At 39.7% G+C, this 72089-nt stretch overlaps 1 protein-coding gene across 2 annotated transcripts; it reads right to left on the minus strand.

The window, feature by feature from the left end:
* Window positions 1-995: 995 nt before the first annotated feature.
* FST (follistatin) lies at window positions 996-7656 on the minus strand. Of its 2 annotated transcripts, none has more exons than XM_082075223.1 (6): window positions 7448-7654; window positions 5335-5526; window positions 4686-4904; window positions 4096-4320; window positions 2824-3054; window positions 996-2098 (listed from the first exon to the last, which is right to left on the minus strand). In XM_082075223.1, exons 1-6 carry the CDS (start codon window positions 7527-7529, stop codon window positions 2016-2018), a joined length of 1032 nt encoding a protein of 343 aa, XP_081931349.1. In that variant the 5' UTR covers window positions 7530-7654; the 3' UTR covers window positions 996-2015. The 2 variants fall into 2 exon arrangements, with proteins under 2 accessions (XP_081931349.1, XP_081931350.1); XM_082075224.1 differs by lacking the exon at window positions 996-2098 and adding an exon at window positions 2110-2343 and having other exon boundaries at window positions 7448-7656.
* Window positions 7657-72089: the final 64433 nt, after the last annotated feature.

A 72089-nucleotide genomic window follows, 5' to 3' on the forward strand; every position in this document is an offset into this window, starting at 1 on the left:
AACATGTTGTGTCTATGTCAGTGTCATGTGTTTATTAGTTCCTTGAGAGATTTTCTGATAGGTTCTTTTTCCATGCCTCTGTTCTCCCAGCCCTTGTTCTCTTTTATTCTGGGTTCTGTTCCCTCAGGAGACCAAAATCCTGCTCTTTGCTTCTCTCATCGTGTACTTCCTTCCCAAGAGACTACTTGTGTAAATGAAGCAACAGGACGATGAAGGGCAGAATTTTTTTGCTGTTATTTTGAATACAATATTATAGATGCACACTTGTAGTTTTTGTGCATTCATGGAAGAATAAATTATATCTGCTTTGGATAACACTAAGCAATCCATAACAAATTAAGAGTTTTCTCTATAGTAAAAAATAAACAGGAGATTATGCCAGGAATAGCCTTCAAATATAATTTATATTTAAGCAAAATAGGTAAGTCAGCTTCTGCTCTCAGACCTCAGTTTAGTAAAGTACTTAAAACACCATTGAAAAAGGTGCTTAAGTATGTTTTTAAGTTTTATGCAGTATGAAAGAGAAATTTTTGTAAGTGCAGCCTCATTTGGGAGAATAGCATAACCCATGTAGCATAAAACAGGATTTTGGTCCCTGATGTGCTTGTGGTTGTTACCTTTCCTCAGTTCACTGCATTAGTATCTGCTTTTAAAAGTGTGTCCAGTCTGAATATAGGTTCACCAAAAAGAACTTCTGAATCAACCTTCCTTTTGGGACAAAATAATTTCCAAGTGATAATGTGCTTTTTGATGGTTTGCAAACTCTATCACTGTGCTTGAATTTAAAATTCATTTATAACAATGAACCAAAGACATCGCTCCTGTCTGAAAAGGAGGGTTTATTCAATCCATGTCAGTTGAAAGCTTTGTCCTTAACCAGTGTGTTTTGCTGCTGCACCAAGCATGAACCTTCTTTCCCATAACCACCAGTACGTCTTCTCTGCACCAGAGGGCCAGAACCCCTTAGAACCAAAAACTGAGGACTGCTTCTAGGGAAAATTCCATTTTTTTATTTTTTCACTCATCATTTATGTACAAATATGCATTATAACTTTTATATACATTGCACATTTACATGGTAGAAAAGTACAAAACTATATATTTAAATGAATTTATATTTAACTCGCCATGTTTGAAAATATAAAATTGCATCAGAAAAAAAGTATTATGAAAAGCAAGAAACTTGAACTGATAAAGTTTTGATATAACTTTCAGTGACACACTAGGAAAAAACCTTTGAAAGTGGTACTGCAAGACCATCTTGAAGGAAACACCTGATAGGACACTTACGCATGTCACAAAAAATAAACCAACAAAAATAAAATAAACCCTTTATTCTTGTTACAGTTAGCTCTGTGGCTACCAACAACCTTCATAATCCGACTTCTTTGGGTCTGGAATTCATAAAGTACAGTATATATGCTCTGCACATTGAGATCACTTCAGTACATGATGTGATCACAAGGAGAGAAAAGTGAAGTGGAAGAAGTTTCCTTAAAGATTGCCTCACTGCACCCTGGAAGTATACTTAAGTCAGTTACAATGCCTTTTGGTCTGTCAAGATCCATTATAAACAAAATCCCCAGGAATCTTTTATGACCAGAGGCAAGAAGAAAATCCAATAAATAAACATAACAGAAATCAACATGCAAGTTTGTTAAAGTAGAAAAGAGTTAACATCAATGAAACAAAGAGGTGAGATCATGTGGGTAAGCTCTAAGGAATGGACTTTCATAGTTTACAAGAAAAAAGAAAAACTTTACTTTACAAGCAAGAGACCTCACAATAAATAACACTGCTCTTCCCGTAACGAATATATTTCTTCAAAAAACAAGGTGTACAGTCAACCAGACATTTTATATATAAATTATAAAACATGACACAGTATAAATAAATGTCTACGAGACTCAACTCTATGTATACTTTTTTTCTCCCCAAAATAAATAAGCATACACTTATTTACAGTATGGACATTGATTTCGTGCCCAATGGCTGTTCCAATAGTGATGGAGGTTTTACCACTCTAGAATGGAAGATATAGGAAAGCTGTAGTCCTGGTCTTCATCTTCCTCTTCATCCTCTGGGTCTTCATTAATGGCTAGATGGGGGAATACAGGGGAGCTGTTGTTTAAATAAGGACAACAACAGCGCAGAAGCAGCTTAGTGCATGTTTTCAAAGCCCTCTGAACAGCCATAATACAGCGTTGCATTTTATGCGACTTGTAGTGAGATGCTCTTTGGCATCTGCTGTTACACAATAAGGGGGGTTTTATACATAATCTATGAAGACATAACTGCAGAAAGTTCTGAAGAATCAATGGCTCAGGTTTTATTGGCAGATTCCTGAAATCAAATAAAAAGCGCTCTTGTGTTCTAGGTTTAACTGCTTTGTGTCCTTCATTCAGAGTTAGTAGAGGCAACTGTGCTAACCCACATGCCCATGTGCTACCATTAAGCTTGTTGTTTTGGACCAAGTTAGAGTTTATCCAAGTGTTAATAAAGCAATCAGCGAAGCACATGAGAGCAGACAAAGTAGGAAGAAATCACTAGAATTACTCTCCTAGGGCAACCCCTTTCTGACAGAATGACTTGTCCTCAGAATAGCCCCAAAACCCCAACCTGAAGGCCAACTGGTGATTGGAGATGTATTGCATTTTATCAGTAACCAGAGTGTGTGCATGATAGATACATACTTATATGGCACCTGTACCATATCTCAGATCTCTAAATCAAGGTTTCTTATGTTTAAAGGTATAAGTCTTAATTATCTAGGGGTTGCCTTCAGAAGATTTAAGTGTCTGCAGAGTTAAAAATTTCACTTACAGTTGCAAGATCCAGAGTGCTTTACTTCTAGCAGCACACCCATGGAGCAGGCTGCCTCTTTCATGGCACACTCGCTTGGGTAAGTTGTGTTATCGCTGGCACAGACTGCCTCGTCTGACTTGCTTTCAGGGCAAACCTCATCACAGAGGGCACACCGACCTCTGCCAACCTTAAAATCCCACAAGCATTTCTTCCCAGCACTGCACTGAATGTCTTCACAGGATTTGGCTTCTAAAAATATACACAGGATACTAGAGGTAAGTGAAAAGACAAAGAAAAAAAAGAAAAGCAACAACAATCAACCCCAAACTCCCTTTCCCCTTCGAACTGTGAACAGACAAAGGTCAAATGCAGTAGATGATACTTGCTAATTTTGCTCAAGAAAGTAGTCCCCTGGACACCATTGCCTGTCTACATGTGGGGAAGGAAATACAGCTGTGCCAGCAGAGCTTGATCCTGGGAATACAGAATTACATTTGCCTATTGTACATGACCTTCCTGCTCTGTTTGATGTAAATGGAAATTCAGATCCCCAACTCAACAGTAAGTGCAAAGTTTGCCAACACATTCAGCATTTCTAAATCAATTACTTTTAAACTAACCCCCACACAGTAGTTATCTACAAGATTGGAAAGGGAATTCACCTCAACCTATACCAACTAAAAGCAGCCTGAGACTCCCCTGAATTTCCCCAATAGTTTTGGGGAGCAGAGGCTGTGCTTTCGAAGGTGTTTTCTTGTAACATGCTTCATTCTCAGTCCTTTCTGAAAATCACAACACAAAACGTCAAGATGCATAGAGATTATTTTCCTATCTTCACCCACCAACCATCTCCAAACTCTGCAATATTTCTGAAGAGGAAAAAGTGATCAGATGTTTCCAATTAAGTTAATGTAAGCATTGCCAAGACCACTTGTAGACAATTGTTTCCAGGAATCCACATCCACTGAATATGGAGATCTTGCTACGCTTTAACTATGTCATCATCTATTTAATGGTGGGTACTTCTCCCTTGGATACTAATGTCAGCACCTACAGAGATAGCAAGAGAATCAGGATCTGGCCCTCTACTCCCTCACCCCTTTGGCAATCTCTTCTGGGGCAACGCTTGCCTTGGCTCTCCTTTTCCTGGAGGGGAGCATCAAGCCAGGCTTCTGGAAGTCTCTCCTCCCCGCCAGCACCCACTATATCCATCCAGTTTCACAGATGATACTCTGAAACAGCTGACCAAGGAAGCTCTCCCCATCCTTACCCTCTGACTGAGATACCTACTGATGCATTTTCCTTCGTAGGCTAATCCAATAGATCTGCCCAGGAGGCAGGTAGCTTTCCTCAGGTGGCAGGCACTGGCATAAGTTATACCGTCATTCCCACAGAGATATTGTTCAGGGGAGGTAGGCTCTGGGCAAATTCGATTACATGTCACGCAGTAGGCATTGTTAGTTTGGTCAACCACACATGTGGAGCTTCCTGGGCATAAAACATCCCTACAGGTCTCTGAAATAAAGACAGAAACAAACAGTGATTAATAGGAGCTCCCAGAGTCCCAGCAAGGAATGAATGGGTAACACAATGAAACAAATGATCAGACAAGAGCCTTCAGCATGTCTTCTCATCTAAAGGCCACTTGAGGAAGCCTTCCCATCTTGGGGGAACTAGTGGGACAGAAGTGCTGCTAGACTGTGGAGAACTCTAAACCCAGCTACATCCATATCTGTTAAGTGTGGTTAGTTACTGTCACCCAGCATTTGAAACATCATTCTGATTCCTGTGGGGAGGTAGGTCCAACAGCTCCTCCCGCCTACACTCAGACACACACCCTTTGGCATTTGAGGGAGGTCAGGTTAGATTTGCAAACCTACTTTTGCATTTGCCCTGATACTGGACTTCAAGTTCAGGTTGTTCTTTACATCTGGCTTTGAGAAGGGCACACTCGTTCCTGTAGGTTTTCCCATCTAAGCCACACACGGGGCCTTTCCAAGTGATATTAGAGCAATCCGGAGCACAAACACACCGAGGTTTGTTCTTCTTGTTCATTTTACATTTCTTTCCAGGTCCACAGTCCACGTTTTCGCATGTTTCTGATGGAAGGAAAGAGGCACCACTTTAGTACCAAGCGTGCAGAACAGACCTGGTGTCAAAACTGCTTAAAGAAAAAAAAGACACCATGACCCCAGAGCATGGAGAAAGCAACTTACTTCATCCTTCCCCCCTTCCCCCTCGCCCCCTCCGGGAAGCAGGACTAGAGGATAATTCCCCTGGCCAGTGAGGGCAGAAGGGAGACGAGGTCGCTCCCTCCTCCCCGCGATGTGCACCGCGGCTGAGCAGAAATGGGGGTCCCCTCATTTATCTCGGGGCTGGTACGAGACGCCCCTCAAACCCCCACTGAGGAAGGAAGCCGGAGGACACGCTGCGCCCCCCCCCCCCCAACTCCTTCCCCGCTTCTCCCCCAGCCCAGCCCCTGCCTGAACCGCTCGTCAGCAAGGAGCAGCTCGCCAACACCCCCCTCACCTTTGCATGGGATGCAGTTTGGGGCTCCCCCATTAAAAATCATCCACTTAAAAAGCGTGTTGTCGTTGACGTCCTCCTCCGTCCACGAAGTTGTCAGGCGGCCGGTCTTGCAGCACTCCTCCTTGCTGAGGTCGGTTTTGTACAGGACCTGGCAGCGGCCGTTCCGCGCCTGCCGGAGCCAGCAGTTCCCAGCTGCGGGTGGGGGACACACACACACCCAGCCGGATCAGTGGCAGTCACCACTGACCCAGACACAACACGTGCGCCTTGCAATGACTTTTACTAGACTGTTTACTTTTATTTGTCCTATTTCATAACCCGCAGCTACGCTGGCCCATTTGGGAGGGCAGTTGAAAACAACACAACAGCAGCAACAACAAAACCCCAAACAAAAAAACAAAAAAGCACAAACAGAAAAAAACCAACATCACACACACACACAAAAACAGAAAGAAAGAAAAGACCTGATCAAAACAGGACGAGGCAGTTTTCGGAGGTATTTATTCCATATGTAGAGCAGAAGGCGCACTGCCGGCACGTGACAGAGGCTTGAAAAAGATGTGCATTTAAAAGGGAATAAAAAGAAAACCGCGCTTGCAAATTCCTTCCTCCTCCCCCTGCCCTCTCTTCCTCACCGCGGCTGCACAGCAGCATTGTTTTAGTGCCGCACAGAGTTTCAATCCCAGCCCATTTTGCAATCTGCACGAACTGGGAACATTTGCTGTTAGCGAAGTCTTTCGAAATCTCCACATTTCGCTGCTTCTATTAACAAATGCCTTTCCTTCACTAAAATAAGTCAGTAGAGCGCAAAAAAAAAAAAAAGTGAGCAAAGTATATAAAATACAAGGGCACATGAGTAGGACGCCCCTACAGAGTTTTAAAAATCGATCAAGCTGGAAAAGTTATGGGTGCAACCTCTCCCACACGCATTTCAGAGGAGAGTACACCGTACTTAAAATTGATAGAGTTGGTTTTGTTGGGGGTTATTTTTGCCTTTTTTTTTTTTTTAACTAGTATCCCTGTTATTTGTGGAGTCAAGCCAAGAACATTAGTAAAAGCTACTCCCCCTTTTTTAGCTAGAGAGTTTTGTTTGGGATGAGCCTCTCGTGAATAACCAATGTGACTTCTCCAGCAATTCAATACCAATTGATTCTGGTGCTAATCCAGTCAGGGCTCGATCCTGACTCCTTACTCCGATGGGAATGTACCGCAACGAGGGGTCAGGATCGGCCAGCCGAGATGTCGCTGGGCGCAGGGGAAGATCCGCCCCCCTCACCCCGCCCCCGCTAAAAATCATTGAGCAAACAACGCCCTTAAAAAAAAAAAGTTTCGCGTCCACAGTTGCCTACATTAGATCAACTTATGCTGTAACTTGGTAGTGAGGGAGAAAAGGAAAAAAAATAAGGAAAAAATTATAAAACAGGCAATGGTAAGACATACAGGTTGTGGTTGGTACACGGGCAAGACAAGGGGAAAAATCCCCCAAACTAAAAATCAATATTTCCTTGTGTCGAAAGAGGGCTCTTAAGAGTTGTCAATACCAGGTTCGGGTTTGTTTGGTTCGCATGGAAAAAAAAAAAAAAAGAAACAAAACCAACAATAAACCCAACTTATTTACGCATAGTCTTCGGTGCGGGAGAATTTCCAACACTAATATTTAAAAAAAAAAAAAAAAAGAAAATCTTGATTTCTAAAAATGTCATCTGTATTCGTGGGGCTCCCCATCATCACCTCTCCTTCCGTCTGGCAGGGGAGATAAAAATCTGAACTAAATTACCAACAAACTTTGAGCACTCATTCGGGAACCGAGACTGGGAAAGTTCCCTTTGCGATGCTGCTCTTCATTCATGCTGCATAATAACAATAAATACTAAGAAACATCCTCATCTGTCCTCCGTGCCTAAGAAGAGCAGTGCGGGGATCCGATCAAAAAGAAATAAATGACACCTCTGCACCTCGGTACAAAGCAATCCCATGCCCACAGTTAACTTCTGTCCTGTTGGACCTTGGAGAGAGGTGTTTAACACCGCAGCAAACTAACCCGTGCCCGAAAGACAGAAAACAATAGTAATAATAAAGAAACATAACTGCGAATAAAACAATCTGGTCTTACCCTGCACTGTGTGATCTTCCATGAAGTGGCACAGAAACATCAGGAGTAAGAGCATGCCCGCGTGGATTCTCTGATTTAACATCCTCAGTATAGCAGGGAGTGAGAGAGACACAGAAACAGCGTGAGGGGGAGTAGAGAGAGTGAGCGAGCTTCAGCCAGCCTGCTTATGATCGCTCTATTGAATGAACGTCAGGCTCTGAATGCAGTCTCTCTTTAAATCTATACGGGGGTCTTAGCTGTCTGCGGTGGGCGGTCTCCTAATGTGTGTGTGTGTCTGCTCGGGGGTGGGGAGATTTAAAAAGTTCAGTGTGAATCAGGTGACATTTTCCACCTTCTGGAAACCCTCTCCAATTATCTGCTCTAGGTGCACGCACACACAGGCGCGCACCCGCGCAGCCCCACGCCAGCCCCGCGCCGCGGAGCCGCCGGAGCCCTTGGCGCAGCAAGGGGAGGCAGCGCCAGCACCGGCCACCGCGCCCGCGGAGCCGGCCGCGCCCGCGCAAGCGGGAAGGCGCGCGGCGGACCGCGCTCGCGCTGCGGGGGCTGGAGACCCGCGGCGGTCGCGGGCGGACGAGGGGCGCCCCTTGTCCCACCCGATGGCGCGGGCGGGTGCGCGGAGGTGCGGAGGCTGCTGGGGCGCGGAGCGGCGCCTGCCCACTCCAGGGGGGGCTGCGCGGCCGCGGGGCGCTGCCTTCCGTGCGCGAAGTGGCTGCTCAGGATAAATCCCACTGCCCGCACCTCCGACGGGCGGGAGTCGGCTGGCGCTCACACAGCTCGGTCGGCGGGACTCGGCCCCCAAAAAAACCCAAACCCCAACCGACAAACCCCAAACCTTAAAAAAAAAAAAAAAAGGAAAAAACCAAATAAAAGTTTAATACCTAGAGCTGTGCCCAAGTGACAGCCTTTTCACTGGGAGCTCGGGAGGACGAGACGGGAATGGGGGCGACGTAGGCGGTCTCCTTTCAGAATCAGGAAAGATTGCAACATCGATAATGAACTTCTAGGGCACTAGTTTATTAAGCACAGTCTGGCATTATTCTCCCCTTAGAAAAGTTGGCGGTCTCTCATTTATAACATTTTTTGGCACCGCTGAATGAAACTGAGTAGGCGATATTTCCTTTTATACAAAACGATTACTTAACGGAAAATGGTATTGTTTATTCAAAAGCTGCCTTTTTAATTTCGATTCTTTCGCTTTTCTGAGCCACCAAAGCACAACAGACTGCGAAGTATGCAGACAGGAATGCCCGGACAGTGCCGGGTCAGGGGCCGGTGCGCCGCGGCCGCCCGCGCCCTCCGCAGGCCCTCCCCACACCCCTCCTCCCCGCTCCCGCCCTCCGGCTCCCCAAACCGCCCGCCCCCTCCCCACAACTGCAAATAACTCAGTGATAACAGATTTTTTTCCACCAACTGCAGGAGATAGTGCTAATCTTTTAATAAAAGATCCCATTACAATGGGATCTGTCTGGACAGACTATAATAGATCCAGAAATACAGCCGTGCTAATATTAGAAGACAGTTGTTTGGGTGCCTCAGACCGGGCCCTGGTCCCGCTTTGAAAGTGGGCATGAATCACAATGTCCCTCGGTACCACCTGCGGTCACACGCATTAAGAAGCAGACTGGTAAATGACTGACCTCTCTGCATATTTTTTTTTTTGTTATTATTATGATCATCGTCCTGAGCAGCTCCCGGGCATTTTGAGCACTTTAGAAGCTCCGGGACTCCACATCCTTTTTAATCTTTTTCCCAAATTGGTGCCACTCTCTCTCTCCCCCCGCTCGCCTCTCCGCCCTCGCTCGCGAAGCAGAGTTAATGCAGGGTTGCTTAGTGCCCTCTAATGGCAGACGACACTAACAGTCAATAGCAAAACACCCCTTACCCCCGAGCCGCAAATGAAGGGCCGGTTTCAAAACCCGCCTCTCCTCCCGGAGGAGACGTACCCTGGGCGTAAGGTCCCAAGGGGGGCCGTTTCCCCCACGTTTCCCCCCCGGGCACGGCTAAGAGGGGGAGGCGCGGGGTAGCCCCTGCCGCTGCGGGGGCAGAGAGCCGGGCCTTGGCCCGTCTAGGGGCGCGGAGGGAAGGGCGCGGAGCCCGCCGAGCGGGGGGGGGTCGAGAGCCTCGCTGCCTCCTTCGCGCCCTCCCGGAAGCCCCTCTCCCGGATCCCCCGTCTAACTTGCCCCGCGGGGCCCCGGCCACGGCCGGGCGCGGCGTCGATCCGCGGCCGCACATCTCGGGGAGTAGTTTGCCCCCACCCGTTGGGCAGCGCCGGGGCCGAGCCGCCTCTCCCTCAAGCGCGGGTGGCCCGAGGGGCGTCTCGGCGGCAGCGCGGGGAGCGCAGGCGGCTCTTGCCGAGCGAGGCAGCACCGCCCGCCCGCCCGCCGTACCGGGGCGTGCTGAGGGGCAGGCTCACCTTTCCTTACTCGGCTTGTGTGTGTTTTTTAAGTAATTGGCCAATACGGTGTTTATCCTGATAATGTTTTCAATCACAGGGAGGCAATTTCAGGCCGTTTTCCTGGAAATGAGATGCCGGATGGGTCGATAGCGTTTGCACATGTGCTTCATGCGTGCATCATCAGGAGATCAATATGATTTCGCTGGTATGGAGATTTGTATCACACCTGTTCTCTGACATCACACAGAAACAGCTGCTGTTTCTTTTATTGTTTTTCTTCTTCTTTTTTAAATGTTAAATATTGGGTTTGTGTTTAACAACATGTCAGGGCTATAATGTATAATCAGAAGTGCTTTTTCTTTGTCACTGCGTGCCTCCCTATACGACTCACCCACCCCTTTCTGCTTTGCCAACGATCACATTTAAATTACCAAAAAAACAATGAGGTCGATTTGTAACTGAATTGTCAGGCAGCACACAAAAAGAGTGTTGTTCTCAGTCTGACAGGTTTTAAAACTTCTTTCTACCAAGAAGTGTATGCATTTTAATATATGTTTTTGGATGTGAATCCAGTCTTTGCAGCTGGCTATGATCTTGGAATAATAAAGCCTTTAAAAAATCATATGTACTAACATCTCAAACTTTCAGAAAGTTCAAACTTAGCTCTCAATTAACATAAAAAGTATGTCTTTGTCCTATCTGTAATATAGCTGTAGCTACAGTCTCCATAATCTAAAACACTGAGTGGCTGGTCTCTGAGGAAAATTGCAGCAAAATACTGAGTAGAAGGAAAAATAATCCCCAAGTGTAATCTTGTGTGACATGTGCTATTAACATACATACATATATATATATATGCACACACACATGCATATACGTATGGGGGATATTTATTTTGTGATAAGTCAGTATTCATTGTACTAATATAATGTATTTCCTTCTACTCTTTTCCCCTCAACATGCTGCCTCTCAAAAGAGGGGTGGTTGTTTGTATCAAGAATGGACCCCCTCTGGACCCTTTCTTTGATACGGAAGATTTCTTTTATGTAGTTTCAGAAGATGTGGATAGGACTACAAACAGAAGCTGATTATTTGGTAGGGATCTGGATTTTAGACGAGAGAAAATGTCGAGGCCTATCCTTGCATTTCCCAGCCTAACATTCAAGGGAGAGGGAAAAAACTCATCCTCCTGTGGTTCTGTATGTATGCATCATCCAATGTGGTTTCTCACACAACTGGCTTTTCCCACAGATTAACTACTCAAATAAAGGTAGAACGTCCTCTTCTGGTCGGAGAGAAGACTTGTTAGCCTCCTTTATTCCCATTTGATTGTCCTGATTATCACAAAAAGAGGGGCTAATTTTTTTGAAAACTGCACTTCTACAGAAGTTCCCATCTTCCAAATCTCAGATTTAAGGACTTTTCTGAAGATTTAAGGACTTTTCTGAGCACCATTGCATTGTTCCATTTTATAAGGTTCTCCCCCCACCTACCATGTATAGGGCAATACAATCTTTCCACAGCCTTTTCTGTAGAAATTTGATGTCTCTTTCTCAGCATAAAGCAGCATAAAATTTTGGATGATAAAGGTTGATTTCTTGGTTTGGCCAAGACTTTTCCGTAAAAAATAAGCAAATTAATTCCTGATAAAACTAAGCTCCAAAATAAATGGTCTGAATTCTAATAGGTCGTGGATATGTGTGCTGTTACACTGAAATTATTCCTACACATAAGTGAGACTGTTAAACATAGAACTTGTATGCTGTTGTTGAGTGTTGTGCTTATTAGATGAATACAGGCACACCAAACAGCTATTTTTTCTTGAAGTTGTCCTAAAAGTTGATGTCTGTTTTCAGGTAGTGAGCAATGGGTCGAATTAAGAGGTAGTAGAAATCTTACCTAATAAATACTACTAGTAAAAATTGCCAAGGGAGTATAGGTTTGACCATCAGCAGATATTTGGCAAGTCACATCTGAAAAGCTGTCAACCCTTTTGACCAAGACAGCTGGAAACAGGTAACGTAATCTGAAACTTCTCCCCATGGTTCAGTGAAAGGAAGGGATTGAGCATTGTCAAGAAGTCTTTTGTGGGTGAGTAATTTGCAGTTTTAATAATTCACCCTATGACAGATGTTTGGACTGTCTGGAGGGCACCCTAAAGGTTTAGCCTGAGTCATTGTGGTTCACAGGAAGAATGGGAGGACAGTGGGACTGTGAGTACTTTCATCTTAAATATGAAAAGTTTCTGGTAGCACATGGAGGTGTCACAATTCTGTGTGTTTGTGCCTTCGTTCATACTGTAGAAAGGATATATAGAGAGATGGCATTCACATTTTAGGCCAAATAAAATTGACATACATGTTGTACAAGCCAAACTGACCCCTTTCCTACCTTTTATTGGTGATTCAGGGAATAGTAACAGAATTGTGTATCCCTGTGCAGTCTGCAGAGAGATACACAGCTTTTCACTTTCCCTTTGTTGTAGGCCAGAACATGACAAGCTGTCTTAGATACTCCAAAGGCATTTTCTTCTTTTGTGTTGGCAGTATCATGGACCAGCACTGAAGCAGTGCAGCAAGCCTTGTTATTCAGTACCCATTGCAAACAGGATGTGATGTTGTAAGTTGAGGTTTAATGCATGAGTGGAATGAAAACAGGTTGCTAAACAAGTTACAAAAGCTTTTCAGGTTATTGAAAACTTGGACAAAAGTACAAAATTCCAGTAGAAAATAGGAGTGGAAAAAATTGTGGGGAAAGTATTAAAATTATTAACTGTCTGAGGAAGTTAAATACCAAATTATAAATGAGTATACTGATCTCTTGCTTTACTGACTTGATCAGATCTTTTCTGTGTAGCTTCTGTTCTCTATCATTTCTATTGCTTTACTGATCTGATCAGATATTTTCTGTATAATTTCAGAGGGCAGAAAACTACTAGAAACATGCACAGACCATGGAATTTCTAGGGCAGAAAAAGCCTCTCCCTTTTTTGGAACTGCAGTGTTTGGCAATAGCAGCAGGAATTCTGACATTGATTCTAAATTAAATTCTGAAAACTTTTAAAAAAAAAAAAAAAAGGCAGTTATTGCTCAAAATCTGCTCCAAACAGCCCTTTAGGATGCTACTGTTTTAAATGAATGCCTAAATGCCAGGAAGGCAGCACCACCAGCTCTAGACAACCCATTTCCACATAAAGGCTAGGAAGTGGCCTAGTGGGATGAGCATGGAAAGAGCAAAGCTGTCAGATAGAACAGCCCCTGGAAGGCCATTTCAGCTTAGGCAGCATTAAGCTAACCTTTGTCTGTCTTAAGTCATGTGCTAAGTGCAGTATGGCTCTTGCCCAGCTTCCTGACTGGCAAATTGCCTTTTCTACTTCCACAGCTCTGACAAGCGGAGCTATGTCATACTTGGTGATAAAACTTCAAATTTGAAAATTAAAATTATAGACAAGGATCATAATGCTTTAGGAATGGAGGGGTTATGTGTGGTTATTGTACTTTTAAGGTCTGGAACATTTTGTATGGCAGACTTCAAAAGACATGTCAGTTGGCAATCAGTTGCAGCTGGAATGAGATTGGAGACTAAACCAAAGATTAAAGTGAGGACGGATGTAGTTTGTAAATAACTACTGTGAAAATGCAATTAATTTTTGCCATTGTTTTTCTTCTTGTTAGTTTAATTCTATTAAAGTTAATGTGGAGGGCATATCTGATTTGTTGGATATGTGGAGTCACATCACTTTTCTAATCCAAAAAAGGCTTTGTTTGACTGTGTATCCTGGCTTGGAGTTTAAATAGAATAAAAATCACCATTAAGAGTGATACCCAACTGTGACAAGCTGAATATAGCATAGCAAAAAGGGTAACAAATGGACAATTTCCAGCTCAGTGCACATGTCTGGTGACGTACAGAATCTTGTTTCTAGACTGAGAGAGTAGGTGGTTGAGTACGTCAAAGTTACAGCCTTGTTAGGGACAGATCATTAACTTCTTATTGTGAGGTTTGCATTTACTTTATTGCCCATCAAGGAAGAGGATCGGTTTTAATGGTTTACTTTCAGAGATTAATGGAACCAAATGGATTTTAGACTGCTGTTTAGTCAGTGGCAGCTTACTGGGACGTTATCAAAAATTGTCCTACATGGTACATGTTGATAAACTCCAAATGTCACCTTCTAGCACTGTGTTGCATGTGTCAGTGAATATGTAGCATGTGAGAAAAGAAATGAACCAGACAGAGCTCTCAGCAAAAATAATAATCTAAATTAGACTAATTGTGACAAAGAATTTTAGATAAGTTAAGGTCATGGATATGAGGGAAAGAAAAGCTTTTTTCCCAATTGTGATGAGCTGCTTTATTTTTATGAGCAGCAAAGGAGTGTCTCATGATTATCCTGATAATTTCAATTTTTTTTTTTTTTTTTTTTTTTTGGTAATGACATATGTTTATAAAAAGCACTTGGTGCTTAAACATTATTGTTTCAAGATTTGATACAGCATCACGCATATATGACAATTCTTCGTAGGTCATAATAATTTTCAGTCCATTACAAAGCACATTTCTGCTATCACATAAAAACCAGTGAATTTCCAAAATTATTTTTTAGTATGTATTGAGGGTATTATGCTATATTAACTAAATGGCACTGCAAGTAACTCTGTAGACTTGTCTTACTGCTGTGCAGAATAGTGATGTCTGAAGACCTTCCAAAGTCTTACTTTGAAGTTAGATTTGTATGGAATAAATATGACCACAACTATTAGCTAGTAGAATGGGAAGGAGTAACAGCCAAGGGTAACTTATGCCTTCTTTTGGGAGCTATTGCATATGTTTTTTTGAAGTGGACTGCTGAGAGTTTGCTGGCTTCATAGTATGTACTATGAGACTTACTTTCCTCCAATAGCACAAAAACTGGCTTATGTCCCCCTAATACTCCCCCAAGAAGGGGGTCTAGGAGAAGCCCTGTGGCTCCTGTTCTGTCCATCAACTCAGTTCACATACGCTTTCTTCTGCGCTTGGTCAAGAGGTGACTTGAGGGGCCAGAAGTTGTGAATGGAAGGATCATTATCCAGACTGCAAGTTCTTAGGGTATGGTAAGTTCCCTTCCTGCCTGCATGTCTGGAAAAAGAGAAGATAGTGCATCTTTTGTGCACAGAGTAGCCAGTAGAGTCATGGGTTTGCAGGACAGTCCAGAATGCATGGGTTTGAGCTTCTGGCTTCTTGTCTCTGCCCCGGCCTTCACTCCTTCTAGTGATCAACCCAGCCCTTGGTTTCCTTGAGTCCTAAGGCTGACACCTGTAAGGCCTCCAGCTCTGAGAATCTGCTAATCCTTACCAATTGCACTGTATAAGACTGCTGTGAGAGCAGGGCGAGTAGGCGCAGACATCATCTGCATCAAGCACAAAATAGCATGACAAAAGTTGTATAGGCTGTGAAATAGTAGGGAGAACCCCAAAATCTCAAGTAAATCTGTCTCCACTGGCCATCCTTTTTTGCTGCTGTGTTACTTTATCTGATGTGAACATCCATGTTTTTGCCCCATGCTTTAAAATGTGAAATGATAAAATTTGATTAGTAAAAAAAAAAATGTTTCATGAACGCATAATGAAATCTTGACATTCACGATTTGGTCTGTATTAGGTGCCTGTCTTTTATCTATGTAATAGTAGAAGATGGCAGTGGTTTGTCCCAGGGCTCATGTATTTCTTATTTTTAGGTTCGTAATTCCACCTTAATTGCACAAAATTTAAAGTCGCTATTTCCAAGTCTAAGCTCACTTTGTTTCTAGTCCCTCATCACACTCACTGGCCGTATCCTGCTAAGCTCACTGAAATTCTTGAGCATCCTTCACAGGATTCAAAAGGAACATGAAATTCTGTGGTGGTGATGGTGAGAAGGTGGTATAGTCTCCTTTCTAGCTTTGTATATAAAGGAGACCATCTCTGCAAGTTGGAATAGTTGCAATATAGTCCAAAATTGATCCATCAGCGCATCCAAACTCCTTCTAACCTGGATGCTGTAGTAGTGTTATTTATCTAGCAAATCTGAGAGTGTCTTGGCAGGCCCCCGCTTCTCTGTAGTGATACAGAAGTGGTGATTAACTGGAGGGGCCTTGGATCTTGCTTCTCTCACCAGCAGTTCTCATGAGCCTTTGCTTTTAATGGCTGCTCCCCTCAGTGAGCTGCAGTATTGTGAAGATCCTGATTGCACACATATCATGAGGTTTAACTCAAAAAAGTCAGCTTAAACAAGTAGTTTTTAATTGAGTTCTCTTTCCTGATTTCTGGTTTCTGTGATGGCACTCAGCTTTTAGATCTTTCTGCAGAACAATGACCTTTTGCGGATATTAAAAAAAAAATGACAGCTGAGATTTTGATATGACGTCTGGATTCCAGTAGCTGTCCTTGATAGAAACACTAGAATTTCCAACTAGGAAATTGACCTGCAAGATATGGGGCCATGCCGGCCTTGAAAGAAGTGAAAGCAGAATGGCGAAAGTTGCCTAACTTATTGAAATGTGGTTGCCAGAGAAAGACAGTTTTCTTCATATTAATTTACAGAAACTCAAGAGCTTTTGATGGGGGGGTAGGAGAGAGGGGAAAGGATAATGTAGGGATAAATAATGGAATAATTAGAACCCCTAGAGAGGACAGTAGAGAATCAAAGCAGACTTGTGCTATTAGATTTCCATTTGTGTTCATGGTATTTTGGGAGAGAAAAATAATTAAAAAGGGATATTAGCCATAAACAGATAGTAAGGAAGGTTTCGAGGAACAACTTGAAAATCTGAAAAATGCATTAATTTAAAACAGTGTTCACTGCTGCGAACTGACTTATATCTACAAAGAATTCATAAAATAAGAGAGACCTCTTGAGGACTAAGAATGAATTCCATTAGCTCCATTCTTCTTAGATGTCTTTGATTTATGTGTTTACCCATTGGTAAAACTAAGGAAAACAGAATAACGGAAAGCACTCCTGAGAATACCTAAGTCAAAACTGATTTCACATCCATTAGGTGGAAAGTATATCCACAGCCAAGTGAATCCTTTATCCACAAAATTTTGAAGCATGCTTTAGTAACCTGCTACTATTAAAAAAAGCCTTCAAAGAATTCATTCTGAAGTATCTCAAAGATGAAGACATAACAAATCTAGACAGTAAGAGGGTCATTTAAGCATCAAACTCTGTGTGCTCTTTGGCTCAAACTTCAATATCCCCAAATTCAATACTGCAAGTGAAGTAACAGACTCTTTTGAGGAAAATAGCAGCATACCAGCAATGTAACTTGCAGTGTCTGGAACCACTTAAAAATGAAATAAAAATACTATTTTTAGCCTGTTGTGTTTAAAGATGCACATAATTTTAAAGATCTTTAAGCCTCCTAAAAACTTTGTTAGGACATGCTCATCATTTTTATCCTGCAGCAGGGTAGTTGCAGGTAATTTTTGCTGTTTCTAGGTTATTTTAATAACAGTGCAGTATGAGGAGAAAACAAAACAAAACAAAACAAAACAAAACAAAACAAAACAGATAAAAGCTCCAAAATGTACTTGGAACTTCTCAGAAATGAAAGCATATAATTTTCACAGAAAATGGAGGTCAAATCCTGGACAGGTTCCAACTCCAAGTTAAAAAAATTAATAACTTGACACAAAGATGCATGGTTACAGATAAAAGTATATTTGGACGTGAAGAGAGAAGGTAGATAGTAGAGGTTTATTTGCTTTTTTTTTTTTTAATATTTTACTTAAAGCAATAGGGTATTTGTGATTCAATTACAGCAATATCCTTTATAGATGCAGAATCAAGATTGTCTTCAATCTGATCTCTCTCTTTTGGGCATTTCTGTTCAGACAAGATATACAGGTAGAGGTGATGCCTGTTATTAGACCAAGACACATCACTTTCTCAGTTATATCGTTATTATGCATGGTCTGTTATTTCAGCCAAACTCTTCTGCAATAATTAAATTTTTATGCTGTAAATATGCTGTATCTTTAAAAAATTTGTTCTTTTTTATGTTGAAGGAGAAGAGGCATCATTTAGCACCTTCTTTTGTCTTAATGTCTTGCAATCAGACAAGTTTTCTTGCTCCACAGGCAGCAAACTCAGGCTGAGAAACATTTTTAGGGGGATATTTGAAGTCTCAGAGACACAGGCAGGGGGAAATGACAACATTTAGGGCTTTTATGCTTCATAAATTGCTCCTGCAAGAAGAACCAGTGGTGTAAAATAGGGGCAGTGCCCCTGTATTGAGACACTCAGTGCTCACTACACTGAGGCAGACCACAGCCTCCTGTGTGTCACTGCTGCCGCTTAGGCTTGTCCTTTAGGCATAACCCTCTAGTGGAACAGGATGGGATTTCAGTCGCATGTGGGAAATGTCTCCAGTGTCTTTCAAACGGCATACCATGAGGGCTGCTCCTCCTGAGACCATTCGGATGGCAACCGAGCTCTGATGGAAGGTCGTTCAGAAAGACAAATATTATCATACAGCTGTTTGGTGGGGCATTTCTGATGTGTTCCTTGAGGAGTGTTCCCACCAAGCCCATAAGAATCCCACAGCCTGAGGTCTGTAAGGCGTGCTGCCCTCTCAGGTGTCCTGCCTCTGCCCCATTAGCTCATATCACATCAAGGATTACACGTGATTGCTCTAGATGCCCTCATGAATTTTCACCTGCTTTGTTGTTGGTTTCTGAGCTTTGGTGGCCATTCTTCTTTTGTAGAGAGAACAGAAAGTAGCAAGCTTTTATTCATCTGAATTTGCTGGAAAGTAAGTGAGTAAAAATCAGCTGCAGAAGTCACAAGATGGAAGAAGAATGGAAACTCTAGGTTGTTTTTTTTAGGGAGATGGGTGGAGGAACATCTTTGGGATCATGGAACTGATTCCTTTTAAATTCAGATTGTTAGTAGTTACTTCTTTTGACTACCTTCTCCACAAATTGCACCAGATGACTTTTTCACACTATGATGATGTCTTAATTTGTTCCTTTCCCTAGGTCTCTGCTCTGAGGAAAGATGGAATTTGATGTACACAGATCAGTTGCTTTCAGGAAGTAATTGTCACCATTGACTGCCTATATTAGCTGCTGCCAGATTTAAAGGGATTATTCATCCCACTAGGAATAGTTGGGAACCAAAGAAACAGGTTTTATTTCTCCCAGGCCTTATGCAGTTGAGCATTTTGCAAGAATACCTTGAGGAATCCACTGCTAAACAATAAGGTATTGGATATAAATGGACTGACATTGTACATGTAAGGTTAATTTGCAAAGGAGAAAGATGTATTTGGGGTTAAAATAGAAAACAGCAGCTGGAAAATCCCTACTGGTCTTTCTTGTGTCATTTTGAGAAACTAATTTCATTTGTTTTGTCCTAGGTCACTGTAAACTTACAGTGATAATAATATACCTGCATGGTGTAATCTGAGTGCAATTATGAATGAAATATTTGGTGCTGGGCTATTTTGAAGCTCTGCTGTCAAATTCAGAATGTGCACCAGGTAGCTGCAGGGAAAATGCAGTCACCAGTGGTGCATGTTTGATAACCTGGATGAGGGAGGATCCACCCATGTGCTGGAGGTGGAAAGAGAGCCGGCTGCTAGGAAGCAGGGAGGAACATGCTGCCCCTCCACAGCACACTACCTCTGCTGACCTGTCCTAACAGTTCTGGTGGCACATGCTGAATTAGGGCACAAACTGCTTCTGCCTCATGACTGTTTCCCTCTGCTACTTGCCAACTGCAGGACAGAAGGGAAGAAGAATGAGTATCTGTGCAGGTGACGGTACAAAATGAGTAAGCAGAGGCATAGAGTAACTTCCCCTGCTGGCCCTGAAACTAAGACAGGCTGTCACTGTGCAAGCAGCCTGCACCTCTACTGTTGGTACTTTTACCCCTGAACATATCAGTGCTAGTGCCAGTTGTCAGTCCCAAGCCTCTGATGCCCACAGCTCTTTCTCCTCTTGAGATGGGATACTCATTCCATAATTGTGCAGGGCTTTAACTCTCAGTCTAACTTACATCAGTATTTTTAGATTTCAAGGCAACATTGCAAAGTAGGTATGGTATTTGTTCTTATAATTTGAGCGGTGCAGAATGGCAAACTCCAAGGACTTACACTGCCATCTGTAGAGGTGTAACACTGAAGCTTCTGAAATAATTCAACCAGTTTATGGGCAGGTCAGCAATTAAAAAAAACCCAAACAAACAAAGGAAGAAACCTGGTCAATGAACAGACTTTACAGGTGCAATACATAACCAGGCATCATAGTTAAAATGAGCATTTCAGCATGACATAGCCACCTATATATATTTCATTAAGCAGAACTTGTATAGGGATTTATGGAAGCACCATCTGCCAGTTTCCAATAAAGCTACAAATGATGTGGAAACTTTCTGCTGTTTGTTCTGTGTTGAAGTGGGCTCAGTGCTAAATGCTAAACCCAAGGTGCTTCTAGCTTGGATCCAGATTTGAACAGGAATGAGTTGTTTATGTTGCTCTGTAGTTTATGGGGTGCCTTTCTTTCCTATGCAAGTTAGTGGAGAAAAACTACTATAACCTGAACTTCTTCTCTGTGCTGTGATGTATCATCTACAGGATCCTTCCTGGTACTTTTAATAATGACTCTTCATGATATTTATAAACATCCTAGGAGATTCCACTTCCTGATTACTTACATGATAATTATACAAAAACAAACCACCTAGATCTAGTAGAGGGCCAAGACACAGTATGCCAGCTGAATACACTAGAGTCAAAAAGCAATGACTCATTTACAGACCTGTTCTCCACAGTCATTTATAAACAAAAGGAAAAAAAAACCATGTCCAAATAGTCGTTGAATGGATTTTCATAATCCTTTCTAGGTAGAATGACATGGAATACATTAAGCCCAGAAATCCTGAAGAGGATGTGATACTTGACTATACTAAATCATATGTGAGACTAACCAGGGCGTCCTATTGCATGATTGGACTTCTTTTTATGTGTGGATAACTCTCCTTCATCTTACAGGATTCAGTCAGAAGAGCTCAAGAGTAGGACATGCGTTGTGCTTCAGAGTTAATGAGAATACAGTAAGTAATGGTGAGAGCTCCTCATAACACTGCAGAATAATTTTACAGAGAAAGTAAAGCATGACTGTCTTCTTCAGACTAGTTCTATAAATAAAGTTTGTGAGACTACTTACATGAGTAGAGTGAGAAATATTTGACCCATGATCTTACATATCAAATATCTTTATGTATTATTAACAATCTATAAAGTTGGACATAAAAAAGTGACCTGTTAATGCCAAACTTATGTCATGTGGAACAGGAAGAGAAAGAACAGAGTTTCCTATACAGTTTGTCAAGACTTTTTTCAATAAACTTGTAAGTGGCCCATCGCCATAGGTGTGGATTATAAATTAGCTTAAAGGCAGGTGTTTCCATGGCTGCAGGAGAATTAGTACCAACGTATTCATAGACTGTATCCATAATATCTATACGAAAAGTTTGTGCCAGTGCTTGCAATAGACAACAAATGGAAATAAGCTTATGATGCTGGAACAAATTTCCTATCTACTGAAACTAAAACTGGAACCATAAATAGTACAGCTGGAAGATTATGTTTGATCTCTGCCACCATTCAGATTTTCATCTCAGATGTTTTACTTGTAATAGTTGTGTTTAGATATGCAAAAACATGAAAGGGAGTGTTTTTTCTTCCTCTCTTTCTTTGTTCCTGTCTTTCTCATACACACATGAAGATAAAGGGTAAAAGAAAGGCAAGAAATTTCAGTTCTTTATCTGGGACACAGAAATGACAAAGCTGACTGGGCTGGTGCCTTAGTGCAGTTGACTATCTCTGATAGAGATCACCTCTGCTAGAAGCCTCTGAAAAGGACCAAGAAACCTCAGGGCAGATAAATAATGGAATAAGGTGACCACAGGGAAGATTCTTCATTGTGCTAGTCAGCGGTCAGCTCTGTGTCTGAAACGTGCGGCGATGCTCTCTCTCTTAGAGAGAGGAGGTCTGTCTGCTGTATGTAACTGTGGCAGTTTTGACCTGTCACAGAGTTTATGTCTTTTGAATCTTCCAGAGTTCTTTGCCTGGGTTTTTATAATACAGCAATGACTTTAACACTTAAATAAGCAGGTCTTTTCATCACTCCTAAAAATAACTCCTATTTTGATGGACATATGAATTAGAAACATAATTTGGGACCAAAGCCATTTAGATTCTTATCTCTGATCATTTCTAGCATTTAATGACCAGAGATAAGAGGAGTGTAGAGAAATAAATGATGTACAGCTCAAATAATTTGGAGTATTAGTTTGAAACATTTGCAACTCCATCCTTTGATGCTGCTTTTTTGTCACTGTGAGCTGTCCCGGGGGGGCTGCATGCCAAGGGAGGTGGTGGTGATGGAGGGAGGGAGTGAGGGAACTTCAGCCCTACTCTCTGCACCAGCAGTCCCTTGCAGCACTCCAGTGACAAGTAAAAAAGGTCAAAGACAAGCATGTGGTCCTCCTTGCCAGCCCATGTTCATGTCAGGGCAGTGCCCAAAGGTGGCAGGAGGCTGGGCTGCCATGGGGTTGGGTGACACACCTGTGGGAGGGCAGCTCACTTCCAGATCTGTTGCCCTTCTGGCTGAAATGCCACACTTGGGGCTACATTTTAGGAGTGCTTTCTTTTTAATATTTAAAATGGGTTGCCTTTTAAGTTTAATTCTCCCCCTGTTGTTTTATGAGGACAAAGGATAAATAAGATTATTCTTGTTTGTTATAGGATTGCCTAGTGACCATCTGTGGGCCTCGTTGTGGTAGCTGTAGTTCAAATTTAGAGTAATAGACAGTTCCTTATTCTTATATCTCAACGTCTAAATAGACCAGACAGATGAAGGTTAAGAAAAATGGCAGAAAATGCAAGCAAAGTAGAAGTATTCAATTTACATCCTTCATATTATTTTATTTTATGGTGTATGCTTGCACTGTGGCTGCTGGTTTTATTTATTTCCAAGCTGAATAGTCCTAACATTTTAAGACTGTGGAATCCTTCTTACGACTGTAACATGCTTATCAGCTGTCTCCAGTCACTTGCTGTTTCTGTTAAATACTTGCTTAGGTGGAGTAATCAGAACAGAACATAATATTCAACATGAGGGCATACCACTGATTTGCATAACAGCATTCAGATATTTTCAGTATTATTCCTTATTACTTGCTGACCAAGGCAGTTGGAACAGATATTTCCCCTGAGCTGTACACAATGACATCTAGCTGTTTTTCTTGAGTGTATAAGCAATGCAGAAGTGGTTCAAATTATGCTTGCCATTGTACATTACTTCCTGAATTAGTGTTGTAATATTATTTATTATCTGCTCATGCTCTGAAAAAAAACCACCAAATGCTTTTCACAATGGGCTATGTAAATGCGGATGGTGGAAGGCTTCTCTTCTGTTAAGACTAAGAAAATGGTGCCTTTTTGATGAATATATCATCACAACTTTTCTTTGCTCAATTTTTGGACATGGAGAAGTTTCTAATAGCTGGGAATGGCTGTAGAGAGCCAAGACTTGGGAGGCTGTGTAATTACTACATACTCCTCATCTTTCATAAGACAGGGTTATCTAAAGGCTACAATTCTGCACGAGCTGAACACTTGGGCTTGGTAACTGACTTCTGTCTCTTTCCTTTCCCTTTTCTGGAGCTCTGCCTGAAGGATAATCAGCCACACTTTCTGTGGTGACTGCTAAGGGTGACTTTCTTCCGACCCTTTTTAAACAGACACTTTGGGTAGTTTTAAATGTAAATAATTTCGTAGACTCTAGCCAGCAGTTCCTAAGGCTAATGCAACCATGGCATCTTGTTTGTAAAATAGCAACAAAGCCAAATGCATTCAGTCCTGAGGCTTTTGCCATGACGTACATATATGATTTAACATCCCCCTCCCCCCCAGAATGGTGCATAACAAAACAATAGCTAACATGGACTTGTGGGATAGTGGTATCTGCAGAAAGCTAGAATACAGTTTCCGAAGTAGTATAGCACAGATAACTTTTGTTGTCACAATATTTGTGCTTTTAATTCTTTTGAGAGTAATTTTGTGTGTGAAAAGGATTTATTGAGAAAATGGATATTGTTGTGTTGTGTCTTATGCCTTATTGTCAAGTAACAGAATCACATGTTGACTACTGTGCCTGCACATACCCTTTATTTTGTTTTGAGGCATGAAAAGGAAAAATTCTGTGGTATCCCATATTGGGATGTATAGAGCTGGCTTCAAGGCAGAACAGACCTGTATGAAATCAGAAAGTTGGAGGGCTTTGTGAACTTTTATAGAGGATCAGAAGAAAGCTGTTTGGCACAGGTGTTTCTGTAATTGTGATACACTGGAAAAATTCAGCATGTTCAAGGGCACTAATTCTGTGGCTACAGCTGTTCTAACTGCATGGATGATGTGGTGTTTTAGTGTTAGCACACTTGGTTGTGTAATATAAAACAAGTAGGAAAGTGAGTATTAGTTATACCAAGGTGGTGGTCTTTCGTTGTTGTTGTTTTATGAATTTTCATCCCTTCTCATAGAAATGCCACTGGCAAAAATTGTGTCATGACAAAGTGACTAGGGTGGGGAATGGCTAGATATCTCCTAACACCTCCGCTTCTCCCTGCTGTTCGTCTTCATGTGACACTTGATTTCCCTGAGCTAGGAAGCATTAAGCATAAATGCAGAGGGAGAGGTGAAAATGGGGATGTTCTGAATCTCTCCTGTAGCACTGGAACATGGCAGTATAGGTTATTCTTTTTCTGCCTGGTTTACAGTTTGTTCTTGTGCATTTAAAAGAAAAGGCATTTTGAACTCAAAGTTGTTTGGGTTGCATAGAACTGGTTTCAAAATTATCAGGGTTTTACTGTCTGCATCTGGTGATCTGAATTAATTTCAAAGCAGGCGCTAGCATTACCGTTGCTATTACTATCTAACCTTTCTATATAGGGGAACAGGTTTATTTCTAACAGAGAACGAGGATATGGTCCTTACCTCCAGGAGAGTCTACTCTGTGCTGAAAAAGGTGTTAATGCTGTCTATAGTCTGAGCTTGCAGTCTGCAGTTGGTGTTACGGGTGCTGGCTCAGGAAGACCTGTCTGAGTGGACAGTCTGATCCTCTAACTGGCTGCCTTCTCTGGATGATAGTGAAGTTATTCTGCAGTGTAGTAATCCTAAAATGACACTGTGCATCTGTGGCCACTTAGGCATTTCCACAACAGTGCGAGAGAACTTTAACAGCGGGTGGTAGGCTTTATTCCTAGAAGGTCTACAAACAGTGAAGCTACTGAAATACACTTACAGAGCAGTATTTTGTGGTTAAATTCCCTAGTGTCTAATAAGATACAGATTCACACCGCAACTTCTCCAGAGACACTGATAGGAACTGTTTTCTTATTCTGGCTATCTTTTTTTCATGAAGCTCTTAGAAATTTAACATCTCTGAGAGTAACTTCCCTCTGCCATGTCGATTAATTAAACTGGGTAATGGCTGCAAAAACTTTGAAGGATGGCCAGTTGGTGAGAAATACACAGATGCATAAGCATGTGCACAGACACACACATATACACTGTAATTAGTCTAATAAGCATAATTTTTCTAGAAAAAGAGGCTCAAAATATAAAATGAAAATGAGCAACAAAGTTGGTGAAACCAAGGGGGAAATTCTGTAACATTAAAAAAAAAGCTTAGCTTGAATAAGATCTGATTTCCCTGATGCTTCTGGTTCTTTTTGTAATTAATCTTGATCTGTCTATAATTATTTCAGTGTCATTCATTGTCTTATTCACAGTGGTGTAATTGAACAGTGAATCAGACCCAGAGGGAAGAACAGAATGTCTCTTGGTAAGGGATTCTGCAGTAACCATCAGCAGTGAGACATACAGGAAGGGTACATTTTTGGAGAGTTTTAATACAAAATCCATTGTCATTTTGAGTGGAGTGATGTCAATTTATGTCAGAAACCAAGCAAATGAAAAGTTTTAGCTTACCAGTTTATCGTTCTCTCTACTTGTTTACGGTTTTCCTTATAACTAGAGTGACAGTTGGCAGACTTCATACTTGGAATTAATATCACCTAACTTTTATTTCAAAAAGTTAGATTTTTATTGTGCATTAGTTGGCTGGCTGCCTGAGGGAGAGAAAGAGGAAGAGGGCAGTCATTTTAGTGATTTTTTCAGGATGGAAGAAATTGCCCTTTGGAGTTACCTTTGTAGACAGCCTAGACAAGTAACTCAAACTAGATACACTGACTGCATTTGAATTACTAATGTGAGGTGAGATTAATGTTACCTAGAGCCTCTGCTGACACACATGGACTACCATGCTGGATATGAAGAGACTGCCATGCTTGATATGACTTGATATTTCTTACTAATTGAGAAGTATCTATTCATTACCATGTACTTTGAGATTTTATTCCTTTTCAAAGATTTGCAGGTTGTTGATGATGGAAGGATGTCTAGTGTTGGTGTTGGTTCCACTAGGAAAAGGTTCATGGCACTGACATGCTTCACGTGTGTCTATTATATGTGGTAAACTGAGTGATCACCCTCCACAAGATATTCATGCTACCCACAAGTTTCTAGAGGTCTTTTACATATTATGGGTACAAATGGCCGTTTATTACTTTTCCCAAAGAAACTGTTTTTTGTCACAGTATTGTCTCTACTTTAAACAATGTTTCTCATTAGATGGCTCCATCAATCTTCTTATAGAAGTGTGATAATATCTTATCACAACAGACAGAAGGTAACATCCATCTTCCACTCTGTGTCATGATTCATACCACTTGTATTTGCAGTTTCAGTGTGATTAGATGTTGACAGATATACAACTGGACTTTTTTTTTAAACTCTAGTGAGTTTTATTATTTATTTAAATAGGACAGAATGATATTGTCTTTATTTAATAGGCATTTCTTTTATCAGCTCTTCAGTATTTTCTCTTAAAGGATCATGTGGATAATCAGGTAAAATTGTAAGTCTACTTACACACAACTTACAATAATTTAACAAAAGTTAAGAATAATAGCTTATCACTTATTAAGCCTGTAAAAACCACAGCAGACTAGTAATCTTACTGCTGATGATAAATTGAACTTTTCCATTTCTACCACTATACTAATAAAGAAGAAGAGTTAAAGACCAGCTAGTCTTTATGGGTTGGACATTTTACCCTTTCCCGGAGTGGAAATATGCTATTTTCTATTCTTATTCCTTTAGCAGACATGCATATAAAAAGGCTACCTCTTATTTTATGAATGTATGGTTGGTGTACACGTCTGTTCATTTACCTCTACTGTACTGTTGTACTATAGCTGTCTTCGAGGCATTAAGTTAAAGCAAAAACAGTCCTGAAAAACCAACTCACTCCATTTGCTTCTTTCCTCTCTCAGAGTTTTCCTCATCTCCTGTATCTATCTTCTGGACTTATTGGATTATTTAAGTTCATTCGAAGCTGAACTTTATTGTCAGATAAAGTTCAGGCACCCTACAATAAAAGTGTCCTGGTGTATTTTACATCCAGATGAATATGGCAAATTAGCATTTTATTTAGTCCAGTACAGTTATGTATCAACTTGCCTATAATCTTTTCCTAAAAGAAAAAAAAAAAAAAGTAAAAGAAGAAAAAAAAAATCAGAAATTAAACTTAGTATCTTATCAGACAGTAAAATCAAAGCTAACTGCTCTGTAAGTAGGTTTGTGACAATTCAGACATCTATGTTGTAAGATCACAATCTAGAAAACAGTTACAATAATGCCAAGATATTTGCCTCTGGGCCTTTAAAAGAGATGTAAATGTGGCTGACCTTCCTGTCTCCTTTTGTGTGTCATGACATACAAGGAATATCCGGGAAGAATCAATGAAGTGAACAGTAGTAAAGCCAGAGAGCAGAAGTCTGACCTCAGAGATGACAAGCGTGCTATGAATGCATTGATAGAAAGGCAGGGAGGCAGACAGAGTTCGGATGTAAAGAAATTCATGGAAGGAAGGCTGCAGGCAGAACTGAAAAGAGAATCCAGATAATACAGTTAGGAAGAAATGTTGTCAGCATTGACACTGAAGCAGGAGAGAAGGAGAGAAGCTACATATATGGGGAATGGAAGGGATACAAAATCCTGATGCTGCATGTTAGATGTTCAAATTGGGCTGTGAACTGTGAGTCAAGTACAAGGCAGAGCTTGGATTATCTGGAGTCCTAGCAATTACAGCACTGGTAGGAGATGTTGACAGGTGTTTAGACAATGGTGTGTGAGCAAACAGGATGAAATGAAGCAAGACAAGAATGAGGTGATTCAGCTATCAGTAGGATTTTATAGTGAGGAAAGAATGGTTTTATTTTTTTTTCTTCAGGTGCACATTGACAAAACATCAAGACATTCAAACAACAATTACTGTTTGGAGACAGCTGGAGAAAGAGAAGTTGAAGATGTTGTAGTTCAAAAAGCCAGGTGCTGGGAGGACAAGTGACGTATATTATGACTGTCTTACTGAAAAAGCAAAGAGCAAAGGTGGAGAGAGGTCCAGAAGGAACAATGCATGGGTAAAGACAATGTTTCTAAAGTAATGGTGAAGAAGGAAATTACTGTGATGCTTTGCCCTTATAACAGAACCTACCAAAGTAAAGGTTTAACTTGTGAATTGGGGTCTGAGGAGGAACACCTTGTATGAGGCTGCAAATTTCTTTCCATACATTGCTCCCAAGCTGCTAGGTCTCGGGTTGTACTCAGAGGCCCAGATTAATCTCCCCTAAACATGGATAGGAAGTATTTGTGACAATGCCAAACTGAGGTTCTAAGTCAGGCATCCCATCCCCTTGCATTCTCTTTTCAGTCAAACTAAATGAGAGATTACAGTTAATGACAATGGCAGTGAATTAGGGCCAAGGTCTCAGTTCTGCATAGAGGGTGCATGGACAAGACTTGGGATTGTGCGTCTGCTTTTAATTTATGGATAAGACTTCAGATCATGCATCTGCCTGTCATACTTTGTTTAAGGGAGATCTGTATGTTTAATTGTATCTTGCAATGTAGTTTCACTATAATAATTGACTTAGTTATGTGCTTTACTATAACAAATTTTGAATCCATAGTTAACTAGAAATGACCAAAAGGCAATATGTCACTTCCCAAGTTCATAAAGGCTGGAAAATATTTTAAATTGAAATCAACAGAAAAGGGTGAGGGACAGAGGGGAGAAAATAGGGAGAAATATTTCACAAAGGGGTAAGAAATCAACTACCAGCCACATACCCATAAAAAAAAAATCTGTCCATAGTGAATTACCAGGGTTCTGCATTATTGTTGAAGGCAAGGAAGAATAACCCTAATATTACACAACACATTTGTTTTCACATGTTTAATTAGATTTTGTAGAAATGGAAAAATAATTTGTTTTTATGGAACTACTATCAGTCTGTAACCCAAAACCTCTTTCAATATTTAAATGTTTTAATATAAACCATTCATACAGGACTAAGTAAAAAAATATGTCCAAAATGGAAATAATCCAGATAATATGCTCTGCTTTCTTTTACAAGCCTCAAATAGCTTCCATTTTACTAACAGTTTTATATCTGTATAAATGTAGGTAGGAAATGTTTGTAACATAAAGATGTATGACCACTTTTTACATTACTGAATGGGTTGTATGCCAGCAGTATGTTAGGCACATTATACCTCAGTCTGACTGACTCTGGTGTTGATTTCTTTGTAGAGTCATCAGAGAGTTACAGAAAGCCATCTTTTGAAAGCCATCGAGGATTACTTTGTCATCAGACCAGTTGGATCTCATCTGGACTGCTTGTCATCAGCTTGCTGCAATCGTTTATTGTGTTGTCACAAGCATAGGCAACCTTTTCTGAGGTTTGGCCTTTAGCCGATTGTGTAGCATTTGCTGTTAATCCAGTGGAAGATTGCGAGAGTGTCAATCTCAACTGGTAAGCCAATAGAGATTTATCTTGAAAGAAACGTCAAAAGTTAAGGACATGTCAAGCACAGTTTTGCAAAACTTTGAAAAGTCTTTATTTAGAACCCCTCAAGTCACAGGTCATTTAAAAAAACAACCACATTAAATTAATTAATTCAACCCACATTGAACATCATATTATACTGCATATAGTTCCATGGAAACAAGTGATACTATTTACAAGGCCAAAAACAAGTGCTGTAGAGCTGTTTGGTGGAAACTGTGCAATCACCTATATAGCATTTTATAAGGCCTTTAAATTGGCTCTTACACCTCTCGTGTGTGACACAATTGTATCTGAATCCGCTGTGTGCATGTAGATTCACATTAAAAAGCTGGCTTGGAGTCCTGAGTAATGTTTCAGAAAGAAGATTTCCTTCTCCTGAGTGCAAAACCAGTAGTTTTGTACTTTAAGTCACATATCTGACTTTCTGGCAGAGCTGAGACTTAGTGAACACACCAAATGAATAGCTAGAATAGTTACTTTTTATTTAGAAGTACAGCTATTGTCCACTGGTCATCCATTCCCTGGGCACATGCAAGGCCCAACAGTGCTGTCCCAAAATATCATTTTCTTGTCAGTTTCGATTATCTGTGTTACCCTTATCCCTACAGTGGATACTAAGATTAACTTCAGAAAAAATGAATAGTCTAAACCTGAGACATAGTTCTGAGATTGTAGGAGTCAATGATTTTCCATACTGCAAAGTATGAGGAACTCAAGATGAAAAAACCCATGTTGTTAGGTAGGAGAAGCCAAAGGAAGAGTTTGGGTACATGAGAAAAAAAGGATGCTTAAAAAACCTCTCCACGGCAAGAGCCTTCTGACTGCAGCCTTGACTGACTCTGGAGTCTCAGGTAGTGATCATCTGCATCAAGTGTACCTTGGCCTAAGAGGACCATGGTAGTCCATGCAAGTTGCACACACCAAGAATGGAAGGGCCATCCAAACCAGGTAGAGGACTGTGACAGATGCTTCTTAGCTATCGGGTCTTGCTATTAGTACTATCTTCCATCTTTCTCTTTCAAACATTTTTTGTTTTCCACAGAGCCTGAGTGCATCTAATGGCAAATGGTAAACAATCTTCTCTGTAGTTAAAGGTGGGGAAAGAGTAACTTGCTTGTTTGTTTGATTAGAACAGAGTGGGTAGGAATAATGGGCAAAGTGGAAGAACATGGTTTACATTCTACTCAACAACATTGTTAAAATCATTTTGCAGGCAAAGCCTACAGACCTCTACAGGAAACAATTTTCTACTATTTAACTTACAGGTGCAACATCTTTTGAGATCTTCAGCAAAAAAATCACTATTAAAACTTGTTTAAAGTGTAAATCATGATATTACATTGTTACTACATTTTAAATATCCCAGTTTTTTAGGGACATCAGTTTAGAAACACCTTTTGTCTTTCAATTTTAAGTAGAATATATGATTTTGTGGAACATATTTCTTTAACTGCTATGTTATCTTCAGAAGTTTTTATTTTTCCTTGTTTCCAGTGAGGGAGGGCAGGATGTCAGAAATGATTCATACCATTTTGGGATGTGCTGCTTTCTCTGATGATGTCTGATTACAAAACTGGGCCCACTTGTTAGCAAGAACATCACAGAGGATGTTTTCAGCTCCATCCTCTTATTAATCACTTCTTAGTTCTTGTAAATAATCTACGCAAATACATCCTTAATACGTCATCGGCAGTCTAATGAATAACTGGCAGTTTAGCTTTGAGAAATGTAGCCCAGAAGTTTTTATATGTATTTTCTCACCATCATGGCCCTTTTCTTTCCATTCTATTTGATTTGTCTGAGGCAATTGTTTTGAGTTTTAGAGTCTTGAATCCAAAAGAAGGTGCTTATTCAGAGAAGCAGGCTTTTAAAAACCAGGAAATATGTATAAAAAGAAATCTATTAAACAATGTTTGTCTGGGTTCCCATTGATATTTTTACTGCAATTTTTAGAAACTGTTGGTATTTTAATGAGTTTTTTTTCCGTCCATCTGCTTCTTCAGCTTGGTTTTTGCAGAAAAGATATAAATCCTGCATTTATGACATCACAGTTTGTTGCCATGGAATTTACTATGCTATCACAAACACACTGTTATGATTACATGACAGTTTCAAATCAGAGGATAAAATGCATTCCAAGTGAGAAAACGTCTTTAAGTCAAGAAAATATAAATGGGAGAAGTAAATAGCTCTTTTTAAGTGCTGAGCACCAGCATGATGCTACACAGACACAGAATGAGGCTTTTTTTTTTTTTTTCACTTCACAGAGCTCCCAGCCTGATGCAGACAGAGGCATTACAGAGGAGGCTTGCAATATGCCTGGCAGCAATATAGACTTGAACCAGTTATGAGACTGACAGCTGTTGCAGTTATGTTGGAGGAAGGGACTGATGAAAAAAAGACAAAAAAGGATTGGAAAGCCACTGGAGTTAGAGATACTCCATGCACTTCAGAAGCAAGAAGAGCTAAGAAAAAATAGGATGAGTTCACATTTACAAAGGCAAAGCTGTTCCATCAGGATGAGCAAGTGACTGGATCATGGGATGCCCTTCCAGGAAGTCAGAGGAGTCTGGGCAGGGCAGAAAGCACAGAGGGAGAGTCAGTGGATATTAGGGCAGAGGTGCAACCACAGCTCTGTTGTGCAAACTTTGAAGGGTGATGGCACCCTGGCACGGGGTAGCGAGGAATTCAAAGGAATGAGCACTGTGTTCTTGAATTATGAGAACAGGAAACTAGTCCAGGCAAATGAGAATAAAGAGAAAGAGAATAAGAGGGGAAGATTGTGGAAGCTGGTATGAAGAATGACTAAGGCACAAGTGTCAGAAATGAGAAAGGATAAACGCTGGAAGAACACGAAGGAAAGAAGGAAGGAATTCAGGTAGATATATGGAGAACTTGAAACCTCTCATGCAGATATAAACACAGCTGCAAAGGTATAAGCTTACTGAAGGCTTGAGATCCTGTCTGAGAATCCAAGACAGAGGAAAAATAAGATACTGATTAAAATACTGAGAAGTGTGAAAGCAGTGGATGGAAAACAAAGGTGGCCTGCATTTGAGATGATAACCTGGAAATAGTCAGGGAGATATCAGTTTAGCAGTGGAGAGATGTGGAAATACTGTGCGACTAGGAAAGGAAGTACCTGAGTAAGGGGGAAGAGGAGCAGTGGGTCCAGCCACCCTCCCACAGATAGACCATTATGACTGTGCTGTTTTCTATGCCATGCTTGTACTGTTGTGGTGAGTCCTGCAACTCCCTTGGGGAACAGAGTTCCCAACCAGTGATCTAAAAATCTACTGAGTATTGACACAATTGAAAATAGAAGTGGCAGGATGGTACTGTCCATGTGCATTGCACACACATACAGGGAACAGGGTCTTTCTTCTCTCCTGTTCATAAATAGGTGTATAACAAGGTTTCTTTCTTTGTGGCAGAAATTTTCCACCTTGGTGCTAGACGACTTTTATTAGTGCAGAAAGACGAAACTATTTGCTAATAGTTTTTATGCAGCCAATGCAGAAAGCTTTAGCCATTTAGGATTAATAAACTGGACTATTCTTGCTTCAAACCTCTGTCTTGGTTAAAAGCATACAACCCACTTTACAGTGTCAGCCTTTCCCCAGCTTCATGTGGTAGTAACACTGCCACAGCCAGGTAGGGACAGCTTTTTCGCTGCTGTGAACTATTTGTTCACTGACTTTAGCAACAGCTGTGACAAGTCACAACAGAAAAGAGCCAAATCTGCTGTAACTGTACATTTATGGATTTCTGTTGTTAGTGTATATGAAGTGGATATGCACAGACATTGTTCAGTTCTTGTAATGCAGACTCGATGAGTTATTCTGAAAACTTACTGGACCAGATACAGAAAAATAACTTGCTTGTCCTTTCCACCAAGGACTTTAATACATGAAAAAGAATTATGTGCTTTATTAATTACAAAATGCAGACATAGAGTTTTGCAGGGCTATTGATATGCCTTTGAAAATACCTTTAAAAAAAAAAAGAAAAAGAAAAGCATTCAATATACTTGGTATTATGTTAGCAACACATTCAAATGCTGGCACAAATTATTATTAATTGCTTTGGTGTTTTTGTAACAATGTTAACCATGATGAATTCATTTGGTACCAATATGGATGTCATAAGTACTTTATCAGATTTCCAACTCAATTCATGACTAATTACCTTTACCATTATTTTAAGGAGTTACCCAGATGTGCTTATGATAGAATTAAGGTAAACAATGACTGATGCTCAGAGGTTATGATTAGAGCAGCTCTACACAATTTGACAAAACCTCATGTGCCTTTCAATATAAAGCACCTGCCAAGCCACATGTGCACCAGATTTCTCAAATTCCTTGTCACTCATTAATGCAGATGTAGCCCATATTTTAAATGTCAGTGTGCAGAAAGAAGATTTTTTTCAAAAACCAGACAAGCTTCCTCTTCAAAACCCACAAACTTTGTAACTGAAAATGTTAGTGACCTATTTGTTTGTTGATTGAAATACTGTTGTCATATGACCTCCAGTCTATTATCACTCACTTCAGTACACCACTTTGACACAGAGATAACATTCCAAAAAATGTATTTTCATAAAATGGTACAATTTAGGTATGAGAAAGGCCTATTACCTCAAACTATTCAACTTCCTGACTTTGTCAGGTTGTTTCCTACTTTAAAATAAATAGGGTTTAGTGGGGTTAGTTCACTCCAGCTTTGAAACTCTCCAAGGAGCATAACCACTTCCCCAGGGGAACTATTCCAAAACCTAATACGTCACAATGTCAGTACATAATTGAGCATATTTACTGTATATTTGATGTTTACATCCTTCGGGTATTTGACAACGTGTACCATAGTCGTTTTGCTTCTTATTTCTACAAGCAAGTGGGTGGGAATTTTAATAAATTATTTAATAAATATTGGACAGCTTTGTTTACAAACTATCTGAGGAACATCTGATAACTTTTGCTAACTACGTATTTAGGTTATGTGGTGGAAGAAGGCGGTGGGAGGGCAGGAGACTACCAGGTGGTGGAATGACTGGTTTGCTACATTTAAAAGGGTGTATCCAGCTCATCAAAGAGTGAAGAAGAGAAAAAGACAGCTTCTTTGTTTACCTTGGCATTTGGTCCTGGATTTCAAAGGTGCAGGAAGTCTAGACTTAGCAGACTGTCTGACTTGAAAGGACTGTGAACACAGCTCATCTAGAAACCTGGCCATCATTCTCATTTTGTGCTGCCACACAGCTTCCATTATGAGGAGTCAGATGTTTAAGTGATAAATGTTGATCATGTGGCATAGGAAAAAACTTCCTCTGACTAATGAAGACCACAGTCCTGATCAATAGTCAGTGGGAGCTCATGGAGGTCTAGGACTTCACCCACATTTTTACATGAATTATTTCTGCTCACAAAAGTAGAGTTATGTAATTTCTTGCACCTAAGATCTTTAGGTGATCCAGGTACGTATTTTATCCATGGTCGGGATACCTGCAAAGTACTTTTTTTCTTTGAGTGTTCCTTTTACAGAACCATAAAAATCACACAATTGTTTGGTATAATGTTGGACAACTGTATAGGGTGATGACTACTGGATGTGGCTGCTAAAAATGAAGTCCATATTTACTTCAGTGCTTTATTCTATACCTTCAATGATATCCAGAACTTATGTGGCACCCATATCTAACTATATGTTTACATGCTTTCCTTCTTTAGAAAATCTCTTGTCTGCAGTTTTAAATGCTTAAAAAAAAAAAAAAAATCACACCTTAATTAAACTTACTAGCATTTTTTTACATACTAATATGTTTTGGTTTCTTTCTCTTCTCATATGTATTTTCCCTTTTTCTATTTGCAGTGTTTGTATGGGCAAAAGTATACCAGAATAAGCACGTCTCACAGAAAACAGGATTGTTGTGAGGTTTCTGCTTCAGGTGTTCTTTCTTATTGATGTGCTGCAATATTTAATACCGTATTGAATGAAGCAGGTAAATATTTATGGAGATTTAAGTGAACCATAAATTACTTATCTCATATTTTACCTTTCAAATGTAAGAATTTAGCTTTTTAAATGTAAAAACACCATGAATATTTTGAAAATACAGTATTTTTCAAATGCTGTGTTACAGTACCATAGCAAGGCAATTGTAGTTCAATGCTTCTAAACAATTTCACGAATAGTATGTTACCAAAACTATTTCCAAACAATGACCCTTCCAGCAAACTGTGCTCAAAAACAGACTTCTTTAGGCTGATAGGAAATGGAAACATAAAACTGGATAACATTAGAACACTCCAGGAACTGGACTGTCTATTTTATAAGAAATTTCGTGACGTAGAAAGAACTTTGCCCTAAAAACGCCCAAGCAAACAAATGTCCTGGAAAACGAAATCCTGCTTCCCTGTGAGTGCAGATGGAAGGGAACTGAGAATTTATTTTTGATTTACTGCGTCTTTTACTCAACCACTTAATGTATGAAAGATAAGGAAATTACGTTAATGAAAGTTGTCAATGCTGTGCCTTCTGGACTTAAAGTCTAGCTCAGTGTTATGTATTTTACTCCTGTGTAACCACGGCTTAAGATTTTATCAGGGTAAGAATGAAGAGAATCGGGCTGTTTGCTTTCAGTGATTTTCAGTAGTTGTACAATATACTGTAGTTTCTTCAGTACTCTCAAACTGTGTTGTTGTTGTTATTATTATTATTATTATTATTGGATAGGTTTAGCAAATATGTCTGTCCTGAGACTTTGCAAACATAGAGCACTGAAGTTTGTATCCTGTATTAATATCTGGTGTTACACTGCAGTCCTGGTGGATTATTACCTCCTTGCTCCTTCTCACACAGTTCTGTGGGTAATGTTAGCTTCTGTCCTTGGACCAAATTGTTAAAATGTGGTTTGAGGTCTAGAGTGGTGCTTGCTGCCTCATTGCCCACTGGTAGGTCCCTCAGTTCCTCTTCATCCTGGTGCTCACTTTGCCTTTGGACCTCTGAGCAATCATAGTGCCTGGATATGCAATACTCAGAGGACTAATGTGAACTGGCCATATGCTTGCTACTGCTCTTCTGGGCAGGATTGTGTATTGATATTAATATTGTGTATTAATATGAATATAGTGTATAAATATTTATTTAGCTTTGGTTCTAACACACCATCCACTGCCCAAGGCAAAGAGGCCAGGTGGTCTCATTTTATAGCTCCTTTACAGGACCTTATATCTTGCTGTCTTATCAGTCACTTTCTTAGTCTGTCTCTGCTTTGTATTTAGCAAATGCTGTAAACATTTAAAATTGGAGATAGTACATTTTTGCACAATACAAATGGTCAAAATGATATTTTTCCACTCCAGGTAGTGTCCACTTCAGCTGTTCCTTAGCTTATACCCAAGGTTTGGGAGAGTTAGGGTATGTTTTGCACCCTTATGGAATGTGGTGCCAATAAACCACCAAGGGATGGGATGTGCTGGGACTTGCCCCACTGCTGGTGTTTTAAAAAGCTAGCTAGCTGTTGAGCCTATTTGCTGTCCCATTAGACTCAGGGTTGGGCTTGGGGCAGGTTAGCTGGAATAAAAAAAAAAAGCCTGGTTAGTTGGAATTAAAAAAAATAATCCTTCCTGGATTTCTGGGTAATACTTTTAACACCGTAGATCTGGTCACTTGCTAGGAATTCTGCCACTATTTTATCTTCCTGATTTCCCATTGGGCACCTGTCAAACCAGTTCAGGAGAGAGGGCCATCATGGTGTAGCATCCAAAGATCACAGGTTGTGATGAGATATGGAAGTTAAAGAAAATGCATCTGGTAATCCAAATTCTACCTTCTGAGGGTTACAGATGTACTAGAGAAACACTGTGATTACTCTGGCTTACTACAGTTCTCTCGCTGGCTCAGTGCCATTTGAGGTGGCTTTCTGCCAGTGAGATCTGTGATCTTTTGATTTTCTTTTCAATATGAACCATCTGCTCCTTGAGACTTCGTTGAAACTCAACTTTTTTAGCAAGTTCAAAGTTGGCTACACTTTTCTCGGTCTCCCTTATTTTCCAGGAAGCTCTCTGATCTGTGACAACTAGATTACTGATTCCTTTTTAAATTTCTTATTACTACTCAATGATGGGAACATTGTTTTTGGCCATTTGTCGCTGATAGACTGTGGTGTTTTCCCTCCTTATATTCAGTTTTTCTCCGAGCCCCTGCTTGGAAGTTTCCAAGTCCTGTTTTAACTCCTTTTGTGAAGTTTTGGCCTCTGCCTGTAAAGTTTCTTTGCCTATCCTGGAGTTTAGCATGCTCAGCAGGAATCTCAGCTCACAATTTCTTCCCCCAGGGAAATTTTTGTTTTCCTCTTCAAAAAGGATCTAACTAAAAGATCTACTAACACCATTGTTACTGTTTTTATAGAATAGGTATCCAACAGTCCTGGTTTTGCAGACTGTTTCTATTATGACAGAAGATATATAATAGAGCCATATATTTTTAATGTGATTGTGTTTATTTACAAGTTGTACAAGGTAACATTCAGATTCCATGAACTAAATAAAAGTCATGCAAGAGAAACCATTTTATTTGCTCACAGATACAAGCATTTTTTCCACGAGTGCTCTATTCCTCAGATTCCATGAGTTGGCTCTCTTTCAAACCCCCAAGTACTTGTCTTGCTGGCTCTTTGGCTTCTTTGCTTGCATCTGGCTGCTTCTGCCCATAAACACGCACACTTTTACCAAACAGTACGTAGTTTAGATGAATTTACAGACATCTCCCAGCAAATGTCCTTTACTATCCAGCTGAGCTTCCAATTCAGCTTGCTTATGGCTAGTGTTTTGGGTAGTGACTCATTTGTTTCAGCTGTTTTATGTGCCTTACACTAAAAAGGATCATAATTCCTTCTTTTGTTTGCCCTATATGAGGAGGCCAGTTAACAGCATTGATAATGTCTCACTCAACTTTCACCATAATACTAAATCTGTGCTTAAGGATGACTGGATTATCCCGCAACTGATCACAACTGCATAGCCTGCCATAAGACTGCAACACAGCTTAATATATAACCTTATCCATTTCCATCATACTAGTTTTCTCAGAGTAGTTCTCAGAAAAGAAATTCTGTGGCATCAGGTGGACAAGAAAGACTATGTATTAATTAAATTTCACCTTTTATTCATTCTGCAAGGCATGGATTAATGAACACAACTGTTTCTTGTTCAATCAATTGCTTGATCAGTCAAGGAGACATGAGATTACCAATAAATACAGCTTTACACTGTTTTATTTCATTACTTCCCATGTCACTAAGTTCTTGTATTGGTTGTAGGTGGCAAGGTGTTGGTGGTGGGGGGCTGCAGGGTGTCCCCTGTGGAAGGAAACCAGGAGCTGCCCTGTCCCCAGCCGTCTCCAAGTGACCGATGGGAGGACACAGCTGAGCCCATCAGCAAAGCTGGTGGCATCTCTGGGAAACAAGTTTGAGAAAGAGCAAAACCACTGTATGGGAGGGAACAAAAGAGTGAGAACACCATGTTCTTGAGCCTAAATTTATAAGACCAAATCACATCTGTATTCCTCTACTAGGGAGATCCTGTTTTCTAGAAAGCCATCCATATATTAATAAGGCAAGGTTGGGGTGCTGAGGGGTGAGCTGCCAACTGCCACGCACTTGGAAACAAAAGGCAAAGGCTTTTTGGCAGAACCGGAGCAGCTGAGCCTCCAGTCATAGCTCTGCATGGTTTATTTCAGGCAGTTCTTCTGGATTACTACTGGTGAAAGATAGAAGGCAATTAAATGTTGCCTATATGTATGCTACAGAGACATACTGTTTCAGTAACTACATGCAGATAAATAGTTTGTGTAGGAGAGCCTTGGCCAGAATACAGAATGTTACTGATTTCAGACTGTGGAAATATAGATCTATAGTACTATTTATCTTTTTCTAACTTATTTTGTAGTTAAAACCAGTAAAAATGAGATCAGATTGTCAGATGCAAAAGGTTTAGATACGACACAGAATAGGCTGTATTTAACACTTTAAGTCAAGACTGACATTAAAAATAAAATACATGTTGCATATTTATCTGTGATCATGTGAAACAGAAACTCCTTCCCAATAAGCTGGCATTTTTAGTGGTTATTATAACTTAAAATATATTCAAAAACAGTTACATAATTAAGTGTTAGTTATGAAAACATACATATTTTTTTTCAAGGAATCTGTGTAGAGCATCCTTGAAGGTTTACTGAAATGGCTTTCCTTCTCCCTCTTCCTGAACACACACACATACACACACACACACACACACACATTTATTAATACTTTTGATGCTTACCTCCAGCCCATATGACTTGGCTATCACTATGAACAGTTCAATTACACAAGTTCAGTGGGAACCTAAATGAACTCTCCTTGCAGATGGAATAGTTCTGAGAATGTCTTTATCCCTTGAGCTGGGACACTGGCCTATGTAATTTTTTAAATTAAGTCTGTTTACTTTTGTGTTAACAAATCTGGAACTTTTGTTCAGGCCAAAACCAAATCAACGCCATTCAGGCCTTTTTTTTTTTTTTGTTTCATTTTCTGATGGTAGTGTAATAAAACAGAAAAGGCTTTTCAAAGATCTGTTTGTTATTATAACTTCACCCTAATTCCTCCCATACAGGAGATGGATCTCAGTGTCTCAAAACACAGAAAGTTCCTGAAGATCTTGGGGATTTAAGGGAATTAACACTACTCTTTAAAATTCCTACCCAGCCTTTCTATACAAAGAAAACAAAAATAAACAAAGTGCTTTAAGAAGTCTATAATAAGAAGAATCTTTTGTTTTATTTGTTATTCATTCATGCAGACTTTATCCTGTTTCTTTGTTTTGTTTTGTTTTGTTTCTTTTTTTTTCTTTTTTTTTTTTTCCTTTTTCTGAAAAAGAGCTGAAAGAACAGCATGGAAAATATATGTGTGTTACCTTAGGAAATTCCAAGCAATATACCAAATCCAGTTCTATAGAGTGTAATGCAATGTAAGGCATAGGACGTGTTTCAGCTATTCTGTCTTTTTTGTTGCTGCTAATGCTGTTTCCTGACTCTGTTTATCCCACCTCACATTTTGTGTTCTGAGCACTAGAAAATGTTTTATCTAAAATTAATAGACACACCAAATCAATGACCAGAAATTCTAGTATCACTGGGTATCTGTCGTACCACATTTGTTTGGTTATCCACTTAGTACACCTATCTACGATAAAATATGGTTCAATCATCATGGTGTGTAAGCAAACAAAATCAAATGATGGCAGATAATTTAGAGAGCCACTTTAGTGATGAGACATAAATAAGCTGCTATTTCTTCTATCAGTCATCGAGACTTGTGGTTAGAGTCATGATACATCTGACAGTTTCATGGTAGATTTATCGAAACATTTTTATTTACCTGTATTATACAAGTTTTGAGTTAAAGCAAAATCCTAGTGCAAAATAAATGCTGAATTTAATTAATATTTATCAATTAAAATCTGTATGACTGACTGATTTTAAGACAGTTTATAGGTAAATAAAAAGAACACGGATCAGGGAACTATTCTAAATAACTTTGTGCTTTTGGTGGTGGTAGGGTTCCTCTGAATTCTGTGCTTGTAGTTTAGAAAAATATATCCTTGCTACCTGGTAGTTTTGTGAATATTTTACAGATCCTGTGGTTTTAACAAGAAAATCACAACTGCACAACTTGGTTTGGTGGGATGATTTTAAACATAGTTTCTATTTTAATTACATCAGGAGGTGTTAAGGCCTTCGAATATTCACAGTTTGATCTATCCTTACTTAGTACTGTTGTATGGTCCTCAGGTCAGTTCATGGTAACTGGTTTTCATGTTAATTTAAAAATTTTAGGGTAGAATTTTGATATTTCTCATATTTAGTTGTGCATCACTCCTAAAACATCTCTACTGGTCATGGAGTAAGGTGACATCCAACACAAGTAATGGCAAAAGAATCAACCCTGAGCACTGAAAACAGTAATACAATACAGACCTAATTAATGGAATTCTGGAGAGATATGGACAAAATATTAGATGCCATTGGGGAGGAAAAAAGCCTTATTTTATTCAGGACAGAGTAAGAAGTATGAAAGGCTATGAACTTTCAGTGTGTTCCAGTTAAGCAGTTCATGCTGAAGGTCTTATATGTAGAAAGATAAGTAAATAAAATGTTCAAAATTCTAAAAGAATTTAAGAATAATTCACCCTAAAATCAACCCAAAAACTTTAGCCCAAAGTAGGTGATGTTACTTGTGCAGTGTTTACCAAGACAGTATCTTCATCTCTGATGTAGTTGGAAATTAGTTGCAATTAGTGAAGATGGATATATAAGTTAATTAAATGTTATTTTCATATATATAAGCAATAACAAGAAGGTAGCATTCAAAATCCCATTCTCACTGGGACATAGATAAAATCAGCGTGTGTTGCAGATTTTGTAAGTATCGCAGCATTTTTCAATGACCGTGGAGGTGCATTAATGTAATAAACTTCTCACCAACTGGGCTGCAAGTTTCCCACATGCCTAACTTCAATTTTGCACATTGGGGCACAGATACACTAAAGACATAGATACCTGTGTTTCGCTCTAACTCCAGTGCTGTATAGGCTCCAGTGGGGAGGCTGCCTATGTTTTTCCTAAGTAATCGAAGAGATCTGGTAATTTGTCATGGCTTTGTGATTGATTTCAAAAAGTGTCTTCATAAAGTGACTTTTTGCTGAAGAAGTTGTTCTCATGCTCCCCTGATCCTGACGAGATGTGAACCATTTGAATACGTAGTAATTTGTGTGCAATGCTCTTTTGTCAAAACTGAAAATGCACACATATGAGGTCAGAAGAAGATCAGGCTATAAGGTTCTAATTCAAACTTAAAAATGGACCAAGGCTTTTTATATTTACTCCTAGCTGTATTCTTGTATTTTATTTTTGTACATCCCCAGTCTCCACTCTGGGAGGAGAGCCATTTGTCCTTTTATCCTATTTACTTTTGCATTTTTTGACAAGCAGGGAGTGCATACTTGAACCTGCTGGGTAGGTGACTTTGCCTGAGCCATGGGAGCTGTGACCAAACCTTTCAGACTGACAGAGACCCAGGACGTTCTTGATGGCCCTTCTGCTGGCTGGAAACAGCTCGCATGAAAGCACATCCTTACAGTCTCTACAGAATCAGTGAGATATAGACAGCTAACTTAGTTGAACTGAGTCTCTTATGAGATGTCTTCAAGACCCCAGTTTTTCTCCATTGATTTTATGGGAATGTGAGCATTAATTTTAGAAAGACAGGATCACCCTTTTTGGAACTGAGTGACTAAAACACAGGCAATTCCTAAGCCAGGAACTTATCAGAGAATCCCATCTAGTGCTAACAACATTAATAGACCTGGGAACAAACACTATTTTTGTGGTATTTTGGTGTGACACATTGCATCATTATCACTGAGTCACAAATGACAAATTTTTAATGGTACTTTTTAGAAAACCCGCTTTCCTGTTTAGTATTTGTGATAATTTTCCAATTTTAAAATTTAATTATTTTTTGCTTTATTTTCTTGATGAAGATAATAGAGGTGGAAATCCCTCAGCTGAGTTCCGCAGTGCCATTTTATGAGCTGATGAGCTTAAAAGCTACAGTGCATGTGCTTCAAATTATGTAGCTTTTCCAACCCCTCTCTTGGAGGCAAAGACAGTGACTGAGTGATTGGCACACCACCACAGGCTCTCTGAGGGCCGGAGCCCTTCCCTGTGCTGTATGGCACGCAACGTGTCGTGTTGTCATACTGTCTGCTGCCTTTGATCCACCCTGCAACAAGAACACCCATGTGGAGAACACTCAGATGTGATCATCCAACCTCCAGATCTGGATCTGGAAAATTCTTAATTAGGGCAAAATATTCCTGCGTGTCCACCCTGAGTGATGCATCTCTCACTGGCATGGATAGGTATTGCATATTTTAAATGCCTATACCCAGTGAGTAAGGAAGGAAGACAGAGCTCCTTTTCCCTGTCTGCACAGGCTGCTGTGTAACAAGAACAGACTGACTCACCTATGACTTGACCTTGCATTGACCCTACAGTTGTCAGTCTGAAGGAAATAAGTAATAACTGAAACTCACACAAAGAGTATATGTTTACTGTATTATTTTGCCCAGATTTACAGTATTTAGGAGCTACCAAGTATTTTATTTCAACAGAGGAATACAGTTACACTACTAAAATTAGTGAGAGATCCTTATTTCACAACCCATATATGCTTTTTCCCTAACACTGACTGAAATGGAGACCAGAGGAATGGTCATGGCTTGGCTGCAGTTTCTCTTTAGGTTTGTTCTGTGGATTTCTGTAGTTTGTTTCCTGTTGGAATTAGGCACATTGTGTGAAGAGGTCAGGGTCCCTGCTCTCCTGCCTACATTGCATTTCAGGCATGGGAGTTGAGGTGGCAGGCGAGAACATCAAGCACCATCGGACAGCACATGCATGGGAATGGGGGGAACTGGCCATGTCAGAAAACAGAGGGCAGTTATATGAGGGAAATCATATGCTGTTAGCATCAATGACTTGCACATAACTTTTCTCTTGGGGCAAGAACTGCCCATACCTGCAAGATTATGGACTTGCCTGTAGCAAAGGCCAAATACACAGTGACCCTGAAAGACAGTGGAGCTGCCTTTCCTTGAGTAAAGATCTACATCACCAAAACCAATGCTGATTTGTGGCTGTGCTGTCTTTAGATGACTGATTGTTAAAGGGCTTTCGGCTGCTGCTCTGGACACTTGATGGAAAATGCATTTTCTGTGCATTCACACAAACGGTAGCACTGCAAATCTTTCTACACTTTCATCAGCAGTATGTGTGAGCCTTCACTGCAAGGAGACGGATTTAGGGGTTCTTTCATTCACCCTAGTGATGTGGCCTCTGCTGAAACTGCCAACAAGGCCACAAGTGCCTATAACAATCATAAGGACATGACTGAAAAGGGTGTATTCTTGCCATATCAGCAAATGTTACAGATGTTTTGTAGTATGGTCATGTGTAAAGCAGGCTGAGATTGTCAGCTTATTTAATTAAAAAGCAGCAATGATCATTGAAAATCTTCAGAATCCTGAGTAAAAGTGTTGATGGAAATGCTGCTGCCAAGCCACTGAGACATATGTCCTCATGGCCATCTGGACCATTGTACAGGCCACTGCAAACTAATTGATGGTAGCCGGTAGCCCACAGCACATGCGAAACAGAGGTAGCCTCGGTGAGGCTTGGAAAGGTAGCATGGGCCACATCCCAGGGAATGAAAAAGTTTGTTTTTAACACCATTTGGGCTCCTCTGTACTTGCTGAAGCACTTCTCCCTCATTGTTTTCAGTAGGATGTAGACACTTAGGCCCTTATGTTTTAGCAGATGAAATACTGAAGAAGAAGGCAAAATGTTTTTATCCTGCATTGATAAGTAGGTTGCCTGGCCTCCTGAGGGGCATCCTCTGATATCAGTAAAGCTTCACATAGACAAAAGTTCCTGCTTGCTAAGTTTGCCTACAGAATCAGGGCCTCTAAGGGGGAAAAGCTGAAGGAAAGGACTGGACATAGTACAAACAGGGAATCCTACTCCCAGCTGCCAAATTGCAAATCTGGAAGCATTATTCGTGACTCAGAATTACTCATTATCCAGACGTTCTTCACATGTGCTGTATATACTCCTAGGGTGGAGAGGAGTATAAAATGGGGAGAGGGAAATCTGAACGTTTGCTGGGGTTCATTGGAAAGAAAAGGTTATTACTGTTTTTATTTATTGCTCTCGAATAATACATCTTTGGTGAAAAGTTGTCCCTGAAAACACATTAAATGCAAACAAAAGATAAAAAGAAAATAAAGGAAAGGGAACAGCTGAAAAAAGTGTAGGTCATTGCAGCTGTGTTGGAATCAGAAAGGTTCTGTGATGGACTAATGAAAGATATGTGAACAATTCGTTTCATATTTATCTACTTTAAGGTCATGTCCAACATCTATTATCGTAACATTTGAGCTCCTCATAGTCTCTGTTGTATCTTCACATTTCCCTTGTCAGATCCTATTATTTCCATTGTACAGCTGAGGAATCAAATCAGCCAGCAACCCAGAGAGGATTTGCACTGCTTTTATACCATTTGTAGCAGCTAAGTCAGAAACTCAGCCCTTGTGAGGCTGGCCTGTTCTCAGGAGGGAAAGTTAGGCATTGCCAGAAGGTGCTTGAGATGTACCTGGGTTTTATCACTATTCAGGACAATGGACACCTACCTTTCTGAGGGGCGTAGGGCAGCTGACTCCAGGGAAGACTGTTAAATGCTATGAGTTGGATGAGATGAAAGTGAATCTCGGGATTTGCTCGTGATCAGAAAAGGTGCTTGAAGAAGGACATGAAAACAGTGCATACTCCTACTTCCATGTTGCCAACCTACCTACTTCTGCTAGCTGTTTTCTGAGAAAAATATATTCTTCATTAAGCTCAGCACAATCTATATGTATTATCAGCTTGCCCAGACACCTTGGAATTGGCACGGACACAGAGACAGGAGAACATAATAAGCTGTTCTCCAGCTACCAGACTATATGCTGTTGTCAGTATGTGTTATTCAGTACAATTCAGCATCTTGGTATGGCTGGAAGTCTGTTACTGCCTTGCACACAGTGTGTGTCTTTTTAAAGGCAGATAAACTGTAGGCTGCTCAGATTTTATAAACATGTTTTTTTCTTCCCAGCTGAAATAAAACCTGGCCAAAACTCAGACTCACAGAGATACCAATTTAAGTCCCAAATAAGTCTTTAGGTTATGTTATTTCAGATTTACATGCATGTAATCAGGAGCAGAATTTAGGTTATTATGTTTAACATAGCTTGACTCTTTCTAATTCTTTCCTGGTGGGAGGATATTAAAGCTTTCAAGAGTCAGTCTTTGTTCCAGTTTTTTGGTGTACCCATGGCAGGTTTATAATTTTTATGTTTCATCCAATTGGAATGACAACCACATGCTGTAGGATTATTCCCCTCATTACACAAACCTTCACTATGTACTCTGCTGAGCAAATATCTGATACGTATCAGGTGAGTAAAGCTTAATGAGTTAAAGTATAAGTCCCAGCCTGCTTAGATTGATTCTAACTCCTCTTTTCCAGTTCATGTTCTCTGGCTTTGTCATTGCTTGTGACTTCCCAAAATTCCTCATATCTTGAAAGGCTGGACATCTCTTTACTGATTGTACAAATGCCTTTTGTCAGACTAGGTTTTTGAAAATAAAAATACTTTACATGGATATAGCTTTTAAATTTTTAATGTTCTTAGCTTAGGGTTTAAGTAACTTGCCCAAGGCAAGGAGTTAGAGACAAAACTGGATTAGGCACAAAGTGTTTCTGGCTCATTGACTTGGGCTCACGCCTCTGGACAAAGCTTTTCCTTCCAGAACCATAAAATTGCTCTTTCAGCATTAGAAAATAAGTCCAGTAGGTAAATTTCCAAAAAGTGTGAGCTGAGCTCATTGAGATTTGACTTAGAATTTCCCAGGTGTTGATGTATAATAGCACCATTTTTCCCTGCCCAGCACTTAGCCCTTATTGAATTTATGTCTTTTCCTGTTGTCTTCCTTGTTTTATGTGATGCAGAAAGATGTGATGTTAATATTTGATTAATTTTGCAAAACTGTTGTAATTTTATTTAGCTTCACTGTTAAGAGTGTGCTAAATATTTCTATTATGAATTTCTTCTGTTGTCTAATGGTTGGTAGTATGTTATGGATTTACAGAATATGATTAGGCTGACTCTTAATTTTCTTTTTGTTAAGCAGAATAGTGGGGGCTCCTACACTTCCTCGATATAAAGTAAATTTCCCAATTACCTGTTAATTCTCATGGTTCTTTCTGCCATCTTCTGTGAAATATCCACCTTTTTTTTTTTTTTTTTTTTTTTTTTTTTTTTTCCCAAAAATTGTGTATAAACTGCTTAAGACTACACTGGAAAAGACAGAGTGGGTAGGATCAAACTGACCCAATATAGACTACTCACTCAGGAGTCCTTATATGACACTGAATAGCGACAGTCACTTTCAGGATGGAATTCATCTGATTGATAGATTTCAGAAGACTACCCTAAATGAATCACACCATAGAAGTGCCTATTTCTCACTCATTACTGTAAGGAAATGTGAGGTGAATAATTCTATGCAGATGACCTAAGTTAGGTGATATGAGTCCTACTTAATATTCCAAACCCAGGCACACTCATTCAGAAGAAATAATATAGCTTCCCTGCTCCTGGTGGAGATTCCTTTACTAATACATGCAAGGGTTGAATTATTGTTTTTGGTATTGTGAGAGAGCTTAGCCCATGGTTTGTAGGGTGTTTACAACCTTAGGGGATAACTTCAGTTTGTGACCCTCCAGTGCTCTCTCTGGAACAGCTTCGGAGCTATTTGCAGGCTGGGCAAGTTGCACTGGCAGAAGGGCAGTGTGTTCCCCAGTGCCACCTCCCCAGGTGGCCCTGGAGCCACGCAGCCATTTGGTACAAGGCCCACATCCAGAGCTTGGCCAGTGAGCCACACGGGCTGCAGATGCTGAATGCTGCTGGGTGCCAGTGCCTCCCAGCTCTGCTGCATCCAAGCTGCCCAGAGCTGCCCTTAATCTCCAAATTCTCGTGTCTGCTTCTCTCAGCCTACTTGCTGTGCACGTGCACGCTCATCCCAGACATTTGGCAGGTAAGGCTGCTGTGGTAGCAGTTCTTTTCTGTCATTCACAAAAGGTATGCAGCCTGCCCAGGCAAATAACTTGGATCTCTTTTTTAATTTGTTGCTTACCAAACTGGAGTCTCCATCTCCTTTAAATATGGCCTATGTTCACTTCTCATACATACATGATTTTATATTTGGCTGCATACATGTAGTTTTCTAGCCCATGCAGCACCAAATAATTCAGAATTTATTTGCATCATTGGCTTCTCTCTTTGTGATTTACCACTGCTCAAATATTTGCATGGGCTATGAATTTTATAGGAATTTTATGTTTCACTTCAGGTTAATGATAGAAGATGGCTAATGAGAGAGGAATGAAGAACAGATGCTAGAGTGTCTTCAGATGGAACAGTGATTCTCTGATTACAATTGTAGGTTAATGCTTATCAGTCAACCCATTTTAATCTGTGTAGGTCACACTTATTTGTTTTCTTAATCACAAGTTTATGTAGCAGTATATCAAACATATTCCAAAATTACTACATAGAATTTCTATGTTTTAAACCATTTCTTATAAAAGGAAAGCAGGCAGACTCAAAAAATATTCACATTTTCCTATAATTACTTTGATTTGTAGAGAAGAAATTACTTTTAATAGACAAATTACCTTTTTTTTCTTTTTTTTTTACAACCAACTTAATAACATCCAATTATTAGAAAAAACACAAAAAACAACTAACAAAACTCTCTGCAGTGTAGACAACATCCATATTATGTAACTGCTAGTTGGACTTCCACAGTCTGGCTGGTACAGTCATCATGAAGAAGCAAGGAGTGAAATCGCAGCAATAAACATAACTTTATTTTATATTCAAGAACTTGAGTCCTTGCATTTACTGAGATTATACAATATATATGAACCCTTTTATCTGTACTATTTTACTTTCTGATTACATTAATAGAGCTGCTGAATTCAATTAACATCTGAAACTACTTGCCTAGCCATACACTACACAAATACTTTTAGTGAAAATCTAAAGTCTTCAGACAAATTGCAGTTCAGATTTGTTCTTCAGAAATTGCAACAAGCTCTGTCCCATGCCTCTAATTTCCATTAGCTACAGTGAGTAAATCAAAGTCCTCATAGCTTTTCAGCTAGTGCTAAAAGTTTCCGGAACCATGTCCTGTAAGTCTGTCTCCTATCTGGGCTGGAAACCGAGCAGCTGAGTTGAGGACCCACAGACGTCTTTATTTTCTAGAGGTTAAAATCTTTATAAACATTCTTCCTGTTCTCTTTCCTTCCCTACTGATGTTGTAATTGATCACTTTATAAAAGTCTGTGCAGCTGGAAAAGTTGTATATTCTGCATGTAAAAGCATAGCCCTACCATTCCTAATGATATTGGAACTAATCAGAGCTATTTCCCAAAAATCTCTGAGCATGATTAAACAGAGCACACTGCGGAATTTTTCATGCAGATTGGGAGACGGTTCAAAGCACTGTCAAAGTAAAGCTACTACTTCAAAAAGAACAGATGGGAAATGTATATTTGATTTCCACATGGAATGGAACGAGGAATCGAGCTGTCCCTGGACCAGCCCTAAGCTGGAGGCAGGATCAATAACACTGTACTTCCAGGTATGTCTGTCTGATCTGCTCATGCTTTCCCTATCTCTCCTCCATCTGAAGTGAGAGTGCTAAGGAGTTTGGTATTATTTACACCATGTTTGCTACACCTGTCATAGATTCAATGGAGATTTAATTCTAATACAAGCCAGCACAGGTAGAATGTAAATGGAAGAGAAATATTACAACTGCTTCTTGTTGACAGACACACTCTGAGTGAATTTGGATTGGTGTCCCAGCCAGAGCCTGATCCATTTGGGGCAGAAGCTCTGTAGGGACACACTAGTAACATGCTGTTCAAGGAAGAAAGAAAAAGAGGGAGGCAAAATCTGGCATTTTTCTCACTGCCCTCATTACACCAATGAACATGATTAGGCAATTTTTAACTCAAAACTGGCTACGTGCAAACTGGTAGCACTTCTTTATGCTTGATGCATGGTTCCTCTTTGCAAAGGCTTTGCAGAATCAAAAGCCCTCAGTGCAGGGGTTGGATATAACAATGATTTAGGCTTTTAGTCATTTGGCCAGTGACAACTCCCTCTCTCCTCTTGTTCCTCATTCCCTAATTGTCCTTCCCTGGAGGTTGCACAAGTATATCCATTGCAGTGCTAATTTTGCATCTTTTGGCAGGATCTTGTATGATGCAGTCTACATTCCAGAAAAAGAAAAACACTTGTATTTATAATTGCAATTTTGATGAGCTGTGTGGCAGCTAAAATCATTATGGGTGAAACCTGATCTCAGCTTCCAGACCACAGAAATAACGTGTCTACATTTAAGTAGGGAGGGGAACACTGATTCATATAAAATACGTCTTGAATCATACAAGAATGAATGCTTCTTGAAGGCTTACAAACTTAGGTTAATTATCACTTTTAGTGTGCATTTTGATTTCCCGTGGGGCCAGGAAAATGTAGAAATACTGTCCTAACCACAATAGTACTTGTCTTCACCAAGCCCACAGAAACGCAGGAGATCTCCTTAAGAATCCTTATCCCACCAGACTTCCAGCTTTCTTTCCAGATAATAGAGGTAAGTCCAGATAACTTTCAAAGTTTCTATGCATATCGAAAACAGCTGCAAAATCTGTCGATGATGTAAATCAGCATAGTCCCACTGATTTAAACAGAGCTGTATCAACACTCACCAGCTGAGCATCTGGCTCCTCATCCCAACTCTTATCCCAAACATGTGTGCACTAAATATTTCACTGTATCTTTCTGACATTAATAAAGTTTTTCGTCTTACCCTGTCTTTCACTATAGTTTCTAAAGCAACTCTCTTACATATGTTTGTACTTTGCAACTATCATTTCCATCTAATACCCATTATTTGTATTTTAAATATCATGCTGTTTTTAACAGTACATAAGAGCCATTTAGCTGGGTGGGGGGGAAGTGCCATACCAGATTGTATTATTGCTTTTGACACTGATCTACAGCTCTAAGTTATATTGCTGCTATACTTCCATAAAAAAGTAGATAATTTTTTTCCTCCATAATACATGAGTTTTCTTAAAATGTATATAATTACAGCCTAATACAATTATAGTTACCAGCTGGCAAGGCTTTGACATAACAATAAGCAACTTTCATTTAAAATGCCTTTACACTTTTAAAACACACTTTCACTCAGCTGGTCTTACCCCTGTGGAAGGCTAACTCATCTCATTTCATACCCTAGTTACAATATGATTTGGATGGAGTTCAGGAACAGATCTCCCATTCTTAAGATCTGTATCCCAGAGCAGCGCTCTCAGATTAATGCGAAGCATGTGGCTAAATTCCTTGAATGACTCTGAAAACTTCAACCATCTCTCTTTTTTTTTTTTCTTTCCTGGCTCAACTCTTACGGTTGATCAGAAAATATGGTGGTATGTTTTGTTTTGTTTTGTACTTTTAAGTATAATTTAAGAAAATAAAGAATAATGTGAAATCTAGATGAATGGGATTCCTCCACACTATGGTTGCTTTGCTAACAGTACATAAGCTAACTCAGTTAAAGCCAGTTCAGTTGGGCTGACAAGCTTTAGTATCCCACTTGTGATGTAGGCACACCCACAATGTGGGAGAGGAAACAGAAGTAAAGCAATATGCCCAAGATTACAGAGGGAACCTGAAGCTGAGCCAGGAAGGAACTCTAGACTTGTGGCTTCAGGACCAGCACCTTTTCTTCCCTTCCAGGAATCTGTAGGATGCATTTTGCCTTCCAAATTTCAGGCATAATGGGATTTATAATTTAGGAATTAATAATACATTGTGTTCTGATTCCTCACATATTCTGTCCTTTGTTTTTTTAATCACATGAAAGTGTTTGTGGATATTTTCTGCCCAGCTTTTTGTATCATGAACTAGGGACACTGGATGTCTGAAGATTTTTTTTTTCCCCAGCACTTTCTTAATGATATACATAGTCAAGACTGAAATATTTTCTTGCTGGTTTTTCTACTTACTGGGCCTGAGACATCACTACACTACTGTAGTTTTAGGCGGTAATTAATCCTTTCCTCCATTTTCCACCATGTTTACCATGATAGTGAAATAGACCCTGTCTCAGTGTTTATGTGCAATTGAAAAAAAAAAAAAAAAGAAAAAGAAATTAACTGATAAAAATAAAACAATTCTAGCTCTTGGGGCTAATAGGAAAAAGTACTAAGGAAGCATCCTCAGAGATTGTTTTAGTGTGATGTAATTTTGCTGGTACTCGGACACCATGGGAAGGAAAACCTTGGAAATATAAATATAAATATAAAGCTCCGGTTGATTTTAAGAGAGATTGCACATTAGGGTGGAATTTGGCCTTTCTAATTCACAGTGGTCTTATGATCAGACTCAGGCTTATTTCAGCTCCAGCTACACACTCTCCCTCTCCAAAGGCTCGCTGCTGTGATCCTTTCCAGGACTGCACAGGAGGGGCATTTATAATGCAAAGCAAGGCACTGCAGCATGGTTTATTCCCAGAGCTGCCATTGTCTACCTGAATGACCTCAAACAAGCCACTTCACCTCCTGAGTTTTTCCATCTGTACAGCACGTTGAGATCTGCAGATGAAAAGTACTGTATAAGAGTGCAGAATTATTATGGACGTGCCTTGATGAAGTTATTTGTTTGCAATCAGTTGCTTGTATCACACAGTATGTTTATATTGCCTTTTTACACTTCATACCAATGTTTTCACTCTCGTCAGTACTAAGAACAGGGAGGACGTGACTAGGAAGATGACTCATATGATCCTCTAGGATACAGAAATGGTATCAATTATGCCTGCTAATCCTCATTATACCTGTCTCAGCCTTCTGGGAAAGAAAACTCTTGTTTTAGTTGGTCTTTTCTTAAGCAGTGGGAATTTCCCAGGTAATGTTATTTAAATACCATCTCAAAACATCCATGCTAGTTCCCAAGACTGCCATTTGTTCTGAGGGTACAAACAGCACAGCATATGCATTTCTCTGGATCAAAGCAAAGAAATGCCTAAAGGTTTAGTTTACTGGAATTACCTACGTGGTTCTGACTCTCCAGTTTCCTTGGGGGATTGTGCTTGCAGTAGGCAGACTGCCTGAGAGAGCACAGGATGCGGAAATACATAGTGCAAAGTAACGCTATTGCCATGCAACAGTGGTCCTCATTACTTTTATTTAGGGATGCTAGGCAGGCAGAGATTTAGGGGGCAAAGCGTTCAGCCATACACCTCCTTCCTAATTAACTCACAGTGTGGCCAGCAATAGAGCACTGAAAGAAACTTCATGAGCTTACAGATCTTATTGAGAAAAAGAAAGGGTGTGTGGCTCAGCAAAAAATAAGGCCTTCATGCAATTATTTTATTTGGATCCTTGCCTACAAAATCTCCAAAATAGCTGATATTCCCAGCTGCCCCTTTGGTCACTAAGATAATATCCAATCTCATTTAAAGTCGTTCTCACTAGGAGAATGGTTTTTCTCTCATCCAGCAGGGGACCATTTCACAGTCTGATACACTTCATTCTCACATTCATCCTCCTTTCCTTTTCTTTGCATTTTGGTTGTCCTAAAATAATTCCTTTCCTATTAGACACCTTTTAAATGTTTATCCATGTGGTCTTCTTTTTTCCATTTAAGCAAATTTGACAGATTTAGTACTTAATCTTACCTATTAAAACCAATTCTCCACACCCCCACTCTTTTTTATTGTTCCCTTAATGCTCTCCAATATACCATTTTTCTTCAGGACATAAATTTCTAAAATGTAGTGGAGTGTTGTGGATAGAATAATACCCCCAATGCTCAGAAAAGGACTTTTGCCATCCTGCCCACTGAAGATGTTCCCCTTGCCTATGCAATTCACAGCTGCTATACCCTTTTGGATGCTGTAGCCTGCTCTCAATGCATGTCTAACTTTCTGTCCACTCTCATCTCTTGACTTCTTTAAAATGACTGTTTTCCAAATTCCCTGTTCCTCTAAATGTGCTTTCCCTTATATTCATAGACCTCCTTAAAGACTGACCCTTTATTTATTTTCTCCTGTTCATTTCTCAAATCTCCTTGGATCCATCAATGTTATTTTATATCTTCAATTTTTGCAACACTTACTCTAATATTACTTGGGCTCATATAGGGCTTCCATTAGACAGAAGTCCCTATGATAGACAAAGAGCAAAATAATCTCAAGTTATAAAATTATTCACAATGAAAAATCCCAATTATGTTTTCTTTGATCAAGTTTGAAAGTTTGCAAAGCTCATGCTACAAAAATCAGTAGCATCTTTCTTCTCACTGCAGACAAGAACACGGATATTCAAGAAGAAAAACCTCTTTGAAAATGGTTTGAAGCAGAGATATTTTCCTGATGAATGCTTTCTGATTAGGGGGTGGGTTTGTGAACATGCAGCTCTTGTTAATCTTCTTGGGACACTTCTCAAGCTAAAAGCAGTATGGTCAGACAGTTGATATGTCAATTACATTCATATTGAGAGATTTTAGCTTCTGGATATTTCCAACATATCCAAAACTTAGGAACAGTTCAGAAGTCTTTGTTAAAAAGGTTTGGGGAAAAGATCACATTGCATGCAGCAGCTGTTTGTGTGGATTACCTAGTCTAGCCATTCTGTCAAGGCTAAAAAAAATACTGTCTGAACTGCAGGGAGAAAACAAGTCACTGAAATATCAGTTGAAGTAAAAGCATATTACAAGCAGCATGGCTGGACTTCCTCAGGGGCCAAACTCCAGCTTGAACAAGTAAGTGGGACAATTCTAAACAAAGACCTTGCTTGTTGTCCCATTTAGAGGTATTTTTGGAGTGATCAACCTGAAATGATTACTTCATTGCTCTGTAGAGCCTTCAACTGTGTGTTGTTTTTCACTATATATTTATGACCAACAGAACAAATCTATATTTAAGGCTTAGAGCTTAATTTTCTACAGTGGTGGTACTTGGCTTGGGCTCTTTGTGACCTTCCAGCAAGGTAGTCTCCTTCCCTTCCCTTCCCTTCCCTTCCCTTCCCTTCCCTTCCCTTCCCTTCCCTTCCCTTCCCTTCCCTTCCCTTCCCTTCCCTTCCCTTCCCTTCCCTTCCCTTCCCTTCCCTTCCCTTCCCTTCCCTTCCCTTCCCTTCCCTTCCCTTCCCTTCCCTTCCCTTCCCTTCCCTTCCCTTCCCTTCCCTTCCCTTCCCTTCCCTTCCCTTCCCTTCCCTTCCCTTCCCTTCCCTTCCCTTCCCTTCCCTTCCCTTCCCTTCTCTTCCCTTCTTTTCTTCTTTCCCTCCTTAGAGGTATCTTGCTTTACCCTTCTGAAACCTGCTAAGATGCATATTTATCCTGGAAGTCCTCTGCACTCTCATCTACTCTATTCCAAAACAGAAAGTTTTTGTTTTTTTTCTTGAATCACTTGCTAGCATCCTGTCTTCCATTTCTAAGTTCTGGCTACTCTCATTTTCATGCAAAAAAAAAACCCATTACAACTGATCACAAGATTTCTGCAGCAGATCTAGACCATCTGCAGTAATGAACTGAAGATGTGACAATGACAAAGCAATAATTAAAACATGCCCAGTGACAGTCTGATGACCCTAGATGGAACATGTTGGAGTATGTGGGAAAGTTTTCTCTTTTATAGTTGTTAATTAGTCAGCAATACAGTAATCAAAATTAATACCCGCTAATGAGGATTAGGATCTGATGAGCAACTTTGACTCAGACTATTGTTGTTTATGCTTCTTTATTTCATTTTTTTTTCATTTTCCTGTGGAATTACATATTTCACTGTGTACTGGTTGCAAACACTCTTTACTGAGATAATAGAGGGTGCATGGTTCCCTGGAAATCAGCACAGTTTAAACCAGTCTTTGCAAGTTTTATTCTTCCTTTTAACCCCTCCCAAAACTCTAAAAAACTCCTCATTCACTCACTCGGGTCACTTGCCTCCCCTTGTACAGGGAGCTGGCTTCATTTCTCTGAGAACACATGAACACAGCTCCCTATTGAGTCACTCAATGCTACTTCCAAACTGGCTGGAGGAAACAAAAAAACCCAAGAGGTGCTCCTTCTATGAGAACATGACTGATGGCCCTCTATGGCTGTCATGCTGTGGAGTAAAATTAGTTCTGGACACCCAAATGGGAAGAGTCGTATCAGACATTTTAGCTGGAGGGAGGAGAAGGCACAGAGCCACTTGTCTTTTGCAAGTTTTAGTAAAGAGTGATTCATAAGTATTGTCTACCAGCCACTTTATGAACTTGAATAGTCTGCAAAGCCCTAAAAATCTTAACAAAGAGCTTGCAGCCCAAGAAGAAGCAGCAAGGGCACTGCTTTGTGCCTTGTGCAGGAGCCAAAGCCTCCAGTTTTCTTTCCTTATTTAAGAGGAAGAGCAATTTATACTGCCTTTCTCATGTAGGCACAGTTAATATATGTGAAGACTTGTCAAGGTTACACCAGCCTTTAAGCTTTCTGGATTTGCAGACTGCTGGAGATTTCTCCATGGACATTCAAATTCTTTGCAAAAAAATCTATTAGTATGTTTTTAAGCCACCTAACAGCAGGCTTATTTTTCATATTTGCCTTTTGTGGACCCCTCCCTCCATCCCAAGACTCCCCAGGCGACAGTATGAGCATGACTGGATGCAGAAAAATAAGTTAATTCCCGCCCTGATTGTATCTGATTTTAGCTGCTGGCACAATGTTGCCAGTTAAAACCAACACATTCTTTTCCTTCTTGTCTAAGCCTCAGAATCATACTCAGGAAATTTCATATGTCCAGAAAAAAAAAAATCTTCTTGAAGTACTGATGAGTTGTATGTACAAAACCAGTTGTTTTCTTAGAGGTGCATTTTATCAACTCCCTTCCTGAGGTTTTTGGGGCACAGATCATCAATGTCTCACTAGAACTGTCAGGACATGTATAGATTTCCCTCTTATTGTTCATTACAAGATAACATAACTCTAAATCGGGCTAGTGACTCACTCCCCCTGAGGGGCTGTAGTTATAAGAGAGTTAATTATTCACCTTTCAGTCATGGAAAGATTCCATGCAGCTGTTGGTATTGGTCTGGCTTTTCTTCACCCAACCACACCTACTGAACATCAAGGAACTAAGGAACTCAGAGGGGAAAGGGGTTGAGGTTTTTATTTTCTTTTATTTTTTTCCCTTTCTTTCTTTTTTTTTTTTTTTTTTTTTTTTTTTAAGAAAAAAAAACTGACCAGGCAAGATCCTCATCTGTATGTGACTCAATAGCTCGATTATGAACTCAGGTTTCGTGCATGTGGAGAAATCTCACTGAACTTTCACTTACCTCCCTGAACTTATGCTCCCTCTCTCTGTTTTAAAAGAAACCAAACAAAACAAAACATATTTTACACTGGATGTGGCTAACATTCCCTGATCTAATCTGGTCTGCAGTTCACATTTTGAGTAAGAGGCATATGCAATATTAAGCTCCACTCAACAAGACATATCTCTAGGTCTGTAAAATCATGTATTACCTCCCTCCCTTTCTCCCTCTCCCTCACCTCCCCACTAGCGGGACACCTAACAACTCACAAAGTCACTAGTAGGAAAAAAAAAACCAAAACAACAGCTATGTTTTAATTTAATTTGCATTACACAGCCAACTCCCCCTACTGAGCCTGTGTTCAAGAATACAAAGCCGCTCCATTCTGCCTTGGGTTTCCAATGTACCACACCAGCCTCAGCACAGGTAATAAACCCTCGATACCAGCACGCACACGCAAACCCTACATCATTTCATTCTTCCTATTTCTGTCCTTGTCAGCTGTGTCTGCTTTCACTCAGCACTTATCTCTTTACCCATTGGCACCAAACCTAATGATCATTTAATGGCAAGTACAGGAACAGTCCTAGGAACAGAGGTCAAAATCTGTTACTTCCTCCCAGGCACTGGGCTGCAGAAACATGCTATCTCTTGTGCTCTGCCTCTTTGGCTGACTTGGTTTTAGACTCCTTCCAAGTCTGCTTAGAGACAACAGCTTTGTAAAGACAACCATTTGCTTCCAAGCGATCTGTGGTTTAGATCTAGCAACTAAGGTATTGTGCAAATATGATTGCCATCACCAGCACCTTGAGAGACTGGATGAAAGCACCTGTCTGGAAGACAGAGTTTTGTGGAAGATGGTTGCAATGTGAATAGGGGTGCCCTAGTCACAGGGAAAAACATTTACAGTCTCCTGCTGGCAGATCCAACCTCAGCAGAGTATTGTCTGTAGACCCTGTCTGGTAGTTCGGCCTCCCCCTGACCTGTAAGGGCTGTCTGATGTGTGCTCCTGGATGTGGCATGGGGGGACAGACATATACATGCTTGGTGCTTCCTGCCAGCTCTGTGTCTGGACCCTGTGTTCCTGTTGCTCCTGTCCCCTGGAATAAAACCAGTCTGGGCTATATACCCACATGGGATGTAAACCAAGTATAAAGAAGTTTAAAGTGTTAGAGTGGGATAATATTGTACTGATCTTTAAAAGGGGGAGGAAAAGAGATGCTGACTGGCTATAGCAGAGTATTAGATCCTCCCCTGGGAATTCAAGCCCTATCTCCCAAATCAAGAATAAAGGATTTAAAAATCAGTCTTCCATATTCATATCACAGCCCACTGGTAAAATAACTACATAAAGGTGTTCAAACATACCAGTCAGACAGAAAGTCTTACTTCTGGCTGCCTTTTGTGTCAGGACTAGTCCCATCTGTGTGCTCTGAATGTACCTGTCAGCTGGGCCCTGCATAAAGGGAAGAAAGCAGAACATTTTTAATGCTGTGTTGAAGCAGGGTTCAGCAGCTCAGGGACATCAGAAGTTTTACACCTGGGCATAGCCCCACTAGCATGTGATTAGGCACTTTCCCTGGGATTTTGAAGCTTTCAGTGATACCTGCACATCATACTAGAGTGCCTAACTTTGTGGAAAGTTGTGGGTTTGTTTTTGTTTGTTTGTTTTTGTTTGGTTTTGGCTTTATTTTTTTTAATTGATTCCCCAAAGTCAGATTTTCAAAGGTATTTTGGTGCCTGAAGAAGGAAATAGGCCTTGCAGAAATGTCGGTTGGGATTAAATGATTTGAAAGCTCCACCATTATAGGAGTTGTCTAAAATGGCTGGTGGTCACAAAGTATTTTTGTAGTGGTAGAGTATTTGTTAAATGGTGTTTCTGAATGCTGATAATTCAAACTCCAGAAAAAAGCACCTGTGAGATAAATGGATAACAAAACTGAAACTGTCTGCTCCAGATGAACTTTCAGGTCCATGTAATTCTGGCCTCCATACTTTAATCATCTGAATCATGTTGAGGATCTGATTTAGCAAAATACTTCAGCTCTTGACTGTGTTTAACATTGTGACTAATTCTATTGACTCCTAAGGAGCTAGTCACAGCTATAGATTTGTACATACAGGTATATATGTATACATGTTTTTTTATATATATACATACACTCATAAAATGTATCTACAACATACACATATACACATATTTAAATATATGCATTTAAATGTATACATTTATAAACATCAATATACATTAATATATTTGCAGAATTTGAGCCTTAAAAAACAAAGGAAATAGTTATTGCATTTCAAAAGGGAGAGTATTAGTCGTTAGAAGAAGACAGAGATTCCCTGACTTTTTAGACTAATGTCAATGATGAGCATTTCATGATAAGCATTTCATGTAGAGCACAATTATTATGTACTGCAAGTACTGAAAAGAGATCTTGTTAAATTTGCCCAATGATTTTGACTTTTCTAAACCACAACCAGTCAAAACTGCTTATTATTTTTACTGTTTGATATGGTTGCAGCCATGGTGGACAGTTTGGAAACCATGAGTATACAGACATTTAAATCTTGAGAGAAAGCTCATGTGACAAAGTGGAAATGGAATTTGTGTTAACAGATGTGCATGGTTACACTATTATCTATTCTTCTAAATTTCTCCTGCTGTAACAACTTATGCCACAGCAAGAAGTGAATCAGTTAATGATGGTTTAATAGGAGAGATAGCAATTTTTTTAATCTCTTTTTTTACACTGATGACTGAAAAATACCTATTGGTTTATAAGAGTGCTATATGTCACAGCAGTTGTCAAATTCAAAGAGTGTAGGAGTAGGTTGTGCCCAGTCTGTATTCTAAACATGCTTCACACTTATGACAGGTGTCTTTCTTAACCTTTCCCGTCAGTTCGATGTCAAGAGGGTAAGGTTGTTATTCTCTTTCCAGTACGGTCCATATATGACTTAGGTGCTCATACAGAGCTTCTGACTCACACACTAGCTGACCTGTGCAAAGGTCTTAAACCCAAGAACTGGAATACTGGCCCCTGATTCAAGGACTTTGTCAAATAAACAGCAATGGTTGTCCCAAGACCTGTCCAGAATGTACTGTTTAACAAAAAATAAAACCAAATTCAACTTGCTTCAAGGTAGCATGTGGAGATCCTGCACAATGTCACTGCCTGACCAATGTGAGACTCTTTAAAGATTTTTCCTAACATATTCCTTTACAGATAAATATAACTGTAACACTAACTAGTGATGAACAAATGCTACTTCTCACCAGAGATTTCTGCTGTGTTTGCTTTAATTGCCTGCCCACACAGGCTAAATAAGAGCTGTGCCTTTTATTCCCCGCTTTCTTGTTATGATCAATGTCAGGTTTTCTCTGAATTGATTGTCAGAAGCTTCCCTACCAGCCAAGAAATGGGATCTCCACCACAGGCATCTCTCTGAAGTGACTCGGTCTTAGCCTTCCTGTGGTGTTGTTGAAGAATACTATAAGAAGTAATAATAACAATATGATGATAGTAGCAAGGCTGAAAATAATGATAGTAATGAAGGTAGCAGTAGTAACAACATGAAGAAAAACCCCAATAAGCAATAAAGAACCAGCTCTGGAATAATATTATTGCCAAAAAAAAGCCATATTTGCTTGAAAGGAAAATCCAGTTAATCAGAACCATGCAAAGATTAGCGAAGAGCCTGTCATTTCCTGAAAATAAGCACTTATTCAACTTAAGCATACCTGGAACCAGAAGTGGTCAACTCAAGAGTTACTGTGTCCCAAGCAGACAGTAGAATAAAAGTAGAAAATATTTATGAAACACTTAAAACTGGATTTTAGTCAGAAAATTTTGCAGTAGTTGTGTGCTACCATACAGTAGTATGGTATGTTCCAGAAGTGGTACCATAGTACCATCACTAAGCCACTTTAAATTATTTATCAGCAGTTCTGGCTAACCAGGGAGGTCCTAGTTGACTGGAAGTTGGCAAATGTGATGCCTATCTACAAGAAGGGCTGAAAGGAGAATCCAGTGAATTACAGGCCTGTCAATCTCACCTTGGTGCTAGGGAAGGTCATGAACAGATCATTCTGAGTGACATCACACAGCACATACAACAACCAAGCTATCAGGCCCAGTCAGCATGGTTTTATGAAAGACAGGTCCTGCTTGACCAACCTTATCTCCTTGTATGACAAGGCGTTTAAAAGACATATACAGATGAGGCTCTTAGGGACATGGTTTAGTGCCAGAGTTAGGTTAAGGTTGGACCTGATGACCTTGAGGGTCTCTTCCAACCAAAATCATTCTGTGATTCTGTAGTCTGGGATGGTTACAAAGACCTGAACACAAACGAACAAAGTTAGATCCGTGTTGTCAATCTGAGCAGCTGCAAGGCCAAGAATGAGCTATGATATGTGTGATAAAAATTTTTCGGAGGCCATTTCAAAGCACAAGTGGAAAATTTAATGTGTCTCTACTCGGAATATTAAAAAACCATAAACATTGTGCTAAATCTTAATTATCATGGTATGTTTCCCCTTCACATACATGTTGCATTATTAATGATTGTTTGAGGTGGATGGGGAAAAACTTGTTTAGATTAGATAGACTGGTTAGATTAGAGATATTACAAGGTCCTCCTCGGTTATGGGAGATGGCAAACAGACAAAATCAATCTTTTTTGACTTACAGGTAGGTCTGTGTTGCAGTCAGGATGTGGAGGCTGTAAACATACATATGGAACCAAACCTAAATTAATCTCGTAGGCCATGAACATGTGTTGACACAGGTTTTAGTTTAGGCCGTGCAAATCTGTCTGGGACCTTCTGTGCTTACTTGAGTGGGTAGCACATCCTGATGTTAATGATGCAATGATTTCACTGCTATTGCTTCAAGTAACACACAGCCTGTCTGTCAGCTAGCCAGGGCATGACAGGTTACGACTGGGGAACACTGCACCCCAGTGATCCACAGCTAACATAAAAAGCTCATTGGAAAACAGCAGTGCTCAGAGAGGCCCAAAGTAACGCCGCATAGTAAACCTGCCCCAACAGTCCCAGAGACCTTGGGAGGACAAAAGTGTCTTCAAGTTATTATTACTGCTGCCTCTCTCTTCTCAGCTGTTTCATGCAAGGTATAAAGCTTAAGCAACTTTAACTGAGCCCAGGACCAACATGAAGATGTATGATCAACTGAGAATTAAAGGCTGCAGTACGTTATGTGAAATACACTCACTGAAACCTGATGCAAGTTTCTCAAAACTTGCATGTATGCATAATTTTTCTTCTGCCTTTTCTTCTTCAACATTGTGAACTAGAAAAGAATGCAGTGTTAAAATGCAAAAAGTTATTGAACACAGCAACACAGAGTTAGTTTGGAAGGTTTAGGAACTGCAGACACACAATGCATTTCAGCCTCGCTGGTCATGTCCTCTCTGCTCCAACCTCTTTCTTTCTTACACTTTCACAAGTTGTTTTTCTGCCTACATCAACTTTCTTGTTTTTAACCACAATGTATATTTGCTGAAGCCTGGACAGTCCCAGTACACTTGAACATGGTAAACACAGCATTTCACAACACTCTCTGTGCTTGGATACAGAAAACATGATATTTCCTGAAAAGTTGGTTTCACTAAACTAAACCGTGTGGAGTACTAAAAAAAAAAAAAGAGGTGCAAGGGCCCACAGAAATGTAGGCCATGGTGAGCGCTTTCTCTTCCGCTTGTTACTGGTGGAAATTGCCCTCCTTGCAAATAAACCTGTTTTTGTCCTTCTGCTGGGTGAAAAGATATAAACCAGAAATATAATAGCCAACACATTACTGTTCTGTAGGGAATTTGGCTACTGTACACATCTACAAGGCCACTGTGATTCATATATATATTAATAGGTTGTAAAAGACTTATCATGTTTTTCACTGATGTTGTGTTCTCAGCAATGCTCTCACAGAGACAGTTGTTGAAGATTGCCATGTTTTGATTTGCTGGGACTTGACATAAACATTTTCTTTCTAGTCTTCTGAGTTTCATTTTGGTTTTTGTGTTTGCACGAAGTCACGTCAGCCAAAACCTGCTGGATTTGTCTGATGTAAAACTGAACCAGTGAGAAACCTCTGAGCTTTGCAGACTTACCAGCTGGAAGAAAAGCTGAGCTAAGTGCTGTTTGCAGTTCAGTGCAGGCTGGTGCTCCGCGGCAAGCTGGCCGGCTGCCAGCGCAGTCAGCCACCATGCACCTTCATTGCACTGTACGGGTCTGGCTTCATTCAGGCACCAAGAGCTTTTTTCCTTCAGCAGCACACAGAGCACAATGCAGTTTAAAATATTTCATTATAGATAATCTTCATTGCAGGTTGTATGCTTTTGTTTCTTTTCCTGCTGTTCTGCAGATACATAACAATCCTGCTTTTCAAGGCCAAGGGCATTACTAAGAGCTGGCTTTTTTTCCCCTTAAAATGAACCCCGACACTTGAAAAATTCCTATGTCCTTCCTTTTGTAAAGCAGTGATGAACACACAACTATATGGAGTTAAGCATTTGCTTCTTTAATAGGGAATAATGATAAATGCTGAATTGATGAGGTTGCTGCATCTACTCAGTAGTTACGCTAGTACTAGTGCTAGTGAAAAGTTAAGAGAAACTGAAATATGCATGTAAAAAGTTAAGAGAAACTCTAATATGGTCCACGACATTTATATAGCTTTATTTTTTAGAAAAGTGAAAACTTGCTGTATTTCAATTAGTTGTTCCCAGCGAATGTTCCTAAACAAATGCTAAGTTTTCAAATCAGCAGCTTAAATGCATAAAAATGGGAAAATAAATCAGAATGAGATCAATACGAATATGAGGTGTGTGTCCAGATAAAGCACAGTCCATATAGAACACAGCTTCTGAAGAAGGGAGATGCTTGGATAAGCAGTGCTTAACTGAACGTGGAGGTTTCCTGGACTGCTAGGGAAGCCTTTGCACCCCTCCTCATTCCTTCTTTGCCCCTGTCCTTCTCCAGGCTGTTATGCTCTGCCCCTTCACCCCTTTGGGGATTTCTTTGTACCTCTGAGGCAAGTGGACCAAGCATAGGAGATAAAGACCTGCATCTGAGAGGAGCCCTTGCATGACTGGATGCTTCTTATGCTTGCAATCTAACAGCACACATTTATTCCTAACAAGGTATATCATAAAGCTTTAATAGCTGTTTACGAGTTACATGTTTTTGTGACTGCTGGGGAGGAATTTGGTTATGGCCTTCACAAGATCTTCAGATGGGAAGGACCCTTTCTGCCTGCTGAATCCACAGTCACCTGAGACTGAAGGCAACTGGGTCCTATAATCCCTGGTATATGTTACTTTAATTGAGGCAAGATCAAGCCTTAGGCAGAGGATGCATATCCTAAGACTATAAATATAGTTTCAGATCCCCAATCCACTCCTTTCCAAATTGCTTACAAGGCCATTCATACATCTGTATTTTGACTAGAAGGTAGTAATTATTCAGGAGTACAGCAGCAATACAGTACTCAATAAATACACCAACTTAAATCAAATAATACATATCCAAGAAAAAAAAGTCTGGGAGTGTTCATCTGTCAGGACATCCGATCCCAGCCTTTCCTGAAGGACACAAATGAAGATCCATAGCTGAACTGATGAAAATACCAGCAACAATGCTCAAAACAGTTCTGCAAAACTGGGTAAACTGCATAAAATTCAAGGTTAAAGATGACATTTTTTTATAATCTCCAGACTCTAGCTTGTCTTGGAGTAGAAGTTTTTGATATATCTCAAATAGCACAGCAGTCAAAACAGAGCCATTCTGGTCCCACAGATAGCAGGTTGAAGGCTCAGGCTCTGAGGAGAATGTCAGGCTGAGGGACCACCTGCAGTTTCCCAGCCTGTTCCCCCTGAACTTCCAACCAAATGCAGAATGACCTGATCACTCTCAGCCTACAAAGCTGATCACAAACAAAAAAAATTACTGTAACAGTTGGATTCTGGCAGTGCTTGATGTGTACTTGGGCCTTTCTAAACATATAAGCACACACAAACCTGGCCCCAAGGCACTCATAATCAAGACAACATGAGGAGACAAAGAAGAGAAAATTAAGCATCATTAAGGGAAGGGCAGGAACCTGCCAGTGTTTACTGATGATCTTCTATCAGAACAGAGGGACACAGGGGTTTCAGGAAAGCACGAGAAGGACAGGGATGGTGGTAGCTTTGCAAGTTAACACCCATATTTTCTTCCTTACTTAAAATAGTTTACCCTGGTACACAGGAGTGATGCCTCAGTTTCTTCTTTCTTTCCAAGAAAGAAGGTAAACTGTTTCTATTTTGGCCGTTTATGAACTTTTCAAAAATAATCTGCATCAAAGTCTATGTGACTAACTTCACAATGAAAACAGATTGGGCCTTAGATATGAAAAATGAAAAAAATTGGAAAGAGAAAGGAAAGACATATTTCTGTTGCCTTGCTGCCAATGTGCTCCTGGGGGGGCACTCAATGAAAGTAAACATGGATTTCCAACATTGTACATCATGCAGCTTTTGAGTCCACTATGTTGAAAGTGTCTTGGCAGTGAGAACTGATTGTGGGATGAGTTTTAACCTTTATTTGGAAGAAAGTAGAGATGAGAACAGTACCAATGCATGCTTTGAAGGCAAAAGGGTTCCTAACCTTTTGTGGCATATCTGTTCCTGGAGGTCTGCCTGGAGATGGAATCACTCTGGGCTATTAAGAAAGATATCTAGTATACAACCTACAGTCATGCCCAAGAACCAATCTCTGCTTCCCAAGATGTTGAGCCTAGTTCTGTTTCTTTCAAAACCTAAGAAATTCTTAATAATCTTCTGTATTTATCATTTTGATCTTCACAGTTTCTTTGCCAAACATAATACAAACTCATGGAGCAACAGAATTAGCATTGGATGATAAATCTTCATTGAGAATCGTTTAACACATTGCTTCTTTGCAGCCTTGGCCCCAACTAGTTTAAACAACATAGGTCTGATCGAGATTTTGGGAGACATAATAAGAAAACCTCTGGCAATAAAGATGATATTATTTTAGCCAGGTTCTTTAAAAGCAAAAAATGTTTACGTGAGATAGCAGGCAAGCAAAAGGCCCTAAGAAACAGTTTTGTGGATTTTTTTTTTTTTTAATCACCAAAAAGGAAAATGGATCCTTTCAATTTAAAAAGAAGAGGTCTTTCGAGGCTCATGTGGGAAGGTTTTTGAGATGTGTTTTAACTGATTTTTTAATGACAATGACATAAAGAATGATAAGTGAAATCCATATTTCTCACTCTGAAAACAAATTATTTGCAGAATTAAGACTTTTCTTTCCAGAACGAGCTGGTAGAAAATATGAAAACTGATGTGACATTATTTAAAGACTTATAGCCAAACTTCCTTGTGCAGACATCTATATTTCACTGTTAATTCTTGAAAGACTAGTGGATTTAGCTATGTGTATGAGAAATGTCTGGCAAGTAGAATATCTCAGTACACATGCCAGATGAAGGAAGGAAGCCCAGACTACAGACAAAAAAGAAGAAAAATACCAAATTTCAGGCCTTGAGAAGGGAATCAGAAGATTAGATTTCAAGCACTGCCTAACCTAATGGGCCATGATCATGGATGGGAGCTCTAGCCACTGTTCGAAAGCAATTAAAAATGACATACAAAAATCGAAGATGGCAGGAATCTCACCACAGAAAAGGATTAGAGCAATCTGTTTCCATTGCTCAGGGTGCTGCACCAACAGTGTGTAGGTTGTGATGTAAGGGTAGACAACATACCAACCTAGCTACACACATGACAGGGAGGTATAGAGTCGCTTGACAAAATGTTCTTCTCGTGGCCAGAAAATTCCAATGAAGCAATCAGAACTTCCTGATAATGGTGAGAATATTTCAAAGCCAAATTTGGGGGATACTATGTCTTGGCAAAGTTCTTACATTGATTTTGCAGGGGGGAATTAGCAATGTGCCTAGCTGCAGTTAATGCTTATTCCAGATAACCAAAGTGGTATATATGACAATGATTTTGGCAGCCTAGACAAGTATACATGTTGCATATGATTTTGCATAAGAAAATCAAATGGGACTGTGACAATCATTTGAGACTCATTTATTTTTTCCTGCAGAATGTAATATTTTCCCCAAAGGTCCTTGCCAGTTTAGCTTATTGTTTAGCATCACACATTAGCAAAACTCATATAAAGGCATTAGCAGAGAAAGAGAAGAAATGCCCTTAAAATACTGCAAAATTTATTTAATTTAAAGCTCAGTGTCACAGATCACTAGACAGAAAACACAATCAGAGTAATTTTTATATTACAATACTGCTTTAGTTTTATATGGTGAGACAAGTTGCATCTAAAAAACCCAACAAACCAATAACCAACAGACATGAAACTCACAAAGAAATTCACAAAATAAGTTTCTCAGGGGTAAGTAAAACATTAATACTTTATTGACCTGTTATTACTAGCTAAAGGATCTCTCTTTCTTTTTTTGCATCTTAGTTAAAGATAATTTATGGTCCAATTCAGGGCTTAATGAGACTGCTGAGCAGAAATACTGACATCAAGAGCATTGCTCAGGAGTAAATGCTATGGTCAACACAAAAATTGTTTAAGAAACATATGAATATTCAGGTCAAAATGAAACACACAGCCATGAACTAGTCTGCAAAGCTCCTAATAAATTAGTCTTGCTGTCTTAGAACTTTCAGAATGCATCACAATCCAATTAAAGTTACATTCTTCACAGAAGCTGCAGCACAAAGTACCAATGTGGAACAGTAGTCTCTGATGGTGAAGCATTCTTGTTTCAGGAACTTGTAACTGAACTCCTTACTGGAAGTGATCAATATGAAATCAAACTGACAGTTTTTAGATCAAACTGTAACCTGTTACAGGAACACGTTCCATCCTAGGAAGGATGTCTGTGAATAAATTCCATCAAATTAAAGACTGTAGGATGTAATTGTTCATGCATGACTGTATGTATTGCTTAAAAATGAAGTCTATTGATAGCTAATAAATGCCTGAAAGCAGTCTGAAGACTTTCAAACTGAGATAAATTATTTCCAAGTATTATCTGATTTAAATACCCACATATTAATGTTTTTTATTGTAATTAATTGTTTAATTATTATCATTAAAGATTTCTCATTCTTCATTAGCTGAATCAGTCCATAAACTTTCCAAAGACATTTCATGTTCTTCTCATTAATTTTCTTCTTAAAAACAACCAAAATTTATTTATCATTAGACAAGTCCAGCATTACACCCCAGCCTTGAATGAAGGCTGCCTGGTGATGTGCTAAGGAAACACATGAACCTCAGCTCTCAACAGCCATCAGGCAGGTTTGCAGACATATGCTCCTTGCAAAGAGGAGTACCTTACTTTGCCTTTTGTTTTCCTTTCCTTCTGCAGGATTTGGTCTCCACAATCCCATTAATCACCACCGGGTAGCTGCATGTTTGGTGCAGAATCTCCTTCCTTGTGGCTTGGACTTCCTGAACTCACACTTTGTTTCTACTGCTTTAGATTACACAGTGACTGCTTGTAAGCCAGTGTGGAATGAAACTGTTATTAGAAAGAGATGCTCTTTTGATTCAATATTGCTCCAGCAAGTGGCTAAAAGCAGACATTTAAATGTGCAACAGATGACTGAATGTGTCTTGGGATAAATATCTTACGAACTGGAAATCATCATCCTGTCCTTCCCAAACAACATTTCTATCTGCTTAGGTGGTGAACTCCTGTGGTTTGTGGGCAGCTGATTTGGTAGAAGTTATGAAAAGCTCACAGATAAAGTTAGTATTTAATCTTCATTGCCTCACAGCCTTCATATAGATGTTCATTCTTACATATTGCATGGATATATGACCAATGTACAAGTAGCATTTAAGACCAAATGTCTACGTAAAGACTGGGTAATGAAGATTATATTTTGAAAACAACTGACACCTTACAAATGTTAAATGGAAATGTTGTGGACTTGCAAAAATCACTGGGAGTGCAAAGTCAATAGCAGGCAAATGCTTTCACTTTTTACATTCCAGTATCATGGACTCTCAGAGACAAATTGCTTAAAACAGAATTTTCAGAGGCTTTTAGATACTTACAATGCAAAGCAGCACATAATTAGATTTTTCAAAAGCTCCCAAGCCAGTTTAGGGTCTAACTCCTGTTAGATGCTGAGCGCTATTAGGCTGAACATGCATTTTTAGGTATTTGCCATTCCCTTGACTATCTGACTCAGACTGCCTGTTCTTATGGGGACTAGGATTAGCCAGCATGTGGAGACATTACCAGTGCAAGGGCTGGAAGTCACATAAATGCTCAGTCTGGTTATCCACCCTGGCAGCCAGCTTCATCATGCACATATACACATTGAGAGATTCAGTTCATTATAGCCAGTGAAACTTTTTAGATGCCCTAAGGGAACAGGGAGAGAGTAGCAAAGAAAACACTGTGTGTAATTATTGTATTTACTCAACATGAAGCATAAACTGCTGTTAATTTTAAAGTGCATTGTTAAGAGACTATAGGATCGATATCAAGATGTATAATGACATTATAATTATTCCAGTTTCCAAAATCAATGAGGAAACTCATTATCTAGCTTCATCTTTGGCCTATAAAATATACCTTGAGTTGTTTTACATGTTCTTTAATTAATAAAATTTTGGATCTTATATCTTTGTTACAGTGATTCATACTCAATACTTCGAATCAATTCTGAGAAATGAATACTTTTCTGGTACTTTGTTATGAGACAAGGTATCAACCACTGTTAGGTCACACTAGTGATTCATTAGTCAGACTTCTGATGCTGAAGCCAATCTTGTGACATTTGTGTGGAAAACTTCTGTTCTTTGTTGGTACAGTACCTCAAACAGTTCAGTACACTCCAGGTTTCATTTAACATAACATTAGTGACTCATTTGTCTTTTCAGTTTTAAGTCTGTTTTTGTCAGGGATTCATGAATGGTATTCTTCTTACCTAGTAATTTGGTTCCTCTAAATTGCTTTCTGTCTTCTCAGACAGTGGTTGTTATATTCCAATATGAATGTCCAACATTATGTTGGAAGGAAACCCACTGTTTATGAGTCTGCTTGAAATCAGGGCAGATGAGAGGGCTCAGCAGCTCTAAGGAAGTAGTTTTTTACTTAGATGCCTGCAAATGGATTTCTTGGAGTAGGATATTGACTACAGGTCCACAAATTTATTAAAACATAGAACCTGCAAGGGCAACAAAAGCAGGCCAGGGCATCACAAAGATGATAAAAAGTAGATGCAAGTTTCTAACCTTCGAAGGTCTTTTTGGTTCCATCTTCCTCATGAGGTTGCTCCTCTTTCTGTCTGTGCAGAATAGAGGATGGCACATCAACACAAATGCAGTGAAAGAAGGGAAGTACCTCATGGGCTTAAAAGGCTCAAAAGGAGTCAGGGAACATGCCGTAAGGTTGACAAGGATGTGTAATTTTGGGGTAAGCATATAAAAAGTACTAAACACAGTCAACAGCAGCTCATGGCAACCCATACAGAAGCCTCTGCCTTATAAACTGGAATTTACTAATCACAGGTTCCAGGTGTTAACAATTGTGGTGTGTCAGCTAGTGCAAAGCATTTCACTCTGATCCCTCCAAAGACAAGAAAGGAGAACAGTCTAACACAGGGTGTCAGTCACCTGTGAATTGTTCAAGAGAGTGGAGGACATTTATTTTTATTTGTTTAGATCTTGCCCTGATTTGACTTTTTCAATGGGAGAATTAGAAACTATGATACCAGTATTTATACTGTCATTCAGGCTGGACTGTTTAGTTTATTCTGACTGAAAATAATTATTGACAAAAAGGTTCAATAATTCAAAGGTTATTGTGAAAAATTGAAAAGGAAAAGACTCAGAACAATTTAAAAAAAACTGAAAATAAGCAGATTTGTCCTCCAAAGTTTTCCAGACATAGAATCCATAAACCTAGAAACTTAAATGCACTTTTTGTGCTTTCCCTGCTATTATATAAAACATAACACCAAATGTATTTTATATTATACAGTTCATCCAAAATATACCCTAAAGCAAGTCATAAAATGGAATGCACTTAGACACACCCAATTACACTATAAAACCAGAATGTTGTATAGCAATTAATCCAAGGTAAT

The sequence above is a fragment of the Streptopelia decaocto genome (assembly GCF_964273445.1).
Source record: "Streptopelia decaocto genome assembly, chromosome: Z".
NCBI classification, from domain to species: Eukaryota; Metazoa; Chordata; class Aves; order Columbiformes; family Columbidae; genus Streptopelia; species Streptopelia decaocto.

Bases quoted from the DNA above. Each gene is read 5' to 3' on its own strand.
- FST (XM_082075223.1), bottom strand. From the start codon at position 7,529: ATGTTAAATCAGAGAATCCACGCGGGCATGCTCTTACTCCTGATGTTT. The intron at 5,527-7,447 runs GTAAGACCAGAT...CCCCACCCGCAG, and splicing joins GGAAGATCACACAGTGCAGG to CTGGGAACTGCTGGCTCCGG. The intron at 4,321-4,685 runs GTAGGTTTGCAA...TCTTTATTTCAG, and splicing joins GTATCAGGGCAAATGCAAAA to AGACCTGTAGGGATGTTTTA.